The sequence below is a fragment of the Adiantum capillus-veneris genome, chromosome 12 (genome assembly GCF_014529385.1).
Source record: "Adiantum capillus-veneris isolate H3 chromosome 12, ASM1452938v2, whole genome shotgun sequence".
In the NCBI taxonomy this organism is placed as follows: Eukaryota; Viridiplantae; Streptophyta; class Polypodiopsida; order Polypodiales; family Pteridaceae; genus Adiantum; species Adiantum capillus-veneris.
In genome coordinates, this window is record NC_140942.1 from 117,899,410 (window position 1) to 117,971,498 (window position 72,089).

At 43.8% G+C, this 72,089-nt stretch overlaps 1 protein-coding gene and 2 pseudogenes across 3 annotated transcripts; 1 reads left to right on the forward strand and 2 right to left on the reverse strand.

The window, feature by feature from the left end:
* The first annotated feature begins 14,405 nt into the window (after window positions 1–14,405).
* LOC147446392 (pentatricopeptide repeat-containing protein At2g33680-like) lies at window positions 14,406–39,910 on the forward strand. Of its 3 annotated transcripts, XM_086525633.1 has the most exons (3): window positions 14,453–14,542; window positions 24,445–24,715; window positions 35,233–39,910. In XM_086525633.1, exon 3 carries the CDS (start codon window positions 36,258–36,260, stop codon window positions 38,808–38,810), a length of 2,553 nt encoding a protein of 850 aa, XP_086381759.1. In that variant the 5' UTR covers window positions 14,453–14,542; window positions 24,445–24,715; window positions 35,233–36,257; the 3' UTR covers window positions 38,811–39,910. The 3 variants fall into 3 exon arrangements, with proteins under 3 accessions (XP_086381758.1, XP_086381759.1, XP_086381760.1); XM_086525632.1 differs by lacking the exon at window positions 24,445–24,715 and having other exon boundaries at window positions 14,406–14,542; XM_086525634.1 differs by lacking the exons at window positions 14,453–14,542; window positions 24,445–24,715 and adding an exon at window positions 24,728–24,911.
* Window positions 38,953–43,572, reverse strand: LOC147446393 (uncharacterized; annotated as a pseudogene).
* Window positions 43,573–45,711: 2,139 nt separating this feature from the next.
* Window positions 45,712–46,750, reverse strand: LOC147446394 (uncharacterized; annotated as a pseudogene).
* Window positions 46,751–72,089: the final 25,339 nt, after the last annotated feature.

Below are 72,089 nucleotides of genomic sequence, written 5' to 3' on the forward strand. Positions count from 1 at the left end.
CCAAGTTTGGCTTTCGCCCAAGGCAGAAACCTCTAAGCCAAGGGCCGACAAGCTTGCACCTTCGTACGAAGTCGAGTTGCAGTCGGCAAGGCCAAGGTGCAGAATTTTTAGAAGTATAGCCAAAGAACATGCAAGTCTTGATGAGGACACGATCCTCTACGGGGAATTTTAAGGCTTCAATTTCTACTCACAGAAGATCGACATTGCCCTCGTATTGGTGTTCGGCAAGGTTACAAGACAATATGGTGATAGATCCACATGTTATGCACTCGAAGCATGGCTTCTCTTATACTTGACATCAAGCAGGAAATGAGTTTTTTAGCGATATGCATGCTTTCATCTTGCAGGAAATAGATCTACCTCTAGGATGATCATGGCTACTTGGAATTGTTTGCGAGGCACGGCCTATTGCTTGCTTTGAGCAAGAGTATACAAATGCTCGGCATGGTCGCTTACGATTTAAGCCGCCAACAAGAGTCTCTCTTTCTCCATCTTTCACCTCTGGAATTTGAATTTTGGATGGGGCAAGCCTCCTACGACGATCTTAATGACCGGTTCCAAGATTACGGAAGCTCAAACACATCGGCCAATGGTCGACAAGGTCGACGATTGTACATCATTGGGACAACAGAGCAAGGCTCCATCCAAACATTAATTGTTACGGAGGCAAGACCTGTCGGTTAGTGTACTTAATAAGGTCTTCCCGTACTTCAAGCATGGCAAGTAACGGTTGCCTTAGTTCAGCAAGAGCAAAGTACGACAATTCATTCTTTTGTTATTTTCACCATGGACATTGGCACATGTACTTAATACCACGGGTGGCATCCAAAGTCGGGCTACTAAGCTATATCATACATTAGCATGTGGGTGCAAAAGCATGGAGACTCGAAAATGTTTTGGCATCTCTTGGACATCGGCATGGCCGATTGCTAGACTTGCAGCAAAGGATTTGCAATTTTGCTACAGCATGGCTTCTCGTTTTTACATCCTACGAGTGTATCTGATCCATACGCTCACTCACTTGAGCAGATTTGAGCGCAGTACTAGCAACTTCGCCACAAGTGGGCGACAAGGTTAGTACATTTTAGGTTCTATTTGTTCTTGCCTATGTTTTACTTTTCATTTTGGAAAAGGTTTCTCTGCTATGCAAAGCAAAGTGCTTGGGCAAACTCCATAAGATGCCGCTGTACAAAGCAAAGTGCTTTGCCCGACTTCATGTGTAGTACGGATTCTCTTATGGGCCAAGATATTATTGATTGACCTTAGATCATTCTCACGCACACATCTTTGGCACTATGTGGATATAAGCTCACAGTTTTCGGAACGGTACACTGTGATGTATCCATGCCAGTGTAATCGTGCACGGCACGTATACCAACGGCTCCCAAGGTTGAGGCTATAATGGCAGCCACGGGCTTTTTATTCTAGTTTTTATTCTATTTTTTGCTAAGAATGCACGGCGTACTAGTCTACTGGACGTCGGACACTCAATTGGGGTATACGCTTCCATTATAACACCAGACACTTTGTCAAGGACAAGATAAGTTCTGGATTGTTTAACATGATTTTTGGGTCGTTGTCAAACTACAACAACACGAAAAAGAACCTAAAACTCGGATTTAATTTTCAAGGCAAAGTGCTATCCTTAAGTTGCATTCGTGTCGTCACAACAACATACACGGTAGATGGGTCAGTCTGTTACTTGTTTGTGTCTTTCTATTACCTCTCTCGATGAGAGTCATAGCAGAAAACTGCTGCATGCTTATAGGATAAGTTGCACGTTAGGCATAAGATGCACAAGAGCATGGCAATCAACTATACACGTCATAGTCGTTTAAGGAAAGTTCCTCAGCCCAACATGCTCTTCTTTTCTCTCTTTCTTATTTCTCTCAAAGAATAATGAAAACTTTTTAAGAATATTTTGATACATGTTTTGCTCGTGAGTCCTGAGCCAAGGTGCTCCAACTCTCAGCTAGTAAGAGACCAAGACGCCACTCCAATTAGTCTTCATCGGTTTCTCGATTGAACACTAATTTGTTATTGGCACAAGGGCTATGAGCCACACAGGCTAAGAGCCATTGTCAGACCTAGGGTAAGACCCAATGTTGGTATTTCTTGGGTGATTGTTCTCCAGCTTGAACAGATCTATTCCATGGAGTTCCCATTGATGTTAATGGCCAAACAAGAGTCTTGCCATTACAAATCTTTTGGGTGTTCTGCACGCACTACATGTTTCTAGTACGACGCTCAAGTTGAGTTTTTGATACTCTTGAAATCACATCAGCTGATCTATACCATGGAGTCTAGAGGCAGCAAACAGTTCAGACAGCATGGTTGTTGATACGAGTTAGGCATCTCACTTGGGTGGATTTCTTGCTCTAGCACTACGAGTGTCTATGGCATCATAGTTTTGGGGTATGACCAAGCGGGTGCTTACTTAGCACCCCATAGGCATTGAGGATCACAGTTTGATCTATTTCGGTTATACTTTCAAGGAAAGAATTCCGCAATCTATCACGTGATAGCAGTAAAGTTCAACTTTTCAAGTTGATTCACATCATTATGTACACGGTTAACTATGTTGGTTATCGTTACCTGCTAGTCGAGCAGTTTCTACAAAGGGTCTTACCAAGTGATTTGACTACGTCGATTCTACCCAATGGGTTTGGATTGCGAAGGCAACACCCAGGGTTTGCAGTACAATATTGCTTGGTTTTTTTGCATCTGGGAGATATTCTCCCCTGCCTACAGGTAAGTGACCATTAAGTTGAAATCTCCAGGTACGCATCTATTGATTTGGTGTTACTCCATTTTTTAGAATGCTTTGCTTGGTTCCTTCAAGTCGTATAAATCTACTTGAATATTTCTGAGTCATGCTTGGGGCATGTCAGAACAAAGTATTTTGGGCGTAGTGTCCAATGTACATTATCCTGTTATGAATCCACTTGTAGGATTCGATTTGGCACATGTTGTCACATGGGATACAACATGGTCTAGGGCTCAAGGAGTTCGGTTTAGCCAGTGTGGAGCAATGAATGAGGGTCCCTCTCACTCTTGTCGCAGAGTGTTTAGAGTCACCTCCACACACAAGTACATCGTGTACTTGTGGGATGTTCTTTTTTCAGACATCCTTAGTAGAGACATATTCCACATGTGGCGACTATGAGTCTCTGCGATTGACACTGGCGCCCACTATTTCAAATATGTGTCACGACAAAGTCCCTGGTGCTGGTCAAATCTGTTTTCTAGACCATTTTCATCACGACGTATCAGGAGCAATTTCAGTGGCCAGAAATTGTCGGATACTTAGAATGGCTTGTTCAGCTACAAGTATTGCTAAACAACATTACAGATGGTTGTTTATACATATAGCAAGGTTCTGCGTGGTTAATGAAGAAGTTTCATTGTTGTCCCTAGAAGTGATTAATGTTTCATCTTCTATTATGGTTCAAACATTTCAGCAAGGCTGGAAAACGATTACCACTGCAAGTATTTAGTTTCTTTTTGAAACTATTTACATTCCTCTTCACTGTGTGCTACGCACATCACATTCGCCATAAGTACTGGCAAAGAGGATCATGGATATACAGGTTCGGATTTGTTTTTTGCTAAATGCATGCACACTAGGTGTTATGGGACCTAGTGTTTAACAAAGGCTGATTTGGAACGGCATGCATATTCCTCAAGTTGTTGCTTATGAAGCATTTTGCACTCTATGTGCAGTATCTCTATGAGATTACTTTTGGGTCTACTAATCACCAATAGATGTCATGGCTTGATTTGGGTGTTTGTGGATTTTTCAAGTTAACCACGATGGTTCTTCCGGACATTGTTGATTCCTCAACAATGTTACACAACATTGTGATTCCCATTTACTAGCCATCTGGGAAGACTGTCTATAAATCGTGAGGGAAATCACACCTCAGTACTGTTAGTTATCCAAGGGGATAGGTAGATTACAAAGTGTAATCTTGTGCTAAAGGATATGCAAAGTGCGTATGTTAGCACCAAGCGATCCAATCAGTAAGCATTTATTGATCTACTTGCAGTTTGCTTAACATCAGTTAAAGCATGCTTGTGACTAAGAGTAGTCTCTTCATGTATAAATCAAGTTCTCAACTTTGAACACTAGTTATGGTGGGGTTGTTTACTGTTGATGGGAAACGTCGGCAAGCTACCTTCGAGGAAGGGGAGGAAGTATTTTTACATGTGCCAAAACATTCATAAAGTCTGAATACTAGGCCGACACCTAAATTATCTCCCCGATATTGTGGGACTTTCAAAATACTCAAGCAAGTACGTGATCGTGCTTACAAATTATAGCTACCTACACATTCTCGTATTCATATGGTGTTTCATGTAAGCCGTTTACGTAAACGGTTACATGGGGATGACAATGTCATTGCCTAACAGATTTTGGCTGATTACATTGAACCTCCTACCTTACCGCATGAACCTGAACGTGTTCTCGATTATCATGAGTTACGTACACATCATCATGTATGTCAACAAGCCTTAATCAAGTGGAAAGAACAACCTGATGAAGGTGCCACTTGGGAAAACACTAGTGCTCTTAAGAAGAAGTTTCCCACTTTTGTTTTCGAGGACGAAAACTCTTCTTAAGGGGGGAGTAATGTCAGGACACCGGCAAGGCTAGGCTAGACAAGGGCAAGGCCGGGCTAGGCAATGTGGAAAGGGAGTCCAACTAGGGCAAAGGGCCAGGGGCCATGCTATATAGTGGGTGGTTGGGTGGTGGACTCCTAGGTTATAGCTTCCCTTGTCTTACATCTTGAACAACCATCACAATACATGGTCCCTAGGGCCCAAAATGTTGTGCAAACAACACCATTACCACCTCCAATGTTAGGAGCACAACCTTCACACCCGAGAGCCACTCCTGTGAACCCAGTGGATTGCGAGTCATCTAGTGCTTGCGTGGATTGTGAGGATGATAAAGATCCTAGTATTGCCTATGGAATTGATGCACTTTAGGAGTGTCCACAATACTACATAGAGGACTACTGGGAACAAGTCAAACCCGTCTATCAAGTAGCTGCTCTTGCAACAAGAGGCCAAATATCAATCTCACTACCAAGAGACCACCTCTTCAATGCTATGAGTGTGGAGGTCCACATTGTGTAGCTGAGTGTCCTATTAGACTACAAAAGAATGCCACTCTAGGGCAGACCAATCAATGGAGCACATCTACAATGCCAATACTCATGTGTAATCAATGTGGCATAGATCATTTAATAGTTCAATGTCCTAATATTTCCAATGCGCCAAAGATTATGCCATTGAACTTAATTAAGATTACGGAGGCTTCATCACAATGTACACATGTGGTACCAACAAATATACTCACATGATCGATGCTCCAAAACCAAAATTATATTCTTGAAGAAAGAGACACAACATCAACTGCCCAATCCAAGAAGAAGAAGAAAACATGAAGGAAGAGATCGCGAAAGGCAGCAACATCAAACCCCAGTTCAAAGACCAACATGAGCACTGGTGACGACCCCATGTATATGAGTGACCTTGAAGATGATTTTGATTCAGATGAGACCATGGAGACTAAAACGGCCATTAGGAAAGAAAAAAACAAGGAGGATCCTCATGAGCCACAATGGCAAGAACCCAAGGAGCCTAGAAGAAGATCAGAATTTACCCAAACCCTATAGAGGAGACTGACCAAATCAAGCAATTAAGGAGTTGGTAGAAGAGACCCAAAGGGAGCTAGAGCCAAACCTAGGTAGATCCAGATTACAGACACAATGTTTCCTACACAAAATCAAACTCATAAGGACCATAGACCACTAGCCATACCTAGTGTTATCCAAGAAGAAAGTGACTTTAAGTCATTGGAAAGTGGGCATACTCCCTTCTTGTTGGAGAGAATGTTCACAGAGGGATTACTTGACCCTATTGAAGAAAAGAGATTCCATCTTCCCCATGTCAAGGAATTGAAGCCTAAAAAGTACCGTTAAATATTGCCAAATTGATGGATTTCATGGCTTCAAAAGCTAGAACCACCATCATGTCTAAACTATATGGAGACCCCGAGCTATTCCTAGCTCTTTGAGCTTTTCTCAACGAAGAACTGAAATTTGGGCTATCACAATTTTCACAGATGGATAGGGCTAACGGAGTGCCAATAGAGGATGAAAAATTAGATCCACAACCCAACCTAGAGAACTTTGTTGTTGAAATACCTGTTAACAAGTTGAGACAATACTTTGAAGGCAATGAATCCAATGCAACCCTACCAATCATTATAAAGGATTAATTGTGAAGGGAATCCTTGATGAAGGCGTTGGGGTCATCATTGTTACTAAAAAAATGTTGGGAATCTATGGCGGGACCTCACCTTGGGACTACAAACATAGTGGTAAAGATGGCCAATGGGACTATCATCAAACCTATTGGGATGCTAGAAGATCTCAAGATCAAGGTCCTTGGACACAAGGTAAGGCACACCTTCATTGTTATAGATTTTTCCAAGCACATTATGTCTGAGATGATCTTAGAACGTCCTTTCATGAGGGAAGAGAAAATGGTGCGTGAATGTTCTAAAAACCATGTCTACTTACAGCTCCAAGACTTTGTCATTCGATTTGATCTTGTAATTGGTCGAGCACATCCTCTAGGAAACAGATTTATAATTGACCATCGATCTGACACCGCAATTCACTCAGCCCCATTGCAGTATTGTTACATGTGTAAAAAAAAACAACGATGTTGGGGAAGATTCCCCTTATATGTATGTTCTACATGGGATGGTTGAGTTAGAAAATGTGGACTGGGTCCACCTAGCGACAATCGTAAACACTTGGGGAAATAGAGGAACGACCCGGGTAATGCCTGAGGGGGATGAAGTGCCACAACTTGTACCTTTAAATATGATAGGAGCAATGCATATAGCTCTCAATGACCTACAAGTTGAAGGCTTGACTAACATTGAAACCAGTAGAGTCTCAGAAGACTATAGCCCACACGATTTGGAGTCAAAATCATCAATTGAAATTGACTCTAAGGATGAAGAAACTAAATAGAATACTGGTGCAAATATGGAAACAAACCATTAAGGGCCCATTGATACCCTAATTGACAATCTATACTGGAGACGAGAAGATATGAGTAGCGATTCACCTAGTGACTCTGCATTGGAAATAGACCATTAAAAAAAAAAAGACAAGAGAAGTAAGAGATATAAGAGGCGACGATATCAAGCAAATGCGTGTGCTAGGATAAATGAAAATAAATCTACCATATAATGGCTTAATTATGTGGGGGTATGTGATGCTCATCAAAATTTGTTAGATAATTGGGGCAAATACCTTCAAAGTGTCATGTGGTGCAATCCACAACCCTTTGACATTGCACAATTAGAGGTTGTAGAGAAGCCAAAGTTAAGCCGTACTATAAGGAGATGCCAAAACCAAGAGTTAGCTCAATAACAAAGGAAAGCAGAAGCAAAATCACAGTCCACAACACAACAAGATCCAATGGACTTACACCCTACACCTGAGCATTTCAAATCCTACACCACAGAGGAGTGTATAGGGTTGTGACAGAGACGGAGGAATATGTACTTAACGAGCTCCTCAAGGAATTTAGGGACATATTTTCTTGGACATTTCACGACATGAAGGGCGTTCCACCTCCGTAGTGCAACATACAATTCCAATGATTAGCACTCCTAAACCAGTCCACAAAGACCCTACCCAATGAGTCCAAGTATGCAAAGATTGTTAAGGAAGAACTCAAAAAGCTTAGCAAACGTGGATTCATATACCCTATTGAGCACTTAGAATGGGTGCCTCCAATAGTTACTGTGCCAAAAAAGAACGGGAAACTCAAAGTGTGCGTGGATCTCAAGAAGGTTAATGCATCCACTACGATAGACCATTACCCCTTGCCATATTCGGAACATGCGCTTGAAAGAGTTGTAGGAAAGGAAGCTTATAGATTTTTAGATGGGTACTCTGGCTACAATCAAATCACAATTGCGCTAGAGGACCAAGCTAAAACTGCTTTTATAACAGAATTTGGAGTGGTTGCATTTCGTGTTATGGATTTTGGCTTAAGTTGAATTAACCAATGCCTCTGCTACATTCCAAAGATTAATAAACACTGCTTTTAGGAAATACTTAAGGGATTTTTGCAAATCTTTTTTAGATGACCTTTGTGTTTATTCTTCTCGGAGAGAACATCTATCATGTTTACGTAAAGTGTTTGAACAGTGCAAATTGTATCGCATCTCATTGAACCCTTTCAAATGCCAATTTTGGGTTAAACATGAAGTCATTTTAGAACATATAGTTTCCAAGAATGGACTTTCCACAGATGAAGTCAAAATGAAAGCCATTTCCAATTTGTCAACACCTACAAACTATAAAGGAGTTCAAAGGTTCATGGGCCATGTTAGTCATTATTGACGGTTTATTTTAAACTTTGCCGAGATACCTCGTCGATTGTACAAGCTTCTTATTGTGTTTCACTAGACCGCGGAGTGTGACCATTCTTATGAGTTATTAAAAAGGGCCTTGACAAGTGCCCCAATCCTATGAGTGCTTGATTGGAATGTAATTTTCCATGTGCATATTGATACATCAAACTTTGCAATTGGGTGCGTTCTAGCTCAACCAGGAGAACATAAATTGGACTACCCTATCAACTTTGCAAGTAGCCAATTGAATGATGCTGAAAGGAACTACACCACTACAGAGCAAGGAGGTTTAGCTATGATTTATGCAGTAAATAAATTCCGCTAACCTTCTTGCCAGCAAGTTTGTTTTTTATGTGGATCATCAAGCGATGTTGTATCTAGTAAACAAATCATGTTCCATGGAAAGAATGGCACCATGGTTATTAATTTTGCTTGAGTTTGATTTTATTGTCGTGGTGAGACTCGATAAAAGACATGTCATGGCCGATCATTTGCATACCCAATGGTGAAGCCCCTACTGGCATTGATGATGAATTGCTCGATAATTCCCTATTCCTAGTCAAGACCATGCATGAATGGAGTGAGAATATTGTAAAATTTTTAGTTAATGATTTTCCATCCAAGGAGCTGCATAAGGATATAGCTCGGAAGCTATCAAAGGAATGTGAACCTTATTCTATAATTGCAAGAACTCTCTACAAGCTAGGGAAGGACGATATTCTTAGACTTTGTGCTTGAGGATGAGTATTTGTACATATTGCAAGAAGCACATATGGGCATAGCTGGAGGACATTTTTCAAGGAAACTAACTCCTAGAAAGGTGTTGCAATCAGGCTATTGGTGGCCCATCTTATTCAAAGATGCATCACTTTTTGCAAAAGGGTGTGATGAATGCCAACTTTACAAGACCACATAGTGGAAGGATAAGATGCCCTTACATCCTATTAAAGTTACCCAACCTTTTGAAAAATGGGGTTTAGAATTTGTAGATCCAATTAATCCGACAACTCGTAACACTCAATCCCGATACATTATTGTTGCCACTGACTATGTGACAAAATGGACGAAAGCTAAGGCGACACGCAAGTCTGATGCAAGTTCAACCGCTAGGTTTCTCTTTGAGAACATTATTACACAATTTGGTTGTCCCTTTGAAATTGTGACAATGGTAACCATTTTATAAATGAAGTAATAAAGGAACTCACGACAAGATTCATGACATCCCAACATAAGTCTACACCTTATTATCCACAAGAAAATGGCCAAGTCGAAATTACCAACAAGACTTTGATCTCTATTTTAACCAAAACGGTGGAGGCTCATCGCACAGATTGGGATTTGAAGCTGACGGAAGATCTATGGGCTTATCGTACGGCTTGCAAGATGGTATATGGCAAAGAAGCAGTTATGCCATGGGAGTTTGTCGTTCCTAGTCTTCAAGTAGCTTCACAAGAAGGTTGCGATGGTAACCCTTTAGTTGAGTGTTTATATATCCTTGAGAGGTTAGGTGAAGAGAAGCAATTGGCTATGCAAAATGCACTTGTGGATAAAGATAGGAGAAAGAAATGGTTTGATCGTCATTTAAAGAACAAGGGATATCAAGGTTGGGGATAAAGTAATTATATATGGAGTGCGTAATGAAAAGAAAAACCTGAAATATGCAGAAAAAGGATCATATAGGGTATGCAAAATCACCCCACAAGGTACCATTCGTGTAGAAACTCTTGATGGAGTTGAAACCATTTGTCTCCTTAATGGGAGTAAATTTAAAAGATACTATGATTCTTTAAGCCAAGAGGAGCTACGTGCCATCCATTAGAAGAAGGTAGCCAAGACACTAGAAAAATTGAAAAAGATACAAGCTCAAGTCGAGGCTCAAGAGCAACAACAACGTATTAGACGCCAACAAGAGGTCAAACTTGGAGTTACACATTCATTTCAAGCTGAATTAGGGGATGATTTGGTAGACTCTGACCCACCTCTATGATACCCCATCGAGTTAAATAGCACCTGTGGAAAAGTGATGTATAACGCTTTATTGGACACAAGAGCTAAACATAATCTGCTATCCTATGGAGTGTGGTGTCAGTTAGGAAAGCCATCTTTATCTAAGAGTGCCATCTAAGTCAAGGGTATTAACAAGAAGAAAACTACTATCTTCAAAGTCTTGCACACTTCATTCAGTTATGACAATGGGGCCATCACTCAAAGCTTTTTGGTCATGCCTGTAGGGGCTATGGAGGGCAACATAAACTCGGGACGTAAGTGGATGTCTGCAACCAAGTGTACTATTTGGGGAATTGGGAGTATCACAACACAAAAACCAACTCTCAGCCCTACCACTCAAGCCACAACCCTAAGTTATAAACTCTTGAGGGAACAAAGAACAAAACATTGCAGATCCGAGAGGTTAAAACATATGTGCCTGTAGTACAATCCTCTAGAGCTTCAACTTCTATGGCTGAAACAAAGAATGAGGCACCCAAGGCTCAACATGATTTGATAAGGGAAACATAAAAATGGGTCCCTAAAGATTCGTTAATGACCACTTTTGATGCTCAATCTGGTTCAAAACAGAAGCCTCATAAGAGACGCCACACTCGCCCCAAGAAATGTAAGAAAACATTGTATTGGATTCCTAAACGACTATTGGAAGCCCAAGTCTACTATGAAAAAAATGATCAAATCTAGGTACCTAAACAAATTGTGTTCTTCCCTGTCACCTACAGATTCACGTGAGTCAAATCTTGTAACTATGAAGCTGATTGAAGATCATGGAAAGGCAAAAATCATGGAATACTACGTACCTGTTCCAGAGCTAGTTTGGAGAACGATTTGTATCACCTAGCTGAGGAATAGAGAGGTCAAATGAAGCTTCTAGCCCTTTGTATAGTTCATCCATAGAAATACAAGCTTCTTCACAACCTCCATCTACCATCATACATATCCATAAAAACAAGAAAGAATTAGCACCTCCCATTGTAAAATCATCACCTAAAGCAACATTGCAAGTAAGATCATGGGAGAGTACCTTACCACCCTTGCAACTTGACGAAGCGCCTAGGGTGGTGGAAAACTATTGGTCAAAGTATTCACCCATTACAACATGGAACAAGTGGTTTCAAAAGGTGACGACATCCTTCCAAAAGGTATGATCTACCCAAGAAAGGGGGGAGTGTTTATTGACATTCACCATTCGTTTGCTTCTCTCTTAACCTTCCTCCCTGACCCCTTAACCTCCCAATCTTAGGGAATGTATATATATAGCCCTATATTAAACTAAGAAAAAAAGAGAGTAAAAGAGCAAGAGCCACCAAAAAAAAGATTGAAACCTATAACATCTAGTCCATAAATCAAAACTCATAACAACACATCATGCATAATGACACAACCCTTACAATATTTGCAAACTAATCAAAATCTATCTATGTGTATAGATATGGCTGGTACACCAGATTCATCCACTCTACCTTGGGTGAGGGGTACCCTCTTTACTTTTCTCAAGTGTTTCACATGGTCTACCCTGTGCTTATCTCTAAATGGAATTTGGTAGATACACTAGCGTGTGAGAATTTTTTTGAGGAATTTAGAATGCCTGATACGTCTCTTGACCATGACTGATCCCTACTCAGTAGAGAACATCTCTCCAATTGCACAAGCTTATCCTTTTGAGCAAGATTAATATCCATGCCTAGTGACATTCTTAGTGAACCTATGTGCATTTGATGACCAAGAAGATTTACATGATTTCATGGATGGGACGCATGGTCTCACTGAGGTTGATGATGATGAGGATAGAGGTTTAGCCTTAGGGATACCATCCAATCTATACAATATTCTATTTCCTTAACCCTATAGGGTGGTGCCATAAATAGGTTAGGGTTTTTAATGTTGTTTTGATTCTGTTCAATAGAGCCTCTTCCCCACTGATGTGCCTCTTAGAGGTATTTCCTATTGTTTTCTACTGTGTAGAGGAGTGTATTGCAATAGCTTGGATTTCAAACACGAGGCAATTGAATCGAGCACCATAGCCAACACAAACATGCGTTTCTTGTCCATTATCATTGCTTGTTATCTTTTCTAGCATCCATGTTTGCATGCTTTAATCGTGATTGATAGCAAAGTATTCAATACATTTGCTTTGTATTAAACCCTCTAATTATCTATGCACACACACCTATTATGGAGGAGTGGTGGATTCTCCTCAAGAGAAAAGTAGTGGGTAAAGAACTAAAGGAAAGGTCTAGAAGTGGCTTAACTACCAAAAAGAGACACAGTGAGACTTTTTTCAAAATATCTCATGATAGAGAGCTAGTCGTTAAACATGGCCCACTTTCTCAACTAGAAACAACATCCTCTACAACTTTTGTGTTGAATACTTTTTGAATAGAGGAGCAAAAGAGGGTCAAAAATGCAAATCATTGCTGCACAGAAGGCTAATTGTGGCTTGTTAAGCAAGGCTTCTCCCTCTCAAAAGACTCTCTCTCTCTCTCTCTCTCTCTCTCTCTCTCTCTCTCTCTCTCGTCACTTATGAACTCCACTCACACCACGTGACATGTTCATTTGGTCCCATAGGTCATATTTGACCTCCCAGGACGATAATAGAACTATCTATCTATCTATCTATCTCTCTCTCTCCCTCCCCCCGTCCCCACCAACAAAAATCTCGATAGCTACTATGCTCCTCTATGGCTCTCTTCGAGCTCTACGTATTCATGGTATCACTTCATGTTTTAATAATGTCTACTAAGTTTTGTAGTAGCATCTTTGCTCACCAATTATTATCACTAGTCTCGGAGAAGACATCGAAGAAGTCATATGCCATATCTGAACCATGCATGGACCTTTGTAAATAGAACTCTTTTAAAGACAAGTATACACATGTTTTTGAAGAGCTCTACATGTTGTTGCGATTCTTGTACAAAAAGAAGAACGGATGACAAAGAGGGAAGAAGATGATTATTTTGCAAGGAACTGACTTTGTGAGTCTATGTTTCTAATCATAGAAGGCCAAAAATGATGGCTAGATCAGAGAAGGCCATTGTGATGGCTTGATGGAAAGGCCACCTTCTTGGCAAGATAATAAATTATGATTGCATTTATCTTCATTGTAAGCTTTTGTAATACAAGAGAAAGAGGGAGGAGCACTCTTATTTGGCATCTACTTGACATGTAGTTTAGTTTGACTGAGGGTCTTTTGGAAACTTTTGGAAGAAAGTAGATATTTAAGAAGCACAAAATAATGGAATGATTTTTTTGCACTGTCTTTATGAAAATGATCTTTTTGACTAGTTTCCTCCCAAAGCTATCTTTCATGAATGTTTTGATATATATTTTGGTCATCATGAACATCTGATCAATGTGATAATAGGATGGACTAATCATAATCCAATTAAGCATTTAATTTACAATACTTCCTTAGAGAAAAACTCATTCCAAAATGCAAGCGTGACAAATTTTCATACTTTTGTAAATTGTTTGGGTGCTTTGGAGAACATGTATTTATTTGTGCCTTGAAAATTTTGGACAATTCTCCTTGGACTTTTACTTCACTGACTTGATCAATTATGTTCTTACCTCATCAACATTGAAGATCTGCTAATTGAATCCCTATATTGGCATTAATATATGGGAACATGAAAGATATCTATAAAACCTCTTGAACTATTTCACTTATTGGTATGTGTGTTTTGAAAGCATGGAGGTGTGCCTCTTTGACGGAATTGCCCTCTTCACTTAGTAATGGTTGATGCCATAATAGGTTTGTTTGGTGCTTGCCTTGGTCCTCAGAGTGGGAACTCTTCCCGTGAGGTAGAGGTGCTCATCCTAGTTGGAAACTTCCTTGCATCATTTCCTTATTGCTGCTGATATCACATTTGAAAGGACATTATTCTTTTCTTATCAAGATTTTTAAGGCTCTTTTGAGGGACACATGTCTCACATCTAGAATTGAAAGATAGAGGCCTTTATGTGTTTAGTGCATTAAGGCGAAATAGTCGTGGACCAATTTCCATCCAATGCAAATGATACAAATCGCCGCCACTCCTGGCGTAGCGTCTGCTGCCCTTGCATGTTGAATCGCAAGCTAAGGTAAGTTTTCTTTTCATTACATCATCACTGCCCCACGCAGCTGGTCGCCCAAAATGTTTAATAAAGGCGAGACACGAGCAGATTCTTTTTCTTGAAAAAACAAACCAAATGCGCAGTAATCCTTTCCCTTACATGGACGTGTGAGAAGAAGAAGAAGAAGAAGAAGAAGAGCAGGGGAATAAATTTTTTTGTTGGGTATGCTGCCCTAGAGAGACTACATTGACAACAAGAAACCCTTGAATTCAAGAGAAGGATGGTTCATTTGAGTGCTCAAGAACAAAGCAAGGACAACCGTAAATTGATATGTACGCGTGGGTGTTGTTCGAGGAGTAGTTATGAGATATGTCTCATGAATCTTTTGGGGACAATTGCTAGATCCAATCGTGAAGAGATTAGAACTACTTTTGAAAGTTTACGTGGAGCGCATCACCTATTGCAAAGGACATGGTACCAGCTACTTGTTTCAAAAATGAGGATTGTCTCTTGATAGCTACAAGTTTTAAACGAAAGGGCGTTGGTCAAGAAGAATAACTAGTGTGCAACTTAGTTGAAAGTAAAGGCGGGAATAGAACGAGTAAGTAGAAAAGTTTCATGGATGACTTAGCTGGGATTGGAATGGTTGCAGCTAAACCCAAAAGCCCTAAGGTAAAGCTCTAGTCCTTGAGGAGTATCAGTCAAGTCCTCCTCCTCCATCCACTTCGCATCAATAGCAGGGTAATTGCTGAATTTGCCAAGTACTCTTGGACAGGCTTTCCCTTCACTTTTCTTTCCTTTTGTGATAGGATGCGCTTAGGTGTAAGAATCTACTCGGTTTCTTCTACCTCAGGTTGCTTTTTTGGCTCACTGTCCTCTGGCACCTCACCTTGAAAAGGCCATAGTAGACTCACATGAAAAGGATTGGTGATCAGCCAAACACGGATGCCACAGAATTGTGTCGAGTTTGGAGCAAAGTTAGTGACCAAACAAAACCGGTTTTCTTTGATTCAGGAACCCGTGCAAAGTTCATATCACTAGACTTAACATCAAAGCCGGACATTCGTGCAGAGAAAATGGGCATGACAGGTGAAGTAGGTTTGACATGTCCAGGCCATTCAATGCCTGTTGCTCCCATTTTAGGGAAGCTTTGTTTGTACATTCAAAGTTTCATATTATGCCCACTTGAGGGCTGTGATGTCTTATTGGGTATTCCTTGGTGTTACGAGTTGGATGCTATAGTGGATACTTACAACAAAAAGATTATCCTTGTACATAGAGGAAAGACTCATATCCTTGATGTAAAGAAATTGTTTTTGCTTTTTCTATTTCATTTGTAATAAAGAAGCATCTTTCTACGTACTTGATCTTTGCAAAAGAAGTATACGAAGTTGTATCTAATTTGTTTACCTTAGATAAAGATAGAACAACTTTTTTGAGTGGTTTTAGTGATGTTTTTTCGGACTCTTTTCCAGGGGAGTTACCTCCTGAGAGACATGAAGATCATAGAGTAGATCTTGTGCCAGGTTGTAATCCACTGAATAGGCCACCATACAGGGTTAGTGCAGCCTAGTAGAAAGAGATTATGAGTCAAGTCAATGAGCTTTTAGAGAAGGGGCTGATTTAGCCGAGTTCATCTCCTTTTTGTTCGCTTGCACTCTTAGTGCAGAATAAAAATGGTTCATGGCGCATGCGCATTGACTACCGCGCTTTGAAAGAATACCGAGGATACATGATATTCTTGATTGGCTCGGGGGAGCGTTGTTTAGCAGGATAGATCTAAAGAGTGGGTACCGTCAGATACGCATTAGGCCAAAAGATGTCCATAAGGTTGCTTTCAAGACAACATTTGGTCTTTATCTTAGGGATTATTTAACGACAATTTTCAATGAGCTACACAGGAACATGCTACTCATTAATGCGAAGAAGAGTGAATTTTTTTTGGAAGACATTCACTTTCTTTGGCACATCGTTTCAAAGGATGGGATACGTATGGATCCTGCTAAAATGAAAGCAATCAAGTCATGGTCAGATTTGAAATCCGTAAATGACATTTGTATCTTTCTAGGCTCATGTTCCTATTACAAGAGGTTTTGCCGAGATTGCTTCTCCACTCCATGCACCAAGGGAAGGGAGTTACTTTCAAGTGGACAACTGTCACATGCACATCTAACCCTTTGTGTACGTGGACAAGCTACTTTATGACATGGGTTTAGTTCAGTTCAGTTAGCCTAGCTTAGGAAGTGATCTGGCACTTTTGTGAGTCTGTTCACAGACCGTGCATGTCCAGACACTTAGATTAGGTGCATATCCTCTGGTTGCACACAGCATGACCATCAGATTTCCATCAGAACCCATCAGGAGCATTTTTACAATGCATAGACCTATTTTTCCTATTTTGGACATTTTTCACTTATTATTTTTAAGTGACTTTTGTTGAAAACTGGGTAGGGCAATTCTAGTAAGTATATATAAAGAAACCTAGCGCTATCACTTATGGGCAGAAGAGGCAGCAGGAACTTCGGTTCAACATGCACCTTCTGAGTAGCATCCCCAACAAGCCTAGCGTTTTTGCATCTACAAGAAAGCCTAGCGTTTTGCACCCAGATCAGCCAACATTTTTGCATTTGCAGCAGCCTGGCGACAACAGAGGATAGATCAGCCGTAGCGTTAGTAGTTTGCATCAGCAGATTTACAGCGTTTCCACAACAGAGCTTAAATCAGCCCTAGCGTTTTTGCATTAGCCTGGCATCTCAGCGTTTTTGGAGATCTTCGTGACAGGATCAACAAGTAGACCAGCGTTTTCAGTTTTCAGCATCAAGACTCCGCACCATAAGTCCCAAACCTTGCAGATCTCACCTTCCCACAACAGATCCTCGTCGCACGGTCAGATCCCGCGTAGTTTGCAGATTCATCCCGGAAAACGTAGATTTTAGCATCTGCATTTCAGGGCGTTGTTGCATAGTCACCATCGACATCGTCACCGACATAGAGTCAGAATTCAGTAGATAAAGATTTGCAGATTTCAGCCCGTCTCGTCGTCGTCGACATCGTCGGCAAGTCCAAGCATTGTAGAGATTTGTGCAATCAATAGTAGATCGCTCTTGCCATAGAGAGTGGGGCCTTCGGAGGAGGGTTTGACAACATTCTAGTGTCGTATTCTTCTCTCTCTCTCTCTCTCTCTCTCTCTCTCTCTCTCTCTCAGTCTCAGTACCTTCATTCACAGTGTTCACCACTTTATTTGTGTCCATTGCACTCTCTTACTAAAGGAACGGAAGGCTCTCCCTTCCGTAAGTAAAAGGAACCCTTGAGCACAGTTCGGAGCACTCATCTTGAGCAAAGTTAAACATTCACTTCCACTGCACGTTACAACAACCAAGGAAATTTTAGCCTTTAAACACTTAAAAGAAAAGAAGGCTTTGGATCTGGTAATCAATTTGCCAGATCTTTTGAAACCTTACGTGGTTCAATGTGATGCATGTGTGGTGCAGTTCTAATGCAAAATGATTGAGTAGTGGCATATGAGAGCAGAATTCTTGAAAGCTGAAAAGAACTTGCTAGTTTATGAGAAAGAATTGTTGGTAGTAATTCACTCTCTTACTAGTTGGAAACACTATCTGCCAGGGGCTGATTTTGTTGTCCAAACAGATAATCAAACCTTGTGATACTTTCTTACACAAACCAAGTTGTTTGAGAAACACATGCGATGGACAAATTTTGTCATGTGCACATCTAACCCTATGTGCATGTGGACAAGCTGACTCCTATTTCTAGGAAGTGTTCTAGCACCCTTGTGATCCTATACGCAAGACGTGCATGTCGAGGCACTTTAGATTAGTTGCATACCCTCTGATTGCACATAAGCATAGCCAATGTGTGCTACGTGTAGGCATTGGGGAGTGTTCCCATAAAATTGCATTAGTACCTAGCCTAGGTATTTATCTGCATGTGAATCACCTCTTACCAATAGTCCGTCAACTTATTATTAAGTAGCATTTTTGCATCATTTTTAGAATCGTGGGATTTTTGGATTGCTCGACCTAGCTTTTACCCCATATATGTGTGATCTTACGGGTCGCTTCTCAAGCATAAGTCAGTACCTCAATACCAGCACCAGTACCTCAACATCTCTAGCGTTTTTGCTAGCAGTTTCGTCATCAGCACGGCGTTTTTCATTAGTACATGCAGCCCACCAACGTTTTCAGCCATAAGTAGCAAATTGCATTGCCGTCAGTTTTCAGCCCATCGTACCAGTTTAGCCAGAGTTTTTCAGAATTCAGCCCATCGTAGCAGATCGGCCAGCATTTTTCAGATTAAGCCCTCAGACAAGAACATGCCTATGAGAAAGGGAAAGTTTTACATTGTAAAACTTTTCAACAGATATTATGGCCCATCTAAGATAATAGAATAGATAAATGAGCTAGCATTGAGATTGGATCTTCCAGAGAATTGAAAAATTCATAAAGCTTTTCACATGAGCCTTCTACGACCTTTTGTTGGCGAGCCTCCTGTAGCACCGGTTAGTGAAGAACCCCATGAGGTAGAAGAATTTGAAGAAATAGTTCTTCCAGAACAACTCATACACCATCAGGAGCTACCAACTAAATTCTGGACGAACTCATCGTCGGTACTTCGTAAAGTTTAAGAATTACTCCCCTCTAGATGCTCAGTGGATGACGGAATCAGAATTGCAAGGTTTCCTAGACATCTTGCATTAGTATCATGAAGCCTTACAGTTTAGGGCAATTGTTCAGAAGCCATAAGGATGTAATATTTTTAGCTACGGCTACAGTTAAATGAAAATGATTTTTGTGCACACAAAATGAATTTATGAATATATTGATACCAATCATGAATGGGTGAATTTTACGGTGCAATGCCCCATATGGAAATTTGTCCAAGTCTGGATAGTAAGTATGATAAGTAGAATAGTAGCCGGACGCAGTGCAGAATAGTTCAACACAAGGGACATGAATAAGATGGTGTCCCCAGTTCGCTCAGAAAAGCTGAAATGTAATAGTTTTTGCGGAGACCGCCCACGAAGTGGCAGGTCGGAGATAGTGGAAATATGACCTAGTCGGAGCCGGCAGATTGAGTCGGAAGAGATACCGGGTTGATAATGCCCCAGATTGGCCAGAAAAGTGAGATTTAATGCCTTTTTAAAGTGCAAAGGTTTCAGTGGCTGGTCAGTTTGAACGCAACCATCATTAATAAACTTAAAAAAAACCCATCTCAGTGTGAGAAAACTCTATCAGCAAGCGTTTTCTATTTTTCGAACTCTCTCTCTCTCTCTCTCGTATGGAGTGCTAGATGGCTAGAGCAATCACTCGCAAGGCATAAAGACAGGTAGTGCTATCATCTAAGGAGGCTCTACAACAGTTTGCACTCACACACGGAGCCTTCTCTATCCACTCTCAGTTCAGCCCGCTCTTTCTCTCTCTCACGATTTTCTTGCTTTGGAGTTCGTGTAGGCTGTGCAAAGGCTGTGAAGCCTACGGCGGAGGTAGAGTGCAACCATAGGAGCTTGTGTGTGTGCTTGTGGGGAAAACTTGCACTTAGACAAGCGCAGCAACTGCTGCCCATGAAGAATTCAGCACTTTGACGCGTTCGAGAAGTAAAATTCAGCCAAGAGGAAAACGTGTGGGCATCTCGCCCACATGGAAATTCTTATTGCGAAGCAGACTTAGCTGTTCACGGCTACAGGTATGAAAAAATTCAGTCAATAGGCTCTTATGCAACATAATAGTTTTTGGATACGAGCAGCATATGCTGATTCGAAGTAATGTGCTTGTAATTGTTCAAAAGTAATAAGAAAACAAGGGGGGAACCATCCAATCTTCTGGTCCCTAGTGCTGTGTCCAACTTCTGCGTCATATTTTCTTTTTGTGTGGAATCTTATAAGAAAAGTGTCACGTGACACATCCAACCCTATGTGTCCGTGGACAAGCTACAGCATGACAAGGGTTGGGTTCAGTCCAGTTAGTCTAGCTTAGGAAGTGTTCTGACACTTTTGTGAGTTTGTTCGTAGACCGTGCATGCCCAGGCACTTAGAGTAGATGCATATCCTCTGGTTGCACACAGCATGATCATCAACATTACCATCAGAATTCATCAGGAGCATTTTCCTGTGCACAGAACCTATTTTCCCTATTTTTGACATTTTTCACTTACTATTTTTAAGTGACTTTTGTTGGGAATTGGGTAGGGCAATTTGACTAAGTAAATTTGTAAGCAATCCCTAGTGCTAGCATTTCTGACAGAAGAGCAAGGAGAACATAGACACAGGTTGCAGCAGGTTCCTTTGCAGCAGGTTCCTCCCTCTATCTCTCAAGCAAGATCCCCCCTTAGGCTGGCGTTTTTTCACAAGACTAACCTAGCGTTTTCAGCAGCCCTTCCACGGGCACAGGCACCGTTTTTGGGACAGTGTGCATCATCATTCCAAGCATCCACTTCAGCGTTTTGAAAGCCTTCAAGACAGCAATTTCAGCCCCCTACACTTGGCGATTTCAGCAGCCATAGACCAGCGTTTTGCAGCAGCGATTCAGCCCCATCCGGCCAGCGTTTCCAGCAGCAATTCAACGAATAAAACTGCAGCAGGAACAACGTTTTTTCAAGTAAATACAGTCAGCAACTCAGCGTTTTGTCAACAGCCAATCAACGTCTTTGGAAGTAGCAAGGAGTCAGGTGTTTTCAGCATTCAAGGCCACAGCAGCAGTTATAGGTCGTCGTCATCATCACCGTCGCCTTCGAAGCATTCAGTTTCCCGCATTAGCATCACTTAGCTTCGCATCTACACTTGTACTAGATTTGTGCAATCAATAGTGTAGACCTCTCTCACCATCGAGGGAGGGCCCCTTGGAGGAGGGTTTTACAACTTTCCGGTGTCGTATTCTCTTCTCTCTCTATCTCTCAGTCTCAGCACCTTCATTCACAGTGTGCATCCACTTTGTTTGTGATCACTTGCACTCTTATCATTAAAGAACGGAAGGCTCTCCCTTCCCTAAGTAAAAGGAACCTTGAGCACAACTCGGAGCACTCATCTTGAGCAAAGTTCAACATTCATTCCGCTAAACCTTACATTGGTATCAGAGCTTTGACAGTGTTCTGTATCACTCAAGGAAAGAACCACAAGAATTTTTTTTGCTTGTTGCGGTCGCATGTGACCCAAGTTCTCTTGGTCGTGTCGATTCCTAATCGTGTTTTTGAAGAGTGACAGGAAACCCAAGAAACAAGGGCTTGTCCAGCCTCCCCTTGTGTCTCTTTTCACTCATTGAGAGCGAACCGTACACCTAGCGGCCGGCCAATCGACGTGAGGTTGGAAAAAGCAACCTTGGTGTGAGTGCAAGGCCGCTAAGGGGTGCGCCCGCGGAAAAGAGCAGAACTCGGGTGAAGAGAAGATCCTTCTCTAACACAGATTGCAAGCGAAAGAAGAACCTCAAGAACCCAAAAACCTCAAGAATCTCAAGACCCTCAAGAACCTAAGACCCACAAGAACCCAAGTTGCTCGTGAACTTAAGAACCCAAGACTTCAAGTGTATGGTCATCACTCAAAGCGGAATGGATACTTCGCATGGAGGTGGTGAGCATGGAAGTGGTGCATAAGAGTTTTCCCCACCAGGAGGTTCTTCCGACCCTCCTCCTTCCCCATTTACGCAACGAGTTGTACCGAATCCTATGGAGGCTTTGGTCAAATCGATGATGGAAATGATGGCACAACAAGAAGCAAATTGTGTTGCCTTTGAGCGTGAGCGTGATCGAGCGCGCTTGGAGGCCGAAGAAAGACAGGCAGAGCGTGCGGCACAGAGTGAACGACGCATGCAAGAGTTTATACGGCATGTTCTCGGCTCGAAGTCCGAGCCAACCAAAGATGTTGGTAGTTCATCAAGTGGCGCAAGCCGAGATTCAGACTCCAACAACCCAGTCACAAAGAAGTTGACTTTCAGTAAGTATGATGCTAAGATGGATGCTACTGTTATTCATTCTTGGTTGCATAAATTTAATGCTTATTTTGCGACAATTAAGAAGACAGGCAATAGCAATGTTTTGACGGTAGCCATGTACCTTGCCGGTGATGCCATTAATTGGTACCACGCATGGCAAGAGGCACAGTTAGCCGCGCACCTAGAGGAAGCCGAGGATGGCGTGCCCCTTCTTTCAATAAGGCCGACTTTCAAGACAAGCTCAAGGCGCGGTTTATGCCACCTCAGTACCTTGCATGATTGAAGGACGATTGGCGTGCTCTTAAGCAAAATGGTATGCCAGTTATGTCTTTCTTTAATCGTGTTTTGCAGCTCGGCACTCAGTTACGCAAATCGGATGCGGAGCGCAAGGAGGCATTCCTTTATGGATTGGATGAGTATATCAAGTTTGATGTGGAGGTACTTGATTCAATCGATCTCAACAAGGCGGTAGCGATTGCTCTCGCACAGGAGATAGAAGCACAATAAGGGAAAGCCTAAGGAGAACAAGACTTCTCAAGCAACCTCTCAGACTTCTCAAAACCCGCAGAATGGTAAGAACGGTAAGAAGCCCATCTTCCTCTAATCCTTTGGACAAGAACTCTAACAATGAATCTAAGGGTAAAGCAAGGTTGTTTCCGTACGTACGTACGGTATGGTTCCGTACCGTACGGTACGTCCGTACGCACCGTACGATTCCGTACGTACAAAAAAAAAAAAAAAAAAAAAAAAAAAAAAAAAACCTATGAAAAAATAAACCTCTGGAAAAAAAAAATCGCCAACAGTGCCTATTCCCCGTGGTTGGATTAGGTGGGCGAGGCCTTTAATAAGTCCACCTATCCTATACTGGTTATTATCACAACAGAGAATCAGAGAGTAGAACAGAGTCTCTGCACAGAGACCAAGGAAGGATTTGCCGCCACCGATAAGGTTCTTTCTCCCTCCCTCCCTCCTTCTCTTTGTGTTTGGAGTCTGCAAGGAGGCACTCTAGAGTCCTGACCTCGCGAAAGATTGTAAGTTTTGTATTCAACTTGGAAGTGTGCGTTAATTGTGTTGCAGAGTTATCTAGCGGTTACTTAACTTGTGGGGTGATTTTAAGTGTTTTTTGAAAGTTGTGGCTATGTTTAAGTATTGTGTAGTGTTTTTAAACTAGATAGGTTGTATATAAATTTGAAATTCTTTGTATTTTTAGCTTTTAAAAAATATACTACGAATTTTACGTACCTTATGGCCCAATCCATACGGTACAACGTACAGTACGTACCGAACACGTACCGAATACTACGTACCTTACAACCTTGGGGTAAAGCTAAAGCACCTATAAAACCTAAGCTAACCCCGTATGAAAAAGCTGCAGAAGGAATTATAGGAGGATACATAATGGCTGAAGAACAAGTGATTTATGCTAAGGAAGGTAGATATTATCAATGTCACGTCAAGGGTCACATCAAGAAGGCTTGTCCTAAGACAGCCCCACCTAAAGAAGCTAAGGCACCCACAGCAATCACAAGCACTTTAATGAACCAAGCTGAATCTTCTCATGTCTTTGATACACACATTGATGAGTCTTTCATGAAGTGTTATGGTCATGTAAAGGGTCAACGTTTTATCATATTGTTTGATCCAGGCAGTATGCATGATGTGATTAGTGTATCTCTTGTTGAGAGAGCCCACCTAGAGGTTAGTCAGAAATCTCCTCTTGAGGTCTCTGGCTTCGCTCCTGGTATGGACTCTCTCATCACGAAAGAGTGTCCTGATGTGTTGTTTACAGTTCAACAAGCTGCTTTTCGAAGGAAATTTCTTGTGTCTCCTCTTTCAGGATGTGATATGCTTTTGGGCATTAGATGGTTTCGGGAGCATAACCCTCTCATTGATTGGGAGGCCAACACTCTCATATTAAATGCCAAGACTGACTCACCCATCATCATTCGTGCTGAAGAGGGTCTGCATTCTTTCATTTCTCATGTGCAGGTAAAGCGTGAACTACGACGAGGAGCACAAGCGGCATTCATCTATACTGCTCCAGTTTCCAAGAGCATTCAGGCTCAAGGCAAGTATTTAGTTTAAGCATCTCTTTTTGCAGGATGATCTTCCACCCGAGCGGCCGAAGGACCATCGCATCGAGCTTATGGAGGGGGCGCAGCCTGTCAGGAAGGCTCCCTACCGTTTGAACAAGACACAGGAGGAAGAGTTAGAGCGACAACTTACGGAGTTGGTGGCTAGAGGATTCATACGTCTTAGTGTAAGTCCTTTTGTTGCTCCTATTTTTTTTGTTCGCAAGAAGGATGGTTTGTCTCGTTTGTGTGTTGATTATACAGGGCTTTGAACAAGATGATTTCAAGAATAAGTTTCTGATGCTTCGCAATGAGTATATCCTTGATAGGCTCAATGGGGCAAAGGTTTTCAGCAAGGTCGATCTCAAGAGTCGATACCATCAGGTACAGGTATTCAAAGGCGACATCTTCAAGACTGCTTTTTGCATTGAGCGAGGGCAATGGGAGTATGTTGTTATGCCTTTTGGATTGACAGGTGTCGTGGATACATTTAATCTTCTCATGGTAGGCCGTTTCGGCGATATGGTTGGTGTATGTGTGTTTATCTTTCTTGATGACATTCTTATTTTTTCTGCATCGTGGGAACAACATGAAAAGGATGTCGAAAGAGTACTAACCCGTTTGGATGAGTGTCAGTTGTACATTGTAGCTAAGAAATCTGAGTTTTTTCTCACTGAAGTCACTTATTTGGGTTATATCATTTCTGCAAAAGGCATCAAGCTAGACCCCGCGAAGGTGGAACATGTACGTTATCGGGATTTGCCCAAAACTGTATATGATGTGCATTCTTTTCTTGGTTTATGTCAAGCATACAGTTCGCACTAGAGAATTTTGCACGCATTGTCGTACCTATGATTGATGTTTTGAAAGGGGTAAAGACTCGCCGTCACCACGTAGACTTGCCCGAGACAGCCATTGAGGCTTTCGCTGCTCTCAAGGTTGCGGTGACAGAAGCACCGTGTCTTATCCTTGCCTCTTGGGATGACACCTTTGAGGTATGGACGGATGCGAGCAATGTCGCTATCGACGCTGTGCTTCAGCAGCATGGTCGTCCAGTAGCTTTCCTTAGCTGGAAGCTCAATAGTGCAGAAAAGAACTATTGAGTTTATGATAAAGAACTTTTGTCTGTTATTCACTCTCTTAAGCATTGGAAGCATTTTCTGTATGGTAGAAAGTTTACAGTTCGCAGAGATCATCAAGCCCTCAAGTTAGTGCACATTGGAGTGATCGCCAAGCACGGTGGTCACAATTTTTTGAGCAATTTGGAGATTTGATTGAGTATGTTCCTAGAAAAGCTAACCCTGTTTGCAGATGCGTTGAGTCGCAAAGGACAGATTTTGGCTCTGAGTCAAGATCCACAGTTTCTATTCAGGGTGTGTCTTTCGACAGCACGAAGAACGAGTATGTGGATTCCAAGTTTGGTAAGCAATGGTTGCAGGCTCTTGCTTCCCAAGGACCAAGCAACTATCTCATTCGTGATGGTTTGTTGTATTTTCATGAACGTTTATGTGTGTTGCCCTCTCTCAGGCCAACCATATTGCATGATGTACATGACTCTCTTACGGGTGGGCACAGGGGAATGAACACCACTTTGGAAAAAATAGAAAGATTCTTTTATTTGCCTAAAATGCGAAAGGATGTGTTTCGTTATGTCACACAGTGCAGTATATGTCAAAAGGTAAAAGCTCCTCGAGGTAAGCAGCAAGGCCTCTTGCTTCCGCTGCCTATTCGCGATGAACCTTTTCAAGATATTTCCATGGATTTTGTGACTAACCTTCCACCTAGTTTGCATTCAAGGAACACTCAATGTTTGACAATTGTTGATCGTTTCAACAAGTTTTGTATGTTGATTTCTTGTAAGGCCACGGTCACTGCGCAAGATATGGCACGATTGTTTATAAAGCATTGGTACCCCCTCTGTGGTTTCCCAAAATCGATTGTTTCAGATAGGGATGTTAAGTTCACGTCCAATTTTTGGCGCGCACTCTTTGAAAATTTTTGCACTAAGTTGAATTTTTCATTGGCTTTTTATCCACAGTGAGATGGTCAGACAGAGATTTACAATCCTGCCATACAGTCCAGCTTGAAACGCGCTGTGTTTTATGGAATCTGTTGTACGATGCCACGTCAGCATCCGGTTGCTTTTCCCTGCTGTCTTTTAGGTTTAGGGTTAGGGTTAGGATTTTCAGCAGGTTAGGTTAGCCACTTCGTCTCTTTGTGACATACCCTCCTCTTGAAAGCATTGTAATCGCCCTCGATTACTCCTGCAAAACAGACAGAAGGCATAAACAGTCTTAGCAGACATTGACTGTTAGTACCTACGCACTAGGAACACACAACTAGCACATATACCAAGCGACAATCACATTACAGGACATCACATGACATTCAACATTCATTCGGATCTTAGATCATGATTTATCGGCAATGTAGCTAGCAATTGCATCTAGATCCAGTCGGGACCTCATTGATGCCTGATTGACTAACCCCTATTGCAACCATGTCTATTCGAGATCAAATAGACCAAAATGCTGCAGTCATTTCGTCTATCAGTTCCTGCACTGAAAAAGAAGTCAAGAACAAATCAATATCATATTCAGAAATTCCATTTCATAAAGTCATATAGCAGAAAACTGTCAGCTCTCAGTATCCCTGAAGCTCAAAGAGACATCAGTGACTCTAGTATCAAAATCGCGGCATCTGTTGACAAAGGAGCGGAGTAACTCCCCTCTTGTGCATCCCACTGCACCAGATCTCCAGCCAAGCTGAATTCTGGGTTCCATTGGAGTAGACTATGCTAAACCAAAAGCTTCGAGATAAAGTTTCACAATTTGAGGAGTATCTGCTAGGTCCTCCTCCTCCATCTACTTCGCATCCAATGCAGGATAGTTCTTGAACTTAACCAAGAATTGCCTTCGGACTTACCTTTATTCTTCGTATTCTTATGTGCCAAAATCTGTTTAGGAACAAGGATCTCCTCGTTTTCTTCCACCTCGGGTTGCTCATTAGGCTTCCCATCATCAGACCCATCCCCTTTAAAAGGTTTCAAGAGACTCACATGAAATGCATTGTGAATCCTCCAAGTGTCAGGCAGTTTCAGTCGGAAGGAGACATCATTTATCTTTTCAGAGATCTGGAAAGGTCCGTAGTATCGCATACTAAGCTTTGGAAAAAGCCTCTCCTTTTCCTTTTTCTTTCTCAGGCGTGCCTTCTCAAAACGTAAGAGCACCCAATCATCCTCCTTCAATTTCAAATCGCGACGATGGCGATCCGCTGCCTTTTTCTTTCGTTCTTGAGATTTCTGCAAAGCCTCGCGGAACTGGGCAAAAGCCGTGTCTAAGTCGCGCGTATACTCATCTGCTTCAAAAATCTTATCTTTTGTGCTTAGGAAGGTTGGAACCTTTGCAGCACCTTCAACAATCTCAAATGGCACCTTCCCCGTCGAAGAGTGTATCGTGTTATTGTAGGCAAATTCCACCAAAGGTAAGTACTTTTCCCATTGAGTCTTTTGATCCGAGATATATTGACTTCAATAAATCTAAAACCACTGAATTGGCAATCTCAGATTGCTCGTCGGTCTGCGGGTGGAACGATGACGAGAACTGCAGCCGCGTGCCAATGTTCTCCCAACTTGCCTTCCAAAACAAACTCGTAAATCTAGGGTCCCTATCGGAGACAATCGTCTCAGGCATGCCATGTAATTTGAAGATCTGGGCCACAAACAATCTCGCTAAGTGATCCGGCTTGACTGTTTTCTTTACTGGAATGAAATGAGCCTGCTTGCTAAATCTGTCAATAACAGTCGAGATACTATCGTGACCACTCTGTGTTCTCGAGAGATCAAAAATGAAATCCATTGCAATACTTTCCCAGGGGCGGGTGGGTATGGGTAAAGGCTGTAACAATCCCTTTGCTTTATGCCTGTCAAACTTGACCTTCTGGCATACCAAGCAACTGTGCACAAACTCTTCCACATCCTTCTTGAGTCTCGGCCAAAAGAAGTCTCTCTCTATCCCTTTCATGGTGGTAGCAATGCCGGGGTGACCCGTAAAAGGTGGACGGTGGCATTCAGTCATAACCTTTTCCCTCAATGGCTGTGTAACGCACAACGTGGTTTTTCTCATCAAGTAGCCATCCCGAATGGAATATCCCGCTACTGTCTCCCCATCCTGTATCCGTGTGAAAATGTCTGCAAAATCTGTATCTGTGGCATGCTGGTCGACCATATCCTCGAAGCTCCTATGATGTATCGCGGAAATAGCTAGAACCAACGGCTTCTGAGACAAAAGCATCTGCCACCACAATCTTCTGTCCCCCTGAACATGGACAATCTGGAAGTGAAATTGTGACAAGATGTTTGTCTACTGCATCTGCTTTTCCGATAGCTGCTTCTGTGACGAGAAGTAGCGCAAACTCTGATGGTCTATAAAGATTCGAGTAGGTAATGCCGCCACTGAGTAAGAGCATGGATAATCGCCAAAAGCTCTTTCTCATAAATATGTGTTGTCATTTCCGGCCTTGAGAACAATTGGCTCTCGTAAGCAATGACATGGCCTTCTTGCATTAAGAACGCACTTAAACTACGACCACAAGCATCACAATATACTTCAAATGACTTCTGCTAGTCCGGCAAAGTCAAAACTTGTCCCGTAGTCAATTTCTCTTTCAATGTTTGAAAGGTAGTCACCTCTGTGGGTCCTCACGAGAAAGGGACTCCTTTCTGTGTCAAGATATGCAAAGGGGAAGCAACCTCTGCAAAATTTCGAATGAACCGCTTGTAGTAGGAACACAGTCCCAAGAAGCTTCTAACTTCATGGACATTCTTCAAATCGGGCCAATCACAGATAGTCTCTATCTCGGCCGGATCCATTTGCACTCCCACTGCTGAGACAATGTGTCCCAAAAAGTGTATCTCTGATAGGAAAAATTCACTTTTCTTTGCATTAATCACTAACTTGTGATCTCGTAATGCCTGAAAGACCTGAAGCAGATGATCTCTATGTTCTGCCTCATTCTTGGAGAATACAATGATATCATCAAAGAACGTGCCAACAAATAGTTTGTACTCTCGAAAAATCCTGTCCATCATCCAGTTAAATGTCGCAGGAGCATTGGTTAAGCCAAAAGGCATCACCAAAAACTCAAACAACCCAAAAGTCGTCCGAAAAGCTGTCTTGTAGACGTCTCTCGGCACGATTCTAATATAATGATATCCACTCTTCAAATCAATCTTGCTAAAGCACAAGGATCCCTGTAATCATGAAGTGTATCATCGATCCTAGGAATCGAAAATCTGTTCTTGATGGTGATTTTGTTGAGAGCTCTATAATCGATACACATTCTCCAAGATCTGTCTTTCTTCAAAACCAACAACACTTGAGAGCAATACGACAAAGTACTAGGCTGGACAAGACCCTTTTCCAAGAGGTCTTTCACTTGGTTCATAATCTCTTCATTCTGTGCTCGGCTCACACGATAAGGTGGCTGGTTCGGTGGTGTGCTTCCAGGTATCAGATCAATGGTATGATCTTCAGGACGAGCAGGTGGTAACTGGCCTGGTAGGCCCTCTGAGAAGCAATCGGCGTGAGAGTGGAGAAAATCTTGGCGTTCTTTATCAAGTTTAGACATATTTGTCCTATCCTCATCACTCACTTCTTTCATAAAGATCGAGTAAACAAACAGACTGGATTTCATTAATTTATAGGGACAGACTCGCCCTTCAGTTTAATGTCAAGTACAATGGTTCTGCCCTTCTCTATAGTCAATGTTGCTTTCCTCGCCGGATAATCGACCACGGCGTTGTTCTTGTGGTACCAGGGAATTCCCAAGAGAACATCACAACTTTCCATAGGATTATGTAAAAGTCCTCATGCCCCAAATACCCCTGACAATGCAACTGAAGTTTGCCAATGGCAGGTGTAATGGCTACGTCCCTGCCGGGTGCCACTAGAACAGCCTCCGCAAGTGGTCTCATCCGATCGGGAGTGATCTCGAGCCGCGCCGCCAATTCCGGTGAAATGAAGTTGGCCTTGGCTCCTCCATCAAAGAAGATCAAGGCCTCTTGGTCTTTCACTTTGCCCCAAGCTCGGCAAAGTTCTGTACGCTCGTCCATGGTGTTGGGATCGGTACCCACACAATCTGGAACCAGTCCTGTTTTCATCTTGCCTTTTCTTCCACATTCCTCAAATGCTCTCGAACTCTCAGGCCTTTCGTCGTCCTTGTCATTCTGTTCCTTTTGTGCCTTTTTAGGGCACTTCGCAAAGATATGTCCATGTTCCCCGCATCCAAAGCACTTCCCCTCCTTGATGAAGCGAGCTCTCTCCTGAGGAGTAAGCTTGGATTGTGCATCCTTCTTTTCTGGGTTGCTCTTTCTCTTTCTACTTTCATTCGCTGAAGTCTGTTCGGCTCGTTGTGTCATGACCTCATCGGTGGTGTAGGTCAGACTGCCAGAGTGAATGGCAAAACCCCGTTTTGCATGACTCATCAACTCCTGAATAGAAGCTGACTTATGTTCCAAGCAGTGATCTCGGATCTCTGTAGGTAGACCCAAGGTAAACCGCTCAATCTGTTCTCTGAACGAGATCTTCTTGAATGAAGAGGCGGGTAGAAAAGAGCTCCAAAATCTCTCGCAATAAGCGTCCAGTGTATCTCTCTTGGTCATGCAAAGATGGTTCCAAGCAGCTCGTATATCGCGTTCATACTCTTGAGTCAGCCAAGAAGAAATAAAAAGATTCTTAAATTTCAACCATTTAATTGGCGCAGACTTGTTTAAAAGAAGCGTGGACCACCAAGTTCGAGCATTCCCCTTAAAATAAGAGGCAGCTCTCCGAATCTTAGAGTGCTCTGAGTAGCGTCCTCCCGCGAAAGCGATGTCAAACTGCTTATAAAAGACAAAGCCTTCGAAGCATCTTCATATCCTGAAAAAGTGTCAGATTTAACCGCCTGTCCACCTTCCTTAAACTCTTGGACTTTCTTGCTTTTGTCTTCCAGAAAGTCATACTGGTTGGCTTTATTTATATTCTTCTCGTTTGCATAAAAGTCGTCGTCATCAGAGTCTGAATTGTCTGTAGACTAGTCCTCTGTAGAACTGTCACTCACTGGGCGAGATTTAGCCTTCTTTGCCTTTTTCTTGCCCTTTACAAAGCGTTGTTTCTTGCTTCGCTTTTTGCCTTTTCTGTCTTCTTCGCTCGAGTCAGAAGAGCCAGAAGAACTGTCAGAAGAAGAAGAAGAAGAACTCGGTACTTCTTCAAATCGAACACGCTTCTTCTGTTTCTTTGCCTTATCAAATGTCGAGTGACGACCCAAATAACCAGGGAAGTCAGTGCCTTTCTGCTGCTTTTTACCGTGCTTTTTAGATTTTTTTTGCGCGTCAAAAAGCTGAGCAATCCGTGCATCAACCACCTCTTCTAATTCCTTATCTGAATATTTCTTGTGAACAGAAGGTTTCTTGAGAGCGGGTTTCGGGGATGGTGGTGTGGTTTTCTGCCACTGCTCGTGCACTTCCTGAAAAGAAGTCTCGCTCATATATTTTGCGAATTTTGGGTCCTTCGCAAAATTGGGCATCATCTTTGTTGCATCGCCGATCAATTGACAACGCTCCATCTCTCATCGCTCCGCCTGAGTAGGCCGAGGCGGGCCATACTCTCTGCCGGAATCTTCGTTGTGATCCCTTTCCGCATCTCCGGATGTAGAGGGAGTCGTCTGATCCTTGCGTGAAGCCATAGGTGCCGTGTCCCGTAGAAGAGAAATCGGCCGTGCTCTGATACCACTGTAACCGACTTGGACACTCCAAGTCAAGAATCGACCGCGACAGCACCAAATAACCACTTCAAAACAGTTCACAGTTCACAGTTCACAATAGATTTACACTGGCCCGGTGAAGTTCCGTGCCTAGAGATATTGGCCCCAAAGACTGGCGCCCCTTTCGGTATTTCTTTTTGTATTAATCTGAGTTCAAAGTACAAGAGTGGTTGGGTCTCACTCTCAGACTCTGCGTCCAGATGCTCTGCAGAGTGTGAGCCCAAACCACTTATTTATTTACAAGGGATGCCAAAAGCAGAGCCCCAAAAGCTTAGAATCAAAAGCCTAAAAATAAGCCAAGGCTCTTTCTCTCACAAGCTCTCTTGAGCGAATCAAAATAAAGCAAAAGCTTCTTCTCTCTCTCTCCCCTATCCTTTGCGTAGGGAAAAGCAGAGTCCAAAAATTGCGTAGCTTTTTCCCTGCCGTATAGTCCATCGTGAAATGCGTCGTGTTTTGCGGAATCTGCCGTATGGTGCCACGTCAGCATCCGTCTGCTTTTCCTTGTTGCCTTTTAGGGTTAGGGTTAGGGTTTTCAGTAGGTTAGGGTTAGCCACGTCATCACTTTGTGACAAGATGAAGAGTTTTTCAAAGATTACCCAGAGTTGTTGGCAGACTACAAGGAAGCCATGCAGCTCGGTACGAGTATCTCATTTTAAAAAGGGGGGGATGTCACGTGACACATCCAACCTTTTGTGTCCGTGGACAAGCTACAGCATGACAAGGCTTGAGTTCAATCCAGTCAGTCTAGCTTAGGAAGTGTTCTGGCACTTTTTTGAGTCTGTTCGCAGACCATGCATGCCCAGGCACTTAGAGTAGATGCATATCCTCTGGTTGCACATAGCATGATCATCAGCATTACCATCAGAATTCATCAGGAGCATTTTCCAGTGCACAGAACCTATTTTCCCTATTTTTGACATTTTTCACTTATTATATTTTTAAGCGACTTTTGTTGGGAAGTGGTTAGGGCAATTTGACTAAGTTAATAAATAAGCAATCCCTAGCGCTAGCATTTCTGACAGAAGAGCAAGGAGAACACAGGCACAGGTTGCAGTAGGTTCCTCTTATCTCTCAAGCAAGATGCCCCCTTAGGTTGGCGTGTTTCCACAAGACTTAACCCAGCGTTTTCAGCAGCCCTTCCACCGGCATAGGCAGTGTTTTTGGGACAGTGTGCATCATCATTCCAAGCATCCACTTCAGCGTTTTGAAAGCCTTCAAGACAGCAATTTCAGCCCCCTACACTTGGCGATTTCAGCAGCCATAGACTAGCGTTTTGCAGCAGCGATTCAGCCCCATCGGGCCAGCGTTTCCAGCAGCAATACAGCGAATAAAACAGCAGCAGGAACAGCGTTTTTTCAAGCAAATACAGTCAGCAACTCAGCGTTTTGTCAACAGCCAATCAGCGTTTTATCAACAACAGAATCAGCGTTTTTGAAAGTAGCAAGGAGTCGGGTGTTTTCAGCATTCAAGGCCACAGCAGCAGTTAAAGGTCGTCGTCACCGTCGCCTTCGAAGCATTCAGTTTCCCGCATTAGCATCACTTAGCTTCGCATCTACACTTGTACCAGATTTGTGCAATCAATAGCGTAGACCTCTCTCGCCATCGAGGGAGGGCCCTTGGAGGAGGGTTTTACAAGTTTCCGGTGTCGTATTCTCTTCTCTCTCTCTCTCTCTCTCTCTCTCTCTCTCTCTCTCTCAGTTTCAGCACCTTCATTCACAATGTTCATCCACTTTGTTTGTGATCACTTGCACTCTATCATTAAAGAACGGAAGGCTCTCCCTTCCCTAAGTAAAAGGAACCTTGAGCACAGCTTGGAGCACTCATCTTGAGCAAAGTTCAACATTCATTCCGCTACACCTTACAAAAAGGTAGATTAAATCTAAGGTTATAAGTTCACGCTTCCGTTTCTGTGACAACAAGATTGAAGAGTGACTTCCCGGTAGTTGTACTCTATGAACCGTCAATATAGAAGTACCGAAAGGGGCGTTAGACTTTGGGGCTAGTGCATCTGGAAGTGAAACTCCGCCACTCCATGTCCCTTGCCTAGTTTGAGGTGTTCTCTCTTTCACGTGTTTTCTGTTCAGCTTGGTGATTGTTGCAGTGATTTTACCGCCTTGCCAGTGGTTTGCCGGTTACACCATCTCTATGGAGTAAAGCACAACAAATGTGGTTTTTCCCTCTAAAGGCAAGCTTGATGGAGACACTACGCAGAGCAAAGATCAGCCCGATGACTCGCCTGCTGTAGCCTACTGCTCAGGAGTCACTCAAGAGCTTTAGGGATCTAGTTAGGATTAGAATTCATTTCTTGTTACATTTTCAGGTGAGAGAAATCATCATCAATTGTACTTCGTTCTTATCTCATGAACCGTTTTGGCTTTTGAAAGACTCTTTCTTTCTTTCTTGTTCACTTCGCCCACTCTTGCCTTTCACACTGTTTCAACTGCCTGCAGTTCTGCCTAGATGAATCCCTAGCCCTGTTAATTGCTGCCAGGAATGGCTGGACCATATCTGTACCTGCTTCTCTCCTTTGATGTGGGTGTTGTTGTTCCTCTCTTTCTGATGCAGATTGGATGTTTGGTTGCTTTGAAATTCTATATCGACTCTTGAGTGCTGCAGTTTGCTCTGTGTGATTGCGCTGGTGAGCCAATTGGTGGTTCCTTTGGCTTGGTTGGTCGTGTGTGGGTCGGCTGGGGCTGAGAAAATGAGGGCCAGAACCCTTTATGTGCCCACAAGAGGGTGGTCGGGTGCACAAGCGTAAATCTTCCAAACACCTATTCAGTCACCCTCAGCTCTCTAGGAGATGGCACTACGATTTCTAACAAGCGTGTCTATTGATGTGTTGTCAATTCCTCATCTGTAGATGGTATAACTTAAAACTGAAGATTTTTGTGCTACCTATTTTCAGCTGCTGGTCTCCACTCTTTACCATGCACTATGTCCTCCCACATTGTGTCATGGACATCAGAGCCTCTTGTAATGCATTTTTACAGTTTTTCCTTCTTTTTTCCCCTGTCCTCTCCTACCAAGGGCACAAGGAATGGCTTGATCCCAGAGGTACTGTACAAGAAAGCTTCAATTCACATATCTTTGGAGAATGCATTCTTTTCAGGCCCAAGCATCAACGTAGTGAAGGTAATGCTGGATCTAAAACTGTTTGGACATCCACCTCCTTTTCTGACAGATTGACTATGAAAGGCCCAACATTAGTGGCATCATTGCCAATCATTCTTCTTGAGAGGTTTACTGAGATTCATTAGCATAGACCAAACACCTATTCAGTCACCCTCAGCTCTCTAGGAGATGGCACTACGATTTCTAACAAGCGTGTCTATTGATGTGTTGTCAATTCCTCATCTGTAGATGGTATAACTTAAAACTGAAGATTTTTGATGTGTTGTCAATTCCTCATCTTCCAAACACCTATTCAGTCACCCTCAGCTCTCTAGGAGATGGCACTACGATTTCTAACAAGCGTGTCTATTGATGTGTTGTCAATTCCTCATCTGTAGATGGTATAACTTAAAACTGAAGATTTTTGTGCTACCTATTTTCAGCTGCTGGTCTCCACTCTTTACCATGCACTATGTCCTCCCACATTGTGTCATGGACATCAGAGCCTCTTGTAATGCATTTTTACAGTTTTTCCTCCTTTTTTCCCCTGTCCTCTCCTACCAAGGGCACAAGGAATGGCTTGATCCCAGAGGTACTGTACAAGAAAGCTTCAATTCACATATCTTTGGAGAATGCATTCTTTTCAGGCCCAAGCATCAACGTAGTGAAGGTAATGCTGGATCTAAAACTGTTTGGACATCCACCTCCTTTTCTGACAGATTGACTATGAAAGGCCCAACATTAGTGGCATCATTGCCAATCATTCTTCTTGAGAGGTTTACTGAGATTCATAGCTTAGAGAAGTTGATGAGCTAGAAAATGCTACTACGGCCATCTGTTGAGAATCTTGCCTGCATTTTGTGCAAGCCCTTGGAAACAACTAGCTGGACTAATGTAGTGCACTTATATACCTATCTGAAGAGAAGAGGTTTTGAACTTCATTCGTCAGTTGGACAGTATCTAGTTTCAATTTTGGTGGAAGGTGGAAGCATGCAGGTTGCACTCAACTTGTTTGATGGTTTGCTATACGAGGACAAGTCCTCGTGGAGTGCTCTAATTAAAGGCTGTATAGATTGCAGAGAGTTTGGACAGGCTCTTGGTTTGTACCATAAAATGTATGAGTGTTATCTTCAACCTGACAAATATACTTTTATTGCGCTCATAAAAACATGCGCTGAGGTGAACGATCTGAAAAGTGGCTGTAAACTACATATACAGGCGGTACTGAATGGATGGTTTGAACGAGACGTTTTTGTTGGTAACTCTTTAGTTGACATGTATGCCAAGTGCGGTCAGCTTGCAGCTGCCCAGAACATATTCAATAGGCTTCCAGTCCGCGACTTGGTCTCCTGGAATGCACTGGTTGCAGGATTCACGAAGAACAAGGAAAGTCAAATAGTCTTGAATTGTGTACGGCAGATGTGTCTGGAAGGTATCTCACCAGATGCAACAACATATGTCTGCAGCTTAAATGTTTGTGGTTCTGATAACATTAAACACTCTGGCTTAGAATTTCATGGTGAAATCATTAAAAAGGGGCTGCTAGAAATGAATAACTTTGTCGGCAATGCATTGATTAATATGTATTCAAAGTGCAAGGCACTCTTAGAAGCGCAAAACGTGTTTGACAGGCTCTCAGAGAGGGATGTCATTTCGTGGAATTCACTGGTTTCTGGATATGCTGATCAAGGGTGTGGCAAGCAAGCTTTGACATGTTTTGATCAAATGCAACATGCTGGGGTCTCTCCCAATGCCATAACATTTGTTTGCACCTTAAAAGCTTGTTGCAGTCTTGATGCAACAGGTGTGGCACGAGCTATTCATGCTGAGATATGCAGGAAGGGGTTGTTAAGGAGAAATCTTTATGTTGGGAATTGTTTGATAGATATGTATTCCCAGTTTGGACTACTTGCACAAGCTCAGGAAGTGCTTGATAGCTTATCAATTAGAAATGTCGTCTCTTGGACTGCATTGATCGCCGGCTATGCCAACTCTGACCTTGGTGAAGAGGCACTTGATTGTTTTGACCAGATGGAACTGGATGGGGTTTGTCCAAATGCTGCAACATTTATTTGCAGCCTAAAAGCGTGTGGAAGTATCAGTGCTGTTGTCAAGGGCATTCAATTACATGCAGAGATAGCCAGAACAGGGTTGCTTGAAAGCCCTGCTATTAGCAATGCTGTGGTGGACATGTATTGCAAGTGTGGTTTCATCCAAAGAGCACAAGAGGTGTTTGACAAGCTTCAAGACCACGATCTAATTTTGTGGACAGCGCTTATTGCAGGGTACTCTCTACAAGAATGTGGTGACAAAGCACTCCAGTGTTTTAGACAGCTCCAGCTTGAGGGTTTCTCTCCCAATGCTACCACGTATGTTTGTGGTTTAAATGCTTGTGGACACATAGCAGCTGCAGATGAAGGCAAACAATTACATGCTGAGATTTGCACAACAGGTTTACTTCAAGAAAATACATTTATTGGCAATGCATTAGTACATATGTATGCCAAATGCGGCTTGCTCACAAAAGCACAAGAAGTGTTTGACAATCTTCCAGTTCATGATGTAATTTCATGGACTGCACTAATTGCAGCATATGTCGAACACAAGTTGGCTGAAGAAGCTCTGGGACTTCTTGAAAGGATGCGTCGCTTTGGACTTTCTCCAAATGCTGCTACTTATATTTGCATCTTGAAAGCTTGCAGTGCCATCGGAGCCGAAGAGACAGGCCGAAACATGCATCATGATCTTGCCATCAAAGGCTTGCTAGAAAATAATCTTCTCATCAGCAATGCCCTTGTGGACATGTACGCAAAATGTGGCTCGCTTTCAAAAGCGCTGGAAGTATTCTACGAGGGTCCGGACCGAGATGTAGTTTCTTGGACTTCTCTGGTTGCGGGGTACATGAAGGTGGGAGAGAGCTACAGCGCTTTGCATGTTTTTGATACTATGAACAGGGAAGGTCTAATTCCTGACCTTATAGCTTTTATTAATGTTCTTACTGCATGCAGTCGTGCTGGTGTCGCCGCCAGGGGTAAAGAATATCTCGACTCAATGAGCAGCGAGTATGGGCTCAAACCAACTCTGGAGCACTATACCTGCATGACAGATCTTCTAAGCCATGCAGGTCATTTGGAACAAGCTTTAGATTTAGTGCAAAAAAGTCCATTCCATCCAGATCTTGTCCTTGTGCAGACGGTGCTTGATGCTTGTCGAAGGTGGGGTAACGAAGGCATAGGGAGGAACGTCTTTGAGCATGCATTGCATTTTGATGAGAAAAGCGCATTGAGCAAATCCAAAGCAGGCATCGACATGTCGGAGGGCGGGAACAGAACTGGCACATTTCATAATGAGGATTTGAAGTTAGGCTGTTAATATATATAACCTTGAGATGAAGCATTCTTGTGCCCTTCAAAGGCCTCTACTAGTTGGCCTAGACTTTGATCTTGCGTTGCATGAATGTGAGGGGGGTCATGAATGGTAGTGGCCTTCTGTACAGATTGATGGGAATCCTGTTTCATTCTTTGAGTACAATGTTTCCATTGGGAGGCAGATCCTCCTGAGGGCACAACATCCTCCTCACTGTTCACATCAGTCAGAGATATGGTCAGATCAGTGCATCTCTCCTGCTTTTCAGCTACTGTTTTGGGTCATGCATATAGAGTATCAGGGTCAGCCGCCGGATATGCTATTTCATGTGGATATTTGCACATGGAGGACTGGCTGTAGGCACTTGGGCTGAGAGTTCTGGCTGTGATCCGACTTGCCAGCGATGTACTTTAGAGCTTATGCCATTGTTTCTAGCTTCACCTGCATACACAATTAGTGTGGAAGGCGGTATGCTGTTTGCTTATCAGAGTGAACATTCATGATGAGTTTGTGACATGGGGGGCAGTTACGTATGCCACTAGAGAGAATATACCGCCTTGATTAATTGCAAGCATTACCCATTCCTACCTATTTGCCCTACCATTTATAACTTCTGTGTGTTATCATCAAACTCAATAAATAAGAGGGGAGATTCTAGGATTGCCATGAATGTTAGATCTGAGGTCACCAGCAATCTATAGGCTAGGCATGGAAGCACATCAGGTGTGTGGTCGGAAAACAAACCCTTGGGCAGATTAAGGTGGGCCCTCCCATGGGGCGTTGTTGGTATTGTGAAGAACCGTTGTATTATACCCAAAAAAGTGCTACGATGTATCTGAAGAGCATCTCAGAAAATCAAAAGAAGCATTTGCTACTGAGCATATGAACCATCACGCCAGCCTCTCCACCATGTTGGGTTAATGTTGTGATGACCCAATGCTCACTACCACCAAGGGCCTCGATTGGTTCTAGCTTAAAGCCAGGTCTCACTTTGTATCAGTGGTATTAATGGAATTAAGTAGGCTGTGTTGTACTACTAACATACGAGCATTCACTTTGCATAAGGTCCTTGATCTTATCTCAAGTGCACCTTCAATTCTTGGTAATATTTCGTGAGATTGCATCTTTACTTCATTAGCATATGGGTTTTTTAAAATTCTCAACCTCTTTAGTGTCTACGTGGTGTCCCTCTTTCTCTCTATTTTTTTTTTCGACACACCATAGGGCCCACAGGGGGAGGTGCTTATCCCTTCCAAATATTAGCCATGTTACATGGTCGGGCAAGGGCCGCGTACCATCGGGCAAGAGCCACGCGTAGGCATCACCATGGCCACCTAATTGATGCACCACATGCTGGGAACGGCGGAGAGAACTCGTAGCAACCAGCTAGGAACCTCCTCCTCGGGTGACCCACCCAGGAGGAGGATGCACTCGAGTGTCCAAGGGCAAGAGCCCTAGCAACGTGAACACCAGGTGAGCACAAGGTGTCCCTCTAGAGTGTGACCCAACGGGGGATTTGAACCCACAACCCATAGGTTGAGAGGCCAAAGCCTTACCGTTAGACCAACTCTTAAATTTGAAGCTGTTGTGTCTTAAATCGAGCTGCCACAGCTTCAAATATCTGAAGCTTGCACAACCTTGTACGCAGGAATTCACAAACACAGTAAAGCAGTGTGGCATGAACGCACGAGAAGTTCTTGATGGGCTTCCTGCCCGGAGTGTCATCACTTGGAACGCGTTGATTGCAGGATATGCCCAATGTGGGTGTGGCAAGGAGTGTCATCGCTTGGAAATTGTTAATTGCAGGATATGTGGGTGTGACAAGGGTGCACTGTGCTATTTTCACCGGATGCTAAGGGAAGGCCTCTCTCCAAATGCAATCACCTATGTTTGTACCTTGAAGGCCCCTGGCCTTACTCTCCGGAATGTCATGACTTGGAACACGCTGATTGCAGGATATGCCCAACATGGCTAGTCAGGGGCTGTTGGACAAAGATGTCATGCTTGGCGGTACTTTCATCGATGTGTGCCAATCACGAAAGCAAGAAAAGTTCTTGATAGGCATACTCTCCGGGATGTTGTCTCTTGGAGCACGTTGATTGCAAGATATGGCATTGGCAAGCTCTGGGCTGTTGAATTCTATTACTCCAATACTTTCTCGCATCCTACAAAGAGAGTCAACAAAAGAAATGGTTCAATGGTTCTCATCCCACTGTAGAGATCACATTCTTCATACACTGAACTATACGCTTTCAGCTTGCATTGCTGCCTCCACCATCCCACTGCAAAGTATCTTGCGGATACATCATCATGTTTCTACAAAGTTCAGGTAAAAGTCATTCAAACTGTTTCATCTTTTCTTCATAAAAAAGGTTCAAGAATGGAGCCACCTTGGACATAGTAAACCAATACCTGTTCATGTAATCCATGACTCGCTCATGCTTCTTTTGGGAGAACCAATCCCAATCTTCTGTGATGCCTTCCTCACAGTGTAGAGCAAAAAAATTTCTTGGAAAACTCAGCCTTGAACTGATCTAGGGCCTTCCGCTCCTAGGGTTCTCTAGGTTCTTGAGCATCATTCTCTTGTTGTCACCTTCTCAGAGAATCCCTTGTCTTGTGGACTTACTGTAGAGAGAAAAAAAATTCCCACTCTGCGAGCTTTTCTTGCACGTCCTAAAGCTCCTCGTGCTTGCTTCTCTCTCTCTCTCTCTCTCTCTCTCTCTCTCTCTCCCCCCCCCCCCCCCCCTTGTCATCGCTTCTTTCCATATCTTCCCAGAGTTGCATAGTTACCCAGAACGGGATTTTGGAACGGGAACAAGGAACGGTAGTGGGCATAAAACGCCATTCCGTGTTATGAATACCCATGTTTGAAACACGGAATGGGGATAATGGGAAGCTGGAATGGGAACTAGAAACGAAGACCCGAAAATGGCTATTCCTTGTAACTAAGCAAAGCTGTCCTTTGCAGAGAAAGAGAGGAGACCTTGCTCTAATACCACTGTCACAAACGGGAGCGCATAACAATATCAAATATACTCAGATAAATAGAGAAATAAAATGAAATGTTATATTAACGTCTTCAAAAGGCCAAAATGACCACTGTTACAAAATTGTGAATCTGATAGAACAAAAATACTACTACTACTAGAATCCATCCTCATGTGCACTCTGGATGTCGAGAAAGTATGGCTCAAATCCTCTGCTGTAGTCTCCATTGATGCTGTGTAGCCCCTCTCCTCAATCGCGGCCATCTGAATCTCTGTAGCTCCAGTGCTCGGTCGATGAGAGTGCCGGTAGTGGTCGAATGAGTGTGGGCCGAGCTTTGCAGTGATGCAGATATAGAGACACTTTACTGGGGAGAGCTAGAGAGAGACAGTCCCAGAGACAGATTACAAATTTCTTTTCACTAGATATGGGACAACCAGCCATCTCTGATCCTCATAACTCATGACCCTAGAGTAAGGACCAAAACCCTCTTTGAATAAGTAGTGGAAACGGCCCCGAATCTCAGAGTACACTGTGCAATGACATATGTAATGTAGCTCTGTCTCTGGCTCTAGCTGGCATAAGCGGCATATCCTGTTGTCTGCTGGTATCCCTCTGAATCTACCAGTCTCAATCTCCAGCTGATGTGAGGATGTGTGTATCTGACCAATGGCACACCGCAAACCATGAGACATATGTGTATCCATGTAGCTGGGTTGAATCACAAACCCATCCTGTGAGGTGGAGAAGATGCTCTCTAACTCTTGTGGCGGCTCTTTCCATGTCCTCCTGGTATCAAGCTCCTAACGAATGAGTCTAGTAATCTCCACTCGTGTAAGAGTGTCTGAAGAGAGTATTGGAAAGGAGGCAGCTTGTCCATGGTGCAGCCATGCATCTGAAACCATGAGAGAGAGAGAGAGAGAGAGAGAGAGAGAGAGAGAGAGAGAGAGAGAGAGAGAGAGAGAGAGAGAGAGAAATGAAATGAAATGTTATATTAACGTCTTCAAAAGGCCAAAATGACCTATGAGACCAAACTGTTACAAAATTGTGAATCTGATACCATGTCTGGATACAAAAAGACTAGAACAAAAATACTACTACTACTACTACTACTACTACTACTACTACTACTACTACTAGAATCCATCGTCATCTGCACTTTGGATGTCGAGAGTATGGCTCGAATCCTCTGTTGTAGTCTCCGTCGATGTTGTGTAGCCCCTCTCCTCAATCGTGGCCGTCTGGATTTCCGTAGCTCCAGTGCTCGATTGATGAGAGTGCCGATAGTGGTCGAATGAGTGTGGGCCGAGCTCTGCACTGATGGCTGCTCCTTTGGCTGTCCCATATCTAGTGAAAAGAAATCTGTAATCCGTCTCTAGGACTGTCTTTCTCTAGCTCTCCCAAGTAAAGTGTCTCTATATCTGTGTAACTCAAGTAGATATAGCCCAAGACATCTCTGATCCTCATAACTCATGACCCTAGAGAAAGGACCGAAACCCTCTCTGAATAAGCAGTGGAAACGACCCCGAATCTCATAGCACACTGTGCAATGACATATGTAATGTAGCTCTGTCTCTGGCTCTAGCTGGCATAAGCAGCATATCCTGTTGTTTGCTGGTATCCCTCTGAATCTACCAGTCTCTATCTCCAGCTGCTATGAGGATGTACGTATCTGACCGATGGCACACCGCAAACCATGAGATATATGTATATCCATGTAGCTAGGTCTAATCACAAACCCATCTCCTGTGAGGTGGAGAAGATGCTCTCTATAGAAAGCCATCTTCGTGCCCAACTATTGTGGCGGCTCTATCCATGTCCTCCTGGTATCTAGCTGGATCAGGTCCGGACGATTGAGTCTAGTAATCTCCACCCATGTAAGAGAGATCGAGGGTGTCTGAAGAGAGTACTAGAAAGGGAGTAGCCGGAGAGAGAGAGGAGTGATCGACACAACACAGGGGATCGGAAGATGGGTTGGTCTCCCCCCCGTAAAGAGCATCTTTATTACTGGGAGAAGTCCTTATATAAGCACTTAAAACAAACGTATTACCTCGTCCGTTCTAGATCGGACTCGATGATACTCGGAAGCCTCGACTTCCCAATCTCAGGGCAACTCTATTCCTAGGAATATCTGTTTCTTACTCAGGATCCTCGAGAACCAAGGTTCTCACCCCTGGAACTTACCTTCTAGACTTAGGGCATGACATCCTTATAATTCTATTTGCGACTCTATCCACTTTCTCTAGAAGTCATAGCATCAACTTTGCTGGCTTGGACACGAAGTCCCTTCTTGGGAATCTCTACTCCTTGATCCCAACTTGAGAGCCTACTACTCTCAAATATGTGGATCCAATCCCGAAACCTAGGGTGCGAAACCCTTTGGCTGATCTGTTGTAGAGGCTCATGCCTTCCTATCCTCCTGCTTCCTCGTGCACAAAGGAAATGCACTTGTAAAACAAACACCTCATAGATCAAAACACAAAAAGCATCACCTAAGAAAACTCAAAACTCAGAGCGCAACTCGGTTCTCGGAAAGCAAATTCCCATAAGAGATCTGTGTGAAGAGAATCCTCTCTTCCAATCAAGAATACCCATCACCTAGTCCTTCCTTACTCAACTTATGGAACAATTCCTTCGCGATGCTTTATGTCACCCATCCCATAGTGCATTAGAGAAGTCCATTCCGGATGGTTGAATACTTGTTCTCCATGCTCTTTGTCACCTATCTGATGTGATGCATCAAAAGTACCCGTTAACAGTGCTCTTGACATTTCTCTGAATGACACATTATAAATATTTATTCTCGGATGTCTCAAGCGAGAAACCCCTCTCACTTGAAAATCCAATAATTCATTTAGAATTGTATTTCTTTCAAGTAAAGCTAATTTAGCAACAATACTTGCACCTTGAAGGCCTCTGCCTTCAATGTTTAGGGTAGAGGGGCCAATAACAGACCTGGGTCCAAAACAAGGCCACCTTTAAATTAAATGGAAAATATTACCTAAATAGATGGGAATTATAATTGGGATGGCATTGGGAATGGCAAGCACTTGATATGATCTATCTTTCCATATCAATTTCATTGAAAACTATCAATCCTATCATTTAATCCATATCTTTCAAATTGAATATCCCTCTATTGGGTTTTAAGTGGCCTTATATTGGCCCCTTTACCCTACTTGGTGAGCCAAAGGTCCATTTAGGACTCCTTGAGCGCACAGTCGACCACGTGGTAGCTCTTAATTTTTTTTTTGTGGAAAAATGACCGTCAAAAGCTGTCAATGAAAAGCTATTTATAAATAATAATTAGCATCGAAACATCCAACTTGATCAAATTAAAGATATACCACGCTTTGTAAGCCAACCAACTACGAGCCTGCATTTATATGTGTGCAGACCCTTAGGTATGTGGGGACACGACTAAACCCTTAAAGAGAGCAGGATTAGCGAGCAATTGTGAGAGATTTAAAAAAATCGTCATTGAGATTATGATACTGAGTGTGAGCAGATGCTTGAGCTTGATTGCCAATGTATGTGATCTATAACCAATTGAGGGTAAAAATACTCTTTTGTCTAGCTAAGTTGTGTGTGTGTGTGTGTGTGTGTGTGTGTGTGTGTGAGAGAGAGAGAGAGAGAGAGAGAGAGAGAGAGAGAGAGAGAGAGAGAGAGAGAGAGAGAGAAAGATTTTTTAACGTCTATAAAGAGGCCGAAATCGGCCTATGAGACAAATCAAAGTACATGAGGTGGGTGTCGTCTGTGTATCCATAAAGGATAAAAGGGTACAAAAGTAAAAGTAAACTATCCTGTGTAATGTCTGGGGGGAGGTGATACAAAGAGGGTGGGGGTGGAGCGCCAAAAAACTGGGGGAGAGATGCAATCCTATATGCTGGGGTAAATACAATCATGAGATGCTATCCTATCTCTAACTCCATCCAGTCCCATAATCAGGGTGTAATACATGATGCATGGATGGGTAGGGTGCGGACAATCCGCGTAAGATGGCGGCTGGATTTGCAAAAGCCCGAGTACGTCGCTCCTCCAAGGATCTGTAGTAGTGCTCCTGGATCTCCTGGATCTCTCTGTGGTGTAGGCGGGGTGCCCTACGTCCATGTGTGCGTGGGCGTCTGCGAGCTCGGACCTCCTCAGCCTGCTGTAGAGTCACTCCTCTCTGGGTGGTCGAAAGTGATGGTGCTGCTATGGTCCTCTGGAAAAAGTCCGTGAGCTGTGTCTGGCGCTCGTCTCTCATCCCTAGTGCTTCCTGGAGGAGGGAGTCCCGATGCTGCTGTGCCTCTATGAGGAAGCGGCCTAGCTGTCGCTGGTCTCTGGACTCAAAGATCTGATGTAGAGTGGGCTGATCTGCAAACAAGGTCAGATATCTGCCTCTAATCTCCTCATATGCTCTACATTTGCATACGTAATGCTCCTCGCTCTCAACCTCTGCTGTGCAAAGTCTGCATATCCTCTCTGCTGGGGATATGTGCCGCTCTCCCTGCCTCAATCTCTAGCTGGTGTGATGATACTCTGAGCTGTCCGATGGCGACCCGTGCTCTATGTGGCATATAGACATCCATGTATCTCGGTCTCTGGATGAAACCATCTGCTACAATAGTGAGGAAGTGGTCTCTGTAGTACTGCCTCTTCGTGGGAAGAGGCTCTCTGGGTGTGATCCATGTCTCCCTGATGTATAGCTGCCAGAGATCCTGTCTGAGAACTCGATTCCTCTCGATGTGTGAGAGGCGTATGTGAGGGGAGTCGGGATCATACTGAAAAGGGGGCAGATCCGTGATGTCCAAGCCATGGGATGTAAACCACTCTATGACCTGTGAGTACCATGCCCTCGTGTCCCCCTCATGATGCACCTGTATCGATGCCTCAAAAGCTCTGTAGGTGAGTCTGTCTGGTGGGAGCTCTCGCATGCGCTGTATGAAACAAACTGTCTGAAAGAGAGCCTCTACTAGCATCGGTGGGGTAGCTAGCTCTGCTCTGATGATATCATGTGGAGGGTTTGCTGTGGAGCAAACGGGAGATCATGATGATCTGTGGGCGCTCTATCGGTGTCCATAGGGATGCGGATAGCCCTGGAGCCCATACAGCGGTTGCATACATCATGGCAGGTGTGACTAGAGTGTCAAAAAGCCACCCCTTGGTGTGGGGCTCCTGGAAGTGGGCCTGATGGCATCTGCGCTCCAAGATGGCCAGTGCTGCATATCCTCGTGTAAGCCGGTCTCGGGCTGCATACATCATGGCAGGTGTGACTAGAGTGTCAAAAAGCCACCCCTTGGTGCGGGGATCCTGGAAGTGGGCCTGATGGCATCTGCGCTCCAAGATGGCCAGCGCTGCATATCCTTGTGTAAGCCGGTCTCGGGCTGCCTGTGCCATGGAAAATCTACCAGTGGTACCAGTGAAAGTCACCCCCAAGTATACATATGAATCAACCACATCGATCTGCCCGCTTGCTGCTGTGAGTACTGCTCGGCTCCGCACTGTCCTGGAGGTGTGAAAGATCATGACCTTGGTCTTGCCAAGGTTCACTGTGAGCCCTCGATGTGTGCAGAAATCATCCAAGGCTCGTAGGTGGCTCTGTAGTCCCTCCCGTGTCTCAGAAACTAGGATGATATCATCAGCATAAAGCATAATATGTACTGGTATACCTGCCAAGTCTGATCCCGCCCCTCCTGCGCATAGAATGTAATTTGATATCTCGTCGATGTAGAGACCAAATAGAGTCGGGGAGAGGGGACATCCTTGCTTCACACCAATAGTGCTAGCAATAGAATCCGATAGTCCACCTGGGCAACGCACTCTACCAGAGACCTGTGCGTATAAAGAATGAATGGCCCATATCATCTCAGATGGTATCTGTAGCTCCTGAAGGCGCTGGAAGAGTCTCTAGGGATAGTGTCAAAGGCCTTGCAGAAATCCACAAAGCAGAAGTAGAGTCTCCTCTTCCGTGCTTTCGCTCCATCGATCAGGCAGCGAAGCACGAAAATGTGGTCGATAGTTGAGAAAGTGCGTCGAAAGCCTGCCTGTCCTGACGCTCGTATCCCTGATGCCTCTGCATGCGTGCTAAGCTCTGCCTCAAGAACAGCCCTATATAGTTTGGCAAGTGTGTGGCCAATCATGATAGTCCTGTAGTTCCCTGGATCCACGGTGTCGCCAGACTTGTGGATAGGCACGATGGTGTGCATAGTCCACTCCTCTGGTAGTCCCTCAACTAAGGCACGGTTGAAGAGACGTGCTATCAAGGGGGAAAGAGTGTCTGCTGCATATATCAAGTGCTCACTCTGTAGTCTAGTGTGATCTGCTGATCGGCCATGCTGAAGGCGTCGGATGGCCCTCTCCACCATGCTAGATGTGAAGAAAGTCGAGGTGGTAGGTCGAGGATCACATGGCTCTGGGATCAGTGGCTGCCCAGGTATCTGGTACAAGCGCTCGGCATAATCATGCCAAATCTGGGGGTCCTCCAGGGGGGTGGTGGGGCGTGGCTCTCTCAGAATCCTCCATGCTGTGGCGAAGTCTGTACTCATAAGAAGGTGGTATAGCTCAAGCTCCTGTGCCTCCTCGAAGGCCCGCCGTTTACGACGTGTGATGGCCTTCATCTGTCGTCTGACCTCGCTCTCAGTAATCCCCTCTAAGGCTCGTCGAGCCCGTAGCTGTCTGTATAGATCTCTGCACTCCCCGTCGTACCAACGATTCTGGGGCATCGTCCCAGAGGGGGGGGGGTCGGCCACTATGGGTAGTGTGTGGAAAGCAGCTGAGGGCTGAGGTGTGTAGAACTGCTGAGAGCTGGCTAGTGAGTGTAGAGAGTGGTGTGTCTGGGTCGAGAGTGTAGATCCCCTCATATACATGTGATGAGTAAACGTGGGCTAGCTCATGTGTGAAGTGTATAGTGGTGTATGGTGTGGATGTAGGTGGTGTATGTGAGATGGGTGAGCCAGTGAGAGAGAGGGCGAGATATGCGTGGTCAGCCCCAATAGGCAATGGTGGGATGGTGAAGGATGTGAGTAGGTGGGCTGTCTCTCTGAAGCCAATGATGTAGTCCACTGTACTACCTCCACTGGCTACTGATGGCGGTATACAAGTCAGGCCGCCGGATGATGGCCATTGCGCCATCCCGTTATAGATAACGAGACGGTGCTGTGATCCCAAGCAAAGTAGGTGCCTCCCATATGGTGTGGGTGTGGTGGTATCACTAGAGATCCTCTCACGAGAGAGAGAGAGAGAGAGAGAGAGAGAGAGAGAGAGAGAGAGAGAGAGAGAGAGAGAGAGCGAGAGAGAGATTTTATTATCGACCTCGAAGGTCAAATATGACCTATGGGACCAAAGTTACATGTGATGTAGTATGTGTATGGCTGATGAGTGACTCTCGATGCTCCAAAATTGTGGTGATGAGAGTCGCAATGGAGAGCCTACACAATGGCTAGGAGAGGAAAGTGTGTAGGTCTAAGTCATGGCTGAAAATGTGAGAGAAGCAAGTTCGGATGTGACCAAAAGCTGAGCACTCTAGTAGTGTGTGATGCTCAGACTCCCGAACATGAAGTGAACATAATGTGCACAATCGATTTAACTCTTTTCCATTGCCCCAACGCCCTGTCTCGCATCGAAGGAAATGGGAGCTAAGCCAAATGGCTGCCATAGTGCGTATCGCCGCGACAAGGGGATAGGATCAAGCATGTAAGTGTGAGTACAGTTTCCTCTTTCAGCGAAGCACATGGTTTTGTAGTTGGGGGAAATATGGGTGGTGTAATGTATGAAACGTGACCCACCAAATTTCTCCCAAGCCGTAATACCTTGGTGTTGTAGAAAAGCTTCATTCACTTGGGAGTCAATTGAAGCATCATGTAGCAAGTGTAATGCATCCCATCTCCCAAACCACTTCTTTATGTCTTGCATCCATCCTATGCTCAAGATCTTGCTTTTATGCATCTTTTGAACTTTTTTGCTTTCTTCCCATGCAATCGTAGGAAGTCAACGTGAAGGGCTTTGATGCATCTTTATCATGTACTCCACAACCCTTTCCATGCCCATAACCTCAATTGGAAGAGATTGCGACTCAAGAAGTAGGAGCATATATGGTGTTTGTTTCTTAACTTGGAGAAAGTTTTTAAGAAAACGCTTTTGGACATTCTCAGTCTCTTTCTAAGTAGACTTTGAGATGCTCTAGTCCCACACTTCAACTCCATAAAGAAGAACCGGTGTCACCAATGCATCAAAAAGGTACTTCTTGAGAACCCAACACTTGATGTTTTTCGCATTACACATGTTCTCAAATGCATAATATGCTCTCTTTTCTGCTTCCAAACGATACATAGCACACATTCATGCCACTTGTGATTGGACGGAACCTCAAGACCAAGGTATTTAAAGCTCTCAACAACTTCAAGTGTCTCATTGTTGTACACAATGCATGGCTTCTCCTTATGGTTGGTTTTCACAAGCATAACCTTTGTTTTGGAATCATTCACAATCAGTACACTATGCAAGCAAAAGTTCTCAAGGACAACCATAAGCTTTTGTGCATCTTCTAAAGTGTGTGCTAGAAGCACTACATCATCCGCATACAACAAAAGCATGATTACCGCATTGCAAATAGTGACCTCTTCAATGCCTTCTTCTGGCATAAAGTCAAGTACAATTTGTTCCAGTTGATTGATGCATAGACCAAAGACAGTTGGTGACAACAAACATCCTTGTTTAACCCCAATAGTGCTTACAAAAATTTCTGAAATTTCTCTTCCCATGCGCAATTGACAAATCACCTTCTCATAGATTCGAGAAAACGCAAGCATACACTCACTTGGCACTTGGATTTCTTCCATCCTTCTCCACAAATTGTTACGTGGAATTATATCAAAGGCTTTCTTAAAGTCCACAAAACAACAATACAGTCGCTTGCCTTCCAATCAACTTTCCTCCACGAGAACACGAAGAGTGACAAGATGATCAATGGTGCTATGTCATCAACGAAAACCCGCTTGTCATTCTCTTCAACCCAATCACTCAATTTCATCTCCATTATGCAACCAAATAACTTTGCCATAAGAGACCCAATCATTATAGTCCGGTAGTTGTTTACATTCTTTATATCCCCTCCTTTATGCAAAGGCTTAACCCAATTAGTACTCCAATCATAAGGCATACCATGTTGAAGTGCAAGGTTGAATATATCCCACATCCACTCATTGGTAAAATCTCCCGTCTTTGATCATCTCCAACTTGATACCTTGAAGATCTCCTGCTTTGTGAGTGGCCAACTTTTCAACCCCACCACATACATCCTCAATAGTAAAAAAAAGAGGGCATACATGGGAGTGAAGCATAAAATGGTATTTTTTCAGAATTTGCTTGCTTATATAAATGCCTACAATGTGTGTACATATCCACAACACTCAAGTTACCAAAATTCTCAACCCGCTTGCCCCTCAAGTTTCTCCAAAATCTTCCATACGCATGTGCCTTTTCTTGGACTTGAAAAAGTTGTTGCTTTACTTCCCATCGTCTTCTCTTCTTTTGAATCAATGCCTTGTATGTATGCAAATGACTTTGATAGTTGTCTTTGTCCATAGTTGCATGAAGCTTTATCAAGGACTTTCGAGCATCTTGACATTCTTTATCAAACCACCTTTTGCGTGATCTATCTTTGTTGATACCATGGAGATGCTTGATGGCAAAGCATTCTTCGGCACGAGAACAAATAACTTTCTTAAAAGCTTTCCATTTAGTTTCCAATGGTGCGTCATATTGAAGCTTTGTCATCCATAACTTTTGCTCAACCATTTCTATGTACATTCGTGCCTGTTTGAAATCCATACATAGTGATAATTTGTCTTACCTTTGGCTGAGATTATCATGCTTAGCTGTTTCTCTACATGAAAGGTCAATACATAAGGTCCGATGGTTGGATCCCGAGGTCCATTGGCCAAACATAAAACTCTTTACGCGATACATGATGGCTTCAAAGAGTAGCATATAGTCAATCACACTATCCCCATTATATTTCCTACATATAAATCCATTGGTTCCACTCCACAAAGATACACCATTGGCAATGAGCATACCCGTGCTATTACACATGTGTAAAAGTAGCTTTCCATAGTGATCTGGCTCTTTCTCATCCATTGAAGTACGATCATACAAGTGAACTTCCTCCAAATCCCTTGAAATGTATGGCATATCAAATTGTTGAGTATCATGTCGCAATGTTTTTGTGTGAGCATTCTTATCCCCAAAATACAATAACATCACCTTCACCTTTGAAATAAGCATTGTCCTCTTCTAAATTAAAAAAAATGATTAATCTCTATCCATGCAAGCATAAAAGGGGGAATCATGATGAGGAATATAGCAACCAGCTACAAAAATGGGTGCTCTTTTTGGTGTTATAATTTTCAGCTATACATAACGTTTGTACTTGTTATCTTTCACAGTTGATACAAAATCGTTCAATCCTTTCTTAACCATACATGCTACCCCTCCTTGCCCCCTTTGATGCTTAAGATTGTTTGACCACATCAATGAATGTACTTGTAATCCTCCAAGCCGTTAATCCTTTGTGTATCATGCTCCCAAGTTTCAACAAGAAGTACAACATCGGCTTTGCTTGTTAGTTCATCAATGCCAACCCTCGTATTCCATGGATATTCATTACAATTCCAAAAGCATATTTTCAATTGTAACTCGGTCTCATAGGCCACGCATTCATATTTGCTCGAGGGATGCACCTCCTCCTTGGGCACATTTTCTTTGTGAGAGATCTTCTTGTTTTTCTTATTCTTTTCCTCATATGCCTTGCGACGCATATTTTGTTGCTTTATAGTGCGATCTTCACATACGAAATATTTTGTATCCCTCAAATAGATCCAATTATTATCAAGGATAATCTTTCGTTTGGTCTCCTCTGGCATGGTGCATACAATTGGCCGTTCTCCCGAGCGAGGAGCTCCCTGCTTACCCACTCTATGTGTTCCATAGACCATAACTCCGGACATGCCAAAGTGGGTTTTGAAGAAACCTTCGATAACAATAACAAGAGAAGGAGGTGTCTCTAACTTCTCTTCGGGAATTCCACAAATAACAATGTTCTTGGAACGTCATGTTACCATACACATGTGGTAGTGATGTGTGTGAACACACTAGGACCGCCGGGGCATTTTTCCCCTCTTTAGGAGGTTTTTTCCCCCGTGCATTGTATATACGCCCATCACTCTAGGGCTATCAATCTTTCCATTGCACACTAAGTAATATACACTCTTTTGTGTGCCTTGAGCTTTCTTCATCTTCTCCAAGCTGTGTGTGTTTCTCTGCAACCCTAATTCCAACAATCAGAGCAGGTTGCGTCCTCCCGGGGTTAGCCAGCTGCTCCAGTACACGCCTGCTCATTTTCTCCGATTTCAGTGAGCTTTGGCGAGCGTTCGCAGGTTGACAAATACTTTGGGGTAGCTCGTAGAGCTAGGTCTGCTCACATTTTTTATTTGGGCTCATTTTGGCCTCCGTTTCCACTACAAGTAGTACTGCACAGGCTATTTCGTCATTTTGTGCAGAATTTCTGTCAGTGCCGTTTTTTGCATAACAGGTGCCATACAGTCTTCTGCGGTTTGTGCTATATAGCACGTGTTGTTTCCACTCCATTTATTCTATTTTCGGGCAGTTTTCACATCAGGTGCAACATTTACCATGGCTGACAACAACAACACAGATGTGTTCAAGATGTTTGCTGCTCAGGATAGGTTGGATGGGGACAACTACCCTATGTGGGCTTATATGATCCAACATGTTCTTGTGTCAAAGGGCGTCTGGAACATTGTGCAGGGCATTGATGTACGTCCTGGTTCTGAGGATGTAGGCGATGTTGAGGATGTTGCAGGTCTTGTTGCAAGGATTGCAGCTGTTAGAGTTGTTTTGCCTACGGCAGAACAAGCTCGTTGGGATGTTAAGGATGCGCAGGCTCATGCATTAATTGCATTGTCTATGAAGCGCACCATTGTTCCTCACATCCGTTCAGCAAAATCTGCAAAACAGGCTTGGGATATTTTGGCTGGTCTTTATGCAAGTCGCAGTGAGGCTAAAATTGCTTTGCTGCGTAAAGAGCTGGAGTCGAAGATTATGCATGAGGAAGATGATATGGACACTTTCCTTGCTAGTGTCAAGGATATCAATGAGCAACTTATTTCTACAGGTGAAGTCATTTCAGATAGTTCCCTTGTGCAGACTATTCTTGATGCCTTACCAGATTCCTACCAGACTTTTGCTAGTACTTGGAGACTTATGACCCAAGGAAATCCTGAAGTTGTCAAGTTTGATGCATTATGCACATTGTTGTTGCAAGAGTCACTTTCTAGAAAAAACAGGACTAGGCAGTGTGCAGTTGAACAGGCTTTTATTGCTTCTCAAAGAAAGGGTGGTAACAGTAATGCAACCACTTCTTATGGTTCTGCTGCGAGTGGCAAAAATTCTGTTCCTAATGCTTCTGCTGGCAGCAATTCATCTAGAAATTCTGGCGATAAGAGCAAAAAGAAGATGCGTTGCCATTATTGTAAAGCTAATGATCACTTGATCAAGTTGTGTCCTAAGTTGAAGGCCAAAGAGGCTAAGAAGAAAGAGGGTGGTTCCACTGCAAATGCTGGTTCCACTACAAATGCAGCCATTGTTGAGTCTTCTGTGAAAGGAGACTCTAATGCTGTGTTGATGCAGAATGGGCTTTTAGCGCAGAGTGCACTTACAATCCTGCTGTCCATGATTCATGCTTGTCAGTTGCTGCAGATTCACATGTGTGGTATTTCGACAGTGGTGCTACAAAGCACATTACCTCACATCGTGAATTGTTTACCTCTCTCGAGTCTGTCCCTCATGGGAATTCTGTCACTTGTGCCAACAATGCTTCTTATCCAGTTCAGGGAGTTGGAAAGATTGTGCTTACTGTTGCTAATGGAAATTCTTTCACACTTGTTGATGCACTTTATGTACCTGGGATCAAGAAGAATCTCTTGTCTGTATCTGCACTTGCTAGACTTGGACTTGTAGTCAAATTTGTGGATGACAGATGTACAGTTCATGATCTCAGTTTTGGTGATGAAATTGTTGCATCTGGCCTTTTGTGTCGTGGGCTGTATAAGCTCACTTTGTATGACAAGTGTGGACAAAATTTTGCAAATGCTGTTGCAGATTCAAGGGCTATTTCAGATGCAAAGCTTTGGCATGCACGTTTTGGTCATTTGAATTTTGCCAGTTTGCTGTGTTTAAAGAAATCTGCTATGGTTGCTTCTTTGCCGCCTCTTGAAGCACCTGTCAAACATGTTTGTGAAGGTTGTATTTTGGGTAAGATGCAGCGTTCTAAATTTCCAATGGATGGTTTAGTTCGGGCCACATGCAGGTTGCAGCTTGTGCATAGTGATGTTTGTGGGCCCATGCAAACTCCGTCCTTGGGCAATTACCTGTACTTCGTGACTTTCATTGATGATTACTCCAGGCATGCATGGGTATTTCCTCTTAAAACGAAGTCCGAAGTTTTTATGTGCTTCAAACAACGTCTGGCTATGGCTGAAAATGTCTCGAAATGTACTATGGGCACCCTCCGTTCCGATCGAGGGGGGGAGTATATGTCTCATGAATTCAATGCATTTCTGGCTAGTCATGGGATAAAACACCAATGTACACTGCCTTATACCCCTCAGCAAAATGGTGTTGATGAGAGGAAAAACAGGTCACTGACGGAAATGGCACGATGTATGGTCAGAAGTCAAGCTTTTCCGCATTCTTTTTGGCTTGAGGCCATCATGTGTGCCACTTATGTACTTAACAGGTGTCCTACGATGGCTTTGCAGTCTATTACTCCATATGAAGCATGGCATGATAGAAAGCCTTCTATTGAGCACATGCGTGTTTTTGGCTGTTTGGCATATGCTTTGGTGCCACAAGTGCAGCGCAGAAAATTGGATGATAAGGCTGTCAAATGTATTTTTGCTGGTTATAGTGCTGAAAGCAAAGGTTACTGGTTGTATCATCCGCAAACAAAACTTATTCTGGTTTCACGGGATGTAGTGTTTGTGGAAGATTCTGTTCAGCCCTTGCTGCCATGTACTAGAGATAGTAATGTAAGCTCACAGGACATTTATGACACTTTGTTGCCTCTTTTCAGTGGTGGAAATACGAATGTAAGTTCCAATGAGGCAAATGTACAACCTATGGGGGTTTCTGAAAATGTTCTAGATCAGCCTATTATTGATGCAGATCTACATGATGTACTTGATGAGGAAAGGGCTGAAAATGAGGAGGCTAGAGGTATGCCAAAATGGCTGGTGCACACTTTGCGTGATAGTAAATTGGATGCACCTTTGTCTAGTCATACTCGTTCAGGCTCTCACCATGCATCTTATGCATCAGATTGTTATGCTTTGGCTGTGTCTAGCTTACATGATGTTGAGGAGCCTCTCTCTTTTGATGAAGCACAAAATTCAGAAAATTGGATGGCTGCCATGCAATCAGAATATGATGCACTTATAGAAAATGACACATGGACTTTATGTGATTTTCCTCCAGGCAAAAAGGCCGTTGGTACAAAGTGGGCTTACAAGTTGAAACACAAGCTGGATGGTGAGATCGATCGCCATAAGGCTCGACTTGTTGCAAAGGGTTATGCACAGCAAAAAGGCATTGATTATGAAGAGACTTTTGCTCCCACTTGTCGTATGACTAGTGTGCGTTTTCTATGTGCATTGGCAGCTCATTTTGGTTGGGATGTACATCAATCAGACATTGTTACTGCTTTCTTTAATGGTGACATATTTGAGGAAGTTTCTGTAACGCAGTCTCGCGGTTTTGTCATAAAAGGACAAGAGGACAAAGTGTGCAAATGTAACAAGGCTTTGTATGGGTTGAAGCAATCTCCTCGTGCTTGGTATGAGAAAGCTGACACTCATTTGGTCAAACAAGGCTTTCGTAACAGTCCAACAGAAAGCACATTGTATGTAAAGCGTGAGGGTGATGTACTTCTCATTGTGGTTCTTTATGTTGATGATTTGCTGATCACTGGACCAAATGAGAGACATATTGCTGAATTTAAGACTGATTTGAATGCTACTTTCAAGATGAAAGATTTGGGGCTGTTGCATCATTACTTGGGTATACAGTTGAAGCAGTGTGATGGTGGTATTGCCTTGTGTCAGAAAAGATACATAGAGACATTGATATGTAAGTTTGGACTTGAGGATTGCAAACCTATTGCCACTCCCATGGAAACAGGTTTGAAGTTGAGTCTACATGATGCTGGTGATCCTACTGATGTCACTCTTTATCAAACTGCTGTTGGCTGCCTCATTTATGTATGGAACACGAGGCCGGATATTGAGTTTGCAGTCTCACAGGTCAGCAGATTTATGCATAGCCCAGGGTCTAAGCTTTTTGGGAGGCTGTCAAGAGGATTTTCCGCTACCTTAGTGGCACTTTACATCTTGGCTTGTTTTATCCCAAGGGGGGATCATTGTTGCGAGACTTACATGCTTTTTCGGACTCGGATTGGGCTGGTTGTTTTGATACTAGAGTGTCCACAAGTGGTTTTTGTTTCATGCTTGGCAGTTCATGTATATCATGGTTGAGCAAGAAGAAACCTACTGTGGCCACTTCGAGTTGTGAGACTGAGTACAGGGCAGTCTTCACAGCTACGGTTGAGTGTGTATGGCTCAGACGCCTTATGGATGATTTGGGTGTTGGACAGGACACTGCCAACACTATCTACACTGACAGTCAGAGCGCATTGGCAGTTGCGAGGAACCCAGTTTTTCATGCTCGCACAAAGCACATTGAGGTGCATTACCACTATGTCAGGGAGAGGCTCTCAGCAGGAGAGATCAGCTTGGCTTATGTGCCAACATATGACAACCTTGCAGATCTTTTCACAAAGGCATTGTCTCGTGAGAAGCTTGAAGCTTTCTGCAAAGCTTTGGGCTTACTCCCCTTTGTGGGCTGATCATGTCCTTAGGGCTTGGCATTTCCCTTTACTCATGTGCCAGCTCTCGTTCACCGCATCACTCCAGGGGGGAATTGTTACCATATACATGTGGTAGTGATGTGTGTGAACACACTAGGACCGCTGGGGCATTTTTTCCCTCTTTAGGAGGTTTTTTCCCCCGTGCATTGTATATTTGCCCATCACTCAAGGGCTATCAATCTTTCCATTGCACACTAAGTAATATACACTCTTTTGTGTGCCTTGAGCTTCCTTCGTCTTCTCCAAGCTGTGTGTGTTTCTCTGCAACCCTAATTCCAACACGTCGCTCCCGTTCCTTCAACTCCTCAACATCCACATTCTCAACATTATTTGTTTGAATCATAGCTTTGCATAAGTGAGGAATTAGAAACCACATTGTTACCACATACATCAGCCCAAGACTTGTTTGTGCATACATTTTTCATGTCGCATACATCCCGGATCATGGTGTCAAATTTCTCATCTTTCAATACATGGTCATGCTCTACTTTTCTCATGCGCTCCTTCAAAGCATTCAAATCCACAAGAGAGCGTTTACATTGCTTGACTTCCTCTTCAAGTTGCATCAAACGTGTGTTTGCATCTCAAGTGTCCTCTTGAGATCCCCATTCTCAACCACAAGTACTCTTAGTGTGCCATTCTCCATTGCAAGTGCATGTAAATCTTTGCCTTGTTTGTTTACGGTCTCTTGCAATGATATCAAGTATGCCATGATCATGGTTTTCAATGTCGTTGGTTGGATGGTTGTGTTGCTATCTCCACACTTAGGAGATTTTGAATCATTTTCCACAATGGATGTGGAACTTGTTGTTGAAGAAGAACCCTTGCGAGTGCCGGAAGACATTGTATGTAAAATAAGAGATGAGAGTCAACTTTTTTGCACCTGTTCACTTCAGAAATGCTGCTACAAAAATGTATTCCATAACTTTGAATTTTTTTCCCTTTACATCAATGCGTAGAGGGCGTTGTGCTCTTTGGCCGAGGTTATAGATCACCCAAATCGTTTTGTTATATAAAATTCTTTTCCTCTCCATTTACAAGTAATTATCTACCCTCTCTCTCCCTCCCTCCCTCTTACCTCTCTCTCTCTCTCTCTCTCTCTCTCTCTCTCTCTCTCTCTCTCTCTCTCTCTCTCTCTCTCTCTCTCTACCGTTAAGTGGGCGCCCACTTATGGTGGTAGGGAGACAAAGCAGGGAGGGAGAGTGGGGGGGAAGAGAGAAAGAGGTAAGGAGGAATGGAGAGAGAGAGAGAGAGAGAGAGAGAGAGAGACCTAGAAAATTTCCTATATAAGAACCTAATTCTGTAATGATTCCTATAATTGTTTGAAAAGATCATCCAAGTAAGTATTTCTCTACCCTTGTCTCCCTTCCTCTCTCTCTCTCTCTCTCTCTCTCCCCCTCCCTCCTTACCCCCCCCCCCCCCCCCCCCCCCCCCCTCTCTCTCTCTCTCTCTCTCTCTCTCTCTCTCTCTCTCTCTCGTTAAGTGGGCTCTCTCTCTGGTGTTAGCCCACTTAACGAGAGAGAGAGAGAGAGAGAGAGAGAGAGAGAGAGAGAGAGAGAGGAAGAGGCAAAAATAATCATCTATAAATTTCTTTATATAGACCTAATTTCCCTAATCTTCCAAGTATCTCTCAGAAAACATCTATCAATAGTGTGCCATCTCCACCCGTTGCGGCACCTAAATTTGCACCAAAAAAGACTGCAAAAGGGGCAAAAGTGCATGAGGGCACCTCCTCCAAATTTGTTGTAGATATTCTGAAGAGGAATTGTCGATAGAGAAATGGAAGCATATAATCGGCTAGGGCAAATGCTAGAGGCGACTTTCCAACAAATGAGGATGTTATGCTATGCCAGGACATGTTATCCAAACATCTTAAAAATTCCAAGGTACCTAGGTGTTTTTTTAGAGTGTAATAGAGCAATATTTTTAGCAAAACATTTAGGAAGAGCACGAGACTCCATTGTCGTGGGTTCCACTTTGACAAAGCTAGAGAAAGCGAGGTAGGTGCGCTAGGACCCAAACAATTGAAACCCTTGGCCAACACATTCATTACTTGAAGGTTATTATGAGCCAAAGGGATCTTTCATATGTTCATTGGATTCACCGGGGCACCCATCTATCAACCTCAATGATGAAACCTTGCAGACATGGGATTTGTTATGGCAAGAATTGAATGATGAGTTTGAAGCAGAGATTAAAGATACATGTTGGGCTGACTTGTGTGGTAAAATTCTATACATGTGGGATGGAAATTACAGTTGGCTACATGGATGGGGGTTTTGAAAGAAAGTAGGTTTTCTGTATTGTGGAGACATTGGGTAACAAAATTGAGAAAACCATTTGTTAATGTTGTTTACAATACTTCTTACATTTAACAATTAGCAAGATATCCGACAATTTGTGGCCATTGAAATAGTGCATGTTTGAAAAGGTTAAATAAATGGACTTGACCAGCACATAGGGACTCTATATTGTGACACATAAATTAAGAAAAAGTTACCAATGCCTGGCCCAGAGACTCATATTCTCCACATGTGGGATATGTCTCATATAGTAATGTTAGTAGATGTGACATCGTCAATACAAGAAGTACTTATGTGTAGAGGTAACTAGAAATGCTCAATGACATGAGTGAGAGGACCCTCAAAAACCTTGCTCCACACTAGTTAAACCAATCTCCATGAGTTTTTAGACCATGTTGTACACCTTGTGACTGGCAATACATGCCAAAAATGATCCATACCTTGTATGCCGATGAATGTCATAAAAGATGTGACCACTAAAAGAGTAGATAATACCCAAGTGTTTAGAGAAAAAATTATAAGAGGTACCATGTACACTAACCTCTAACCCTCTTCAAAATTGCTACCGTGTAGCTATGCATGACCATGTCACTTGCATCAAAACCTGTTGTCCAGCATTGTTGCGCACCCAAAAAAGACGCTTGGTTTTATCTTATTCAAGAACCCTTGGTCTTGGCTTGGCAATCAAAACCAACACTTCTCTATAGGGGATGCTTCTGAGGCCTTCCTCCATCCATGAAAACTTGCCATTTCATGAGAGAGAAGAAGAGAGAGCATGACCTTCATGCACCCTTTCTTGTGTTGTAGGCAACTGGAAGGTCACCCACATACAAAATGATACTACTAAAACACTGGGAAAAAACAAGATCTTACCTATTCTAAAGTTACCATGTAAATCCAGTAATGCATGCTAATACCACCTTAATTTGAATCCATCTTGGTGATGATCAAGAAAATAAGTGAAATATATGTGGCAATTGTGTCCTTGACAAAGTATCCTATGTCGTAACGGAAGCATAAAAACTGCTTGTGTGGAATGAAGTCCATTGTATAGGCATGCCTTGCATGTGATTCATCATAAATTGATAAGCCCTTGGCCACAAGGAAGTATATGCCTCTATGTGTTAAATTGATATATTTAAGTGCCTTGCACTATCTAGAATGGTGGCTTCTGACGTATCTTAAGTGGAAGCTAACTTGTAGTCGTGGATTTGAGATATCTCGAGCCCTTACTATGTATCCTAGAAGCCCCTTGGCTTGGTTCATGTCAGCACCCACTGGATAAGCATTTGTATACATTAGCAAAGCCTTCCCCAGTCCACATGATAATAGCATATTCCAAACTGTGGAAACTACCATGTCAGAGGCATAAAATAGGAAGCCTTGCTTTACATTATGTTGTGCCTTTAAGCCTTACATGGCTATGGAAAGAAGAGTTATTTGTGCATCCATCAAGTATAAAACATGCATAAATGAATTAACAACTTGAATTACCTAGGACTCTTACTGAGCCTTGCTCCACCATAAGAATGGACAGTAACATAAGTTGATCAAATAAAAAATGACAACGAAGAAATTCTGCGTACCGATTTTGTGACATCATATGTATACCACCTCGTAGACTGTAATCGATAATCATCATAAAAAGAATTGAGATTTGTAAAAGAATCCAGCAATTTTTCAGCATTTCTATCGGCTTTGACAAAGCACTTCAAACGTTATGTTGAGTGGCATGCATTAGAACTTATCAAATGCCTTGGTAGGCTGTTAATATGACAAAGTATTTTAAATCAGCTTGCCCGATTTTTGGCATGTAAACTTTGGAAGTTGTGTATAAAGTCATGCGTCCTCAAGCTTGAAGTTCCATTCACACAAGCTTCACCTTGAGCTTAACTTTGTCGAAGAAAATCGCATGAAAGATCCACTTTTAGTGAGACCTCCTTCATGTGAGTGGCGCCTTAGGGAGACTCTAAAAATTGACCTTGTATATTATCAACTGCTCAAAATTAGTCTTATCCAAATGGAACCATGTGCATATGTGTATACAAAAACATATTCATGTATATCAATTATTGTACATTAATAGCTTAGCACTTAAGACCTACATACATCATGCGTGGTAGGATAAAACTGCATGCACTTCACATGATAGTCATAAACGTAAAGTCTTATCTGGCGATGGCAACATTTTTTGATAGTGCACAAAAGAGACAATTTGCGTCCAAGACCTATAATGATGTGCCTACAATTCCTACCACTCTCTATGTTGAGTGTCTTCATTTCTCGAAATGCGGACATGCACCCCTTCGTTGCTTGCTTCATGAAACATTGAGAGAGAGAGAGAGAGAGAGAGAGAGAGAGAGAGAGAGAGAGAGAGAGAGAGAGAGAGAGAGAGAGAACTTCTATTCCCAATGAGGGAAGAGAAGAGAGATCACCTCCTTGGAGTCTCCTCCCTTCTATTTCTAGCAAAAATCCCTCTAGATTCCAACAAACTTCTAATTTTGCAAAATTGTAAGAACAAAGTTGTGAGACTTGATGCAAAGATCATGTGTACCCACTACCCACGGATCCTAGCACTGATAGAGAGCAACGGAGAGAGAGAGAGAGAGAGAGAGAGAGAGAGAGAGAGAGAGAGAGAGAGAGAGAGAGAGAGAGAGAGAGAGAGGTTATGAGAACTTGACAATGAAGCTGCAATCACTAGCTACTATCAGTCTAGTATGGCAATCGCATGATAGAAAGAGAATAGAATAAAGATTTTCAACCAATGCTAAGAATTTTTGCAAAGTAGAGAAGACTTGATCCTTATGACACAAAGGATAAACCCTCATCATCCTAGTAGCATCATCCATGAAAGTCCCAAAATAACTATATACCCTAGAGACTTGGTCGGCATACGATCACAAACATCGCTATATGGACAAGCTCTATCCTACTCAATGGTGATTAGGTGTTCCTAGTTTTTTTACGATGATACAATGCTACATAGGGAAGTAACTAAAATGAGCTTATGTTTTCATTCCCGTGTGGCTCATATGGCCTAGTCGTCTATGCCACAACTCAATAGACGGACGATAGCTCAACTATGGATATACAACCCTCTTTTATACACGTAAAAACATGGATCAAAGCATTCCATGATGCTTCTTACCATTAAGAATCACAATATTGCCCTTCTTCATTGACCATGAACTATTCCCAAAGGTGGTCATGTAACCCAAGTTGTCAAGCTGACCACAAACTCTTTGCTAACGTGGGAACATATTTGACATTCTTGACTATGAATTCTATGTCATTATGCATAACTAGCTTGATATCTCCGACACCATGTATTCCAAGCTCACAGGTATTGCCAAGCTTCACTTTACCATGAGTATGTGAATACATAGAGAACCATTCTCTATGGGTGTCACATGGAAACTGACTCAATAATTGATGACCCAATTTTATTCAAAGCTAGAAATATATGCATCACATTGCTTTTCAGACTCCATGGACTTCATGCTTATCCTTTCATTGAGTAGATAGGAAAATACAACATCATAGGCCAGCTTTCCCTCAAGTACAATCGCTCTACAAAATATGTTCCATGAAGAGGGTAAAGAGCATAATAAGAATATAGATTGTACTTCGTTATGAAAATTGAGTTTTTGTGATGTCAATTGATGGAAAGGAACATTGAATGCATTCAATTGCTCAAAAATCATTTCACTTTTTTTCATACAAAGCTTGAAGACTTTCTTCATAAAGTACACCTTGTTACTTGGGCTTTTGCTCTCGTATGTATTACATAGCTTGTCCCATATGGCTTTACCAATATCTTCACCCTCTATGGTAAAATACACAAACTCAATGAGGTGTAGATAGATAGTGGACTTAGCTTTGGCATCAAACATCTTCCACTGTGCATCTATACATCCATTGCCTTCTTGGCGCTCAATGATTGGCTCCAATTGGCCCTTTTGGATTAACATATTTTGGATTTGATCTTTTCACATAGAGAAGTTCGTGCCATCAAACTTTCTAATAGTGTAAATGTACTTTTCGCAAGAGGATTCCATATTTGCAAAACTTGAGCACTATGTCGAGAATGCCAAAACTATGGCAAGAAAGCCTACAAATTTTTTGGCATAACCTCCTATTTAACTGGAGTGAAATCTCCTCAAAATCTCAAGCCAAATTGGTGCTCAAAGCCTTCAAAAAATTGCCTGCAAATTGCCAATAAACACCAAAACGGCCTGCAAATTGCCGATAAACACCAAAATATGGCTCCATACAAAGTACAATAGGTAGTGCCAACAACACAATGTACATGAGTAAAAACGCTCACAAATATGCGTTAAAAGTAATGTAAGCAGTGTGTCAAATCCCCCCTGCAGGGATATTGCTCTCAAAAGATCTCATTGGCACTTTAGATGCTTTTAAAAAACGCATCTGTCGATGCATAAACTCTCCCATTGGAACCAAAAACTAGTGCAAAATCTGTATCCAAAAACTTGTAATCCTTGTGTGTGTAGAAGCTCACAAATTGTGTGCAAGCAATGCACAAATCATATTCCTATGAGTGAAAAATTCCACCTGCAATGTTGATGCAAAAGCCTATGCCTCGGCTAGAATAAAATGCTCGAACAAACTCCGCATGTGATGCTGATGTCGATACTCTGCCTTTGAGCAGTGTGTTAAGGAAATAGTCTCTTGAGAGACCCCAAACAGAGCCAAAAGGTACGCTCCCACTCTGTAAATTACTCATTGTAAGGAGCTGAAGCAAAGAAATGTTGGGGCCGAGGTATTTTCGGGAAAATTGATGCGAATGTCAAGGAAGAAGTCCACGATGCTAAGTGAGCGCACCAAAAAGAAAAAAAGGTTCACCGATTTAGTGTGTGTGTGTGTGCTTTTGCACACACACACAACCACACCTTTGGAGAAAATGTTGCATGCTCTTGCTATGGCTCGCCAAGTTCCCTTTTGCTCTCCAGATTTTCTTCTTGCCTTGGGAAATTTGCTGTGACGCCCTCGTTCGGGACGTCGGGGGAAAAGGGGCCGCGCCGGCTCACCTGCGTTGCAAACGGGACGTGCAGGCAAGCAAGCGCATACACAAGAACGCAACTTGAAAACTGAACGCAAGAGGGACATGAGATTGAGGGACGCGAACGAATGATCAATATTGCAAGAAAGTGCCGAATACAAGGGACGTGAAGAATCACATGAAAACGGAGCTCGCAAGTTGGGGGAAGTGGCACATACTTCCCTTATATACACCCCTGGGTTGAGCGAGCTTGACGCCCACGTCAAGCCGGGGTTTTGAGAGGTGCTCTGATACCAAGTGTGACGCCCTCGTTCGGGACGTCGGGGAAAAGGGGCCGCGCCGGCTCACCTGCGTTGCAAATGGGACCTGCAGGCAAGCAAGCGCATACACAAGAATGCAACTTGAAAACTGAACGCAAGAGGGACACGAGATTGAGGGACGCGAACGAATGATCAATATTGCAAGAAAGTGCCGAATACAAGGGACGTGAAGAATCGCATTCCGTCATGGGGCGATTGCGCCATTTGACATAGAAGAGTTGTCCCCAGCGCCCAAAGCGCGACTTTAGGATGGCCTCCGGCTCATGTGGCGGGTCATCCTTTACATATTCGGGGAGGCTTCTACCATAGGTGTTATCCGCCACAAACCTTTTGAGTAGACTTACATGGAAGGCGTTGTGGATGTTGATGTGTGATGGGAGATCCAGCTTGTAGGTGATGTCGTTGTAGGACTTGAGCACTTTGTATGGCCCATAGTAGCGGTGGTTGAACTTCGGGGAGAGGCCTTGAGGGAGGGTGATATTCTGGGAGCTGACGAGGACTAAGTCACCTTCTTGGAAGAGGTCGGCAGGCCGTCGTTTTTGGTTGGCGTATTTGGCGATACGAACCTTTCTTTGCTCGAGCCTTTTCTTTGCGCGTTGCATGCGCGTTTGCCATTGTTGAAGAAACTCCTCACATTCCAGATCCTGGGCATGCACGTCGCCGGTTGCCAGTGCAAGAGGGGTGATGACTTCTTTACCTGTGGAGAGCTCGAATGGGGTATAGCCAGTGCTGCTGTGGATGGAGTTGTTGTAGTGGAATTCTAGGACGTCCATGTATTTGGACCAGTCCTTATGATCTGCCTTGACGTAGCTGCGGATGTAGTCTTCGATGCCTTGGTTGACTCTTTCAGTTTGCCCATCGGTTTCGGGGTGGTAGGCGGAGGAGAAGCGTAGCTGGGTGCCTAGTAGCTTGAAGAGCTCGCGCCAGAGGTCACTGAGGAAGCGGGTGTCGCGATCAGAAACTATGGCTAAGGGTAGGCTGTGGTATTTGAAGACTTTCGCGAAGAAGTGTTTGGCGACTTGGTAGGTGGTGATGGGAGGCTTTGTAGGTATGAAGTGGGCTTGCTTGGTGAAGTAGTCGACGACCACCATGATGGTAGTGTGGCCGTGGGAGGGGGGGAGGTCGACGATGAAGTCCATACTTACCATGTCCCAAGGCCGGGAGGGTGTTGGCATGGGGTGGAGGATGCCGACAGGCTTGACTCTTTGAGCTTTGACCAGTTGACAGGTTGGGCAGGTGCGCACGTAGTCCATGACGTCGTCCTTCATCTTGGGCCACATGTAGTGTTGATGGAGTTTGTCATAAGATCTCTTCTGGCCACCATGTCCAGCTAGCTTGCAGTCATGAGCCTCCCACATGAGGTCTTTCTTTAGCTCTGGATCATTGGGGATGTAGATTTTGCCATGCGCGTAGAAGAGGTTATCTTTGACTTCGAAGAGGCCCAGGGCAACTTTGCTAGAGATGTGGTCGTTGAGCATTCGGAGGACAGCGGGGTCAGCTTTTTGAGCGTCGAGGATGCGTTGGCGTAGGGTGCTGGTTGCTGTGGAGATGGCTGTGAGGGTGGGTCTTCGACTGAGGGCATCTGGCATGTCATTTGTGGTGCCAGGTTTGTGGATGATGTCGATGTCGTACTCTGCCAGTGTATCTTGCCACATGGCTTGCTTGGGGATTATTTTGGGCTGTGTTTGGAAGTACTTGAGGGATATGTTATCTGTGTATACCTTGGTGTGCTTGTCTTGGACATCGTGTCGCCACTTTCGGAGGCAGTGAACGACAACGAGCATTTCCTTCTCATGTGTGGTCCATCTTGTTTCTACATCTGTGAACTTGTGGGATTCGTAGGCGATGGGCTGATTCTCTTGCATGAGGACTCCACCAATGGCACCATCGGAGGCATTTGTATGAACTTCAAATGGTTTGGTGAAGTCGGGTAGTCGGAGGACGGGGGTACTACACATGGCTATCTTCAGGTTCTCAAAGGCTTCTTCTTCTCTGGAGGTCCACTGAAAGGGTTTGTGGCCTTTGGTTATCTCTGTAAGTGGGGCGGCAATTTTGTTGAAGTCGCGGATGAAGCGGCGTGTGTACTGACAGAAACCCACAAACTCGCGGACTTCTTTGATGGATGTCGGGGGAGCCCACTTGATGACGGCGTCGACTTTCTTGGGGTCCACCATTATACCTTCGGACGTGACGATGAAACCGAGGAACTCGATTTTCTGGACAACAAACTCACATTTCTCAAGCTTGGCATACAACTGGTGTTCTCGGAGGCGTTGGAGTACTGCGACGACATGCTTCTGGTGCTCTTCTAAGGTTTTGCTGTAAATGAGCAGATCATCGATGTAAGTGATGTACTTGGCACCTTGTAATCTGTCCATGAGGTCTTCCATGAGGGGAACTGGGTATTTGTTCTTGATAGTAATTTTGTTGAGGGCCCGATAATCCACACAGAGTCGCATCGAGCCGTCTTTCTTCTTGACAAACAGGACTGGGGCCCCAAAAGGAGAGCTGCTGGGCCGGATGAAACCTTGATCCTCTAATTCCTGGAGTTGCTTCTTGAGCTCCTTTAGCTCGGTGTCATTCATGCGGTAGGGTGCTTTGACCGGGGGTGTACTCCCTGGGATGAGATCAATTTCGTGTTGAATTTGACGGGGAGGGGGTAGGCCGGGGGGAAGTTCTGGGGGCATGACATCTTTGTACTTCTGGAGGATGGGGGTAAGTGAGGGATCACCGACTTTGGCCTTATCGAGGGTGATGGAGTTGAGCCTTGCTGTGGGCCGCTCCTTTGCTTGCATGATGCAGAGGTGAACCTGAGCGCCTTTCTTGAGAGCCCGCTCTGCTTGCTTTGCACTCACGAGATTGAGTTTGGGGAACGAGTGTTCTGGGACTTTCTGTTTGCCTTTCATCGCTGCTAACTGAGCGGGGTCGTTGCGGTTGGGGGGGGGGGAGGGGGGGGTTGGTTTGAAGATGCGCCTGGCGGGTGAAGGCTTGCTTTGTTGTGAGTCTGGCGCCTTGTACTGTAACTGCTTTGCCTTGATTATTCAGCAGTAATTGGTCCACCTTCATGCGTAGGAGTGCAATGAGATACTTATCGTTGAAGGATAGACCAATAATTGCCTCAAAGTCGTCCATTGGGACCACTATGAAATCAAGTTGCCATGTGAATTCACCCATCTCAATCCTAACTTGACGGGTTGCCTTGACATTGCTATCATTCCCTTGGGCAAACTTGACTGTAGTTTCGTTGACGGTGGTGAGACGTAGGCCTAGGCGAGCGGCGCACTGCGGTGATAGAAAATTGTGTGTGGCGCCTAAGTCTACTATGATCCATTGCTGCTGGGACCCAATTGTTGCTTGGACATATAAGTTCTGAATGTCCGTTATCGCTGCTGCCATGCATTGAGGGTGGAGGGATACTGCTCCAATCCGGGGTTGCTGGTCAGCAACAGGGCTAGCCAGTTCTTCGACTCTTATTTGGGGGGGGGGGGGGGGGGAAGGGTGGTTCGTCTATTTGGAGGGTGTTGACCCTGCTAGATGATGAGGATGCTTGATTTCGCTTGCGGACACATGCGTAGTAGGGACCATGAGCAATCCTGCAGTCACTGCACCAGACGCGATCGGGGTGCGGGTTGTTATTATTGCCGTTGTAAGTATTGGGGACAAAACTATTGGGCGTGGTGCTGTAAGAATTGCTCGCAAAAGAGCTGCATGGGACTAAGGCGCCATTTCTGCGGCCTAATCCAGGGTTGGAATTGGGTGGTGGTGGGCGGGGAACATTGCTTCTGTTATTGTGTATAAATCCGCAGCCTTGCCCGGTGGGTGGGTTAGGCCAGTTGTTGGGGGCAAAATTGTTGGGGCGAGGGTTATTTGGAGGCAAACCTGGTGTTGAGTTTGTGTCGCGTAGCTTTTCGGCCATATTGGCGGCCATTTCCCAGGTGTTGGGATTCTGCTTTTCTACTTCTCGACGGGCCCAGGGCTTAAGGCGGTACAGGAAACCATGTAGGCGGTCTACAATGTGCATCAGTGGGAGTTGAAGCATTAGTCTTCGGTACTTGACAACGTAGTCTGATATGTGACCTTCTTGGCGCAGATCACGCCACGAGTCTCTGACTTTGTTGCCTTCATTATCTGGGACAAAATAGCTGATCATATCTCTTTGTAAGTCCTCCCATTCCGCCTAGTGCTTTGATGTCTGTTCGGTGAGGAACCATACATAGGCGTCGTCGGCCAGGAAGGTTTTGGCCACTTGCACCCATGTGCGTCTGCCTATGTTGTTCCACTGCATGTAGTCTTCTACCTCGCTAAACCACTTGTTGAGTTCCAATGAGTTGCGATGGTCTTTGTACTTCTCTGGGGGAATGGGTTTGAATTTTCCCAGTCTGTTTTCATCTTCTAGATGTCTCTCAGGGCTGTAGTAGCACCCTTCACTTTGGTCATCCTGGTAGTCTTCGTCTTTGTCGACTGTTCCTAGTCTCCCGGGCCGCGGTCGTCTTTGTGTGTTTCGTCACGTGTTGACATTACTTGTACCCGGGCGGTCTTCGTGTCGCTGGCCTAACTGTGTTTGGAGCAAGTCGCTCAGGTTAGCAGACATCACGTTGATCTGGTGTTCTACGGAGGCCATGATGCGTGCCTCCAATCTCTGTTTTATTGGGTTTTGGTGATCTTGTCGTGGCTTCTTTTCTTTGTTCTTCTTGGGGGCTCTATTCAGGTCCGGTTCAGTCCTGTATCCTTCTTCCTCTTCTTGATTTCGAACCATTGTTGTACTTTTGTGGCAGAAGCCGAGAAAAACTCAAAAATATCGAAAACTAGAAAACTGCGAGAAAACGGCTTGAAAACGTCGAAAAACTATGAAACAACGCAAAACGGGGTCCAAAACGACGAAAACTGCGAAAAACGGCTCAAAAACGATGAAAACCGGTCCCAAACGGTGTAAGACGGGATAAAACGAGGTAAAACGTTGAAAGAACGATGGGGAACGTGGATAAATGCGTCAAAACGGGGCAAAACGGCAAGGAACGCGGATCAAACGAGGCAAAACGGCGAAAAACGGTGGGGAACGTGGAGAAAACGCAAGGGACGGGGCAAAACAGGGCAATAACGCGAGGGACGTGGTGAAACGGGGCAAAACGGGCCAAGAACGCGGAGAAACGTGGAAAAACAGGGCAGACGGACCGAAAACGTGGTGACAACCACGGGCCACGGGCCGACGTCGGGTCGGCGGGGACTCGAGCCGAAGCTCTGATACCAAGTGTGACGCCCTCGTTCGGGACGTCGGGGAAAAGGGGCCGCACCGGCTCACCTGCGTTGCAAACGGGACCTGCAGGCAAGCAAGCGCATACACAAGAACGCAACTTGAAAACTGAACGCAAGAGGGACACGAGATTGAGGGACGCGAACGAATGATCAATATTGCAAGAAAGTGCCGAATACAAGGGACGTGAAGAATCACATAAAAACGAGGCTCGCAAGTTGGGAGAAGTGGCACATACTTCCCTTATATTTGCAAGTCCTTGAGCTTCACTCACTACCCTTGCAAGTGTGTGTGTGTGTACACACGCGCGCGCACACACACAGTTTCCCAATCTCTTCCTCAATTTTTTGAAAATGTTGAGCTACCTTTGCTTGCTTTAATTCACACTTAGCAGTTTTTGCTTCAACCTAAGGCTTCCAAAATTTATCTGAGGTTCAAATTTCCCCTTCTCAAAAAAGGTTTCAAGAAAATGATTTTCTATTTTTCTACTGCCTACTCGGTCGACTTATAATAATGCGAATCTTCGGAGATCCGTCCCTTCCTCATTGCATCTGGTGCTCGAACAATGCTTCCATCATCCTCGCAGCGTGCTTCCTTCGCCTACTCCCTCCTCCCCCAGCCTTTCCTGTCATCACGTCAAGACAAAGAAGAGAGAGAGAGAGAGAGAGAGAGAGAGGTTGCTTGAACTGCCGAGACAAAGAACACACACACACACACACAGCTTTTGAAACTGCTACTAAGCCCGCCATGCAAGTCGCACAACCCTCTGTAGTCCCTCATCGTGCTGTACTTACGTCTCTGAGGATGCGAGACCTCATGCTCTCCTCCATGGCTCCCTTCACCTTCTGCCTCTCTCCCTTTGCCTGCCACGCCACAGCTAGATTGAAATGTGCCTTTCCAATCCCCTTTTTGCTCAATGCGTTCCGCGCATGCTCCAACCAAGTCCAAGAGGGGAGATGCCTCACGATGCAGGTCAACACGGAGAGACACGGATCTCACCAGGTCAAAAACAGAGATGCAGAAGGAAGAGAGAGGGGGGGAGACAGAGAGAGAGGACCAGACCCTTATGAGCCCCTTCGCATTCCTTGGTGCAGACCTGGACATCGAAGAGCCAGCAAATTGCCGACGTGCCGACCTTTATTACCTTCATTTTCTCTCTCTATCCCCTCTCTCGTCCAGGTGGAAAGAGCAAAATAGAGGGATCTAGTGAGATTCCCTTCAAAAAGACATGCGTACCACCCTACTGGCTCTACTCTTTTGCTTTCATTAATTAATTAGGAGATCCCTTTTGCAAATTAGAGTCCAAAGCCAAAAGTCGCATGCCACGTGTAACCTATCCTCCCTCGCAAAATGGGCCACCATGGAGACCTGACCTCTGCTCGCGACCATTACCTCATGTTGCACTCCACCTTGCCAAAACC

What these genes read in the sequence shown, in the direction of transcription:
- LOC147446392 (XM_086525632.1), top strand. Translation starts at nt 36,258, where the DNA reads ATGCTACTACGGCCATCTGTTGAGAATCTTGCCTGCATTTTGTGCAAG.